Source organism: Lepisma saccharinum, chromosome 3 (genome assembly GCF_977018435.1).
Source record: "Lepisma saccharinum chromosome 3, izLepSacc3.1, whole genome shotgun sequence".
Lineage (NCBI taxonomy): Eukaryota > Metazoa > Arthropoda > Insecta > Zygentoma > Lepismatidae > Lepisma > Lepisma saccharinum.
The window spans coordinates 131018179-131075810 of NC_139231.1; the positions used below are offsets into that span (position 1 = coordinate 131018179).

Sequence of the window (57632 nt, forward strand, 5' to 3'; positions counted from 1 at the left end):
GATATGAAACTCTCGGATCCAGAAACTTTCAGACCCGGATCCGGATCCGTTTGACCATCCCTAGTGTGCACCCCACTATATTCCACAATACTGTGGAAATACACATAACAACGGTGCGTTCGTTTTGGCTCGAGATAGCACGTGAACATTACTCATTATGCAATATAAATATAATTGTCTACATGCTAAAGATATGTGTGTAAATAAGCGAGATGTTATGAAACAAAAATGCGGAGATATGCACCATGTCACGTGCTATCTTGGCCCAGAGCCAAAACTAGTACTAGGCTAATATACATCAGTTGTGAAACTTTTAAATCAGTGATTAACATGAAAAGTATGACTACTTTTCAACTCAGTTTTCACTACTAACACAAATCATAAACTGTTTGGAAGCAGTATTCTTTCTTGTATTCTGGGCCTCCCCAATGGTGCAGTGGTAGTGTCGTCACCTTGTAATCAAGGGTACCCAGTGAAGGCAAATAGTGGTTCGGATCCCACTTTAAAATGTAGGTCCATTCCCGATTAGTCTTAACTGTGCAAAATCAATCAATCTTTTTTGTATTTCCTGAAAGTTAGTTTAATATTTTTTAATAAGCCATATAAATTTCAAATGCTTATAGTGGGACTTCACAGCTGACTGGTTTTACATCTCCCTCAAATTGGAGGAGTGAAATATTGCACAAGATTTACAAGCATTTTAGAAATGTTTTTAAAAAGCATATATTTCCCCGGGAGGGTAAAAATCCTGGACACAAGCTATTGCCAGATCACAATGTTAAGTATTTTGACAATTTAAATGTAAGGAAAAATGTATAGACAAATTTGGAAAATCTTATAATGATAATGAGTGAAATGTAAAAGATTGGATTGATCTTGCCCAGGATAGGAACAGATGGAAGGCTTTTGTTGCTGCAGCCATAAACCTTTGGGTTTAAGAAGGCTAGATATTGATTATAATTAAAGTTAAGATTATGGTATTCAGTTATCTTATGGACACTCTTTTTTTATATTAGAATTCTCTCAATGTTTACAAGGTCATATAGAGACCTCTGCTGTTTACACACTGCATCTTTGGTGTGGAACGAATTTTACATCCCTGTAGTTCCATGTAGGTTGACCAGCAAGAGGTCGTACAATTTATAGCCTAGAAATTAGTTTATATCACCAAAATTTCAAGTTTTTCTTATTCTCCTGTACAGCAAATGAAACTCGTACCACAATCTGAACCATTACATTAGTACAATTTCTGAACTTGAACGTGAATGTGCAGTCCTACTAATAAACGTGATGTTTATTGCAGGTACTAGGCCTCTTTCTGGGCCATTCTTGAGGTGTGACTGGGGTCCAGTGAAGTGACATCACAGGAATGGACCAAGGCCAGCCGGATGCTATCCATCCCCTACTACAGAGGCTGAATGAAGCCCTTGCCTTAGAAGGCAAGTTTCTGCCTCACCTCCACCTGCCTACAGTGGCGCAGGTAAGATTCTGCCAAGTTCGATAGCTTCACGATATATGTATGTCATGCCAAGCTTAACTTGGAACATTTGGTGTTGGTGGAACCATTGAGTTTTGAAACTGCTATCTTTCTGCCACCAAAAGTTCTAAGTTAACCTTGACCAGGACATGAGTATTCCTTTATTAATTTCTCATCCTCATTGCCAAGAATAGCTCAAAAAGAGAAAACAAATGTGAATGTAAAATAATATAATTTTGTGCTGCATCCGTTTGATATTGGTATGACACAAATTGCACCTCATCCTGCAATAACCCAAAACCATATAAGTCATCCCAGTGTAAAATTCAAGCAAATATGATCCCCTTTTCTTAAAAATCGTACAGAATATTGAGGGGTGCCATGGAATAGTTGGTTAGCATATCAGATATGTAGTAAAATCAAAGGTCTGTAATAAGTTCGATCTGCATCACCAGCAAAAATAAATTTGTTCACCTGAAGAGGAGAGAAGGGGTGGGATGCTCTCCTGAAATTTAGTGTTTGAATAAGTATAGTTAAGAGCAGTAGACAATGAATAATGTCCAATGAACATTGTATCCTAATGTAGAACAATTATCACTAACATTCAGCAGAGAATTGTTAAATGTTAGACCTTGTTAATTAACTTACTAATTAAAAGTGTTTACCTTCGCAGGAGCCTGGAGAGATAACAACTGGCATGCGTGATGGATCAGCCCACGTGCTTCGATGCCTGAAAGTCTGGTATGACCTTCCGTCAGAAGTCCTCTTTGTTGCAATGAGTCTGATGGATAGGTTTCTTACAAAGATGAAGGTTAGTACACTCCTCTTTACATATTTTTTCTTGATCCGGTCGTGAGTGGGGGTGATGTGATCAGCATCATGCCCCTGACTGCCTTTACTCCCCAGGGTTTCCCCCATGTACCCATATCATTCGATGCTGGGGGGGCGCTGGTGCCGCTTCCAACGTTTGAACCGGCCGGGGATCGAACCCGGGACCTTGAGCATGGTAGTCAGACACGTTACCGCCTGAGCCACCGTGGCCACCTATATTTTCTTCATAGTATCAAATAGGCAGGGATGTCTGAAAGGGGGTGCATGCATATTTCACACACATATAACTTCATTTCAGGTGCAGTAATTTGTTAATTCTACCAAGGGACAGGATACGTTCAAACTAGACAAATCCCCTGGGAAGTGGGAAGCGCATACATGAATGTCAGTGCCAATCACGTGTGCTTGAAATGAAAAAAAAAAAATGAATCTGTAAAATGTCAGTCATTCGCAGATAATACTGATAAAGGACTGATTCATCTATCCCTTCCCTGTAGCTTTCTCCTACAAACAAGTTTTTATTTCACTTTTATAGAATTGTTGTCCTAAGTCCTCTTTATACATAGATTGGCTAATCAGGACTGGACCTACAGTTTAAAGTGGGATCTGAACCATTGTGCAATGTGCCCCCACCAGGTATCGAACTCACTTTTATATGGGCAAAATCATAGAAATTAGAAATTTATACAAAGGGGTTGATATCCTACAACATCAATCCTTCGACAAGGTGGAGCCTGGGCCACTGCAACATAATCCTCCCTGGCAACCTACATACAAAAATTGGCCTTGACGTGGCCACCTGATGAAGTGGAGCCTGGGCCACTGATAATTCTCTCTGGCAACTACATGTATATAGAGGTCCTTGTGACCGACAGACGAGGTGGAGCCTAGGCCACCAAGAATAATCCTCCAAGGCAACCATTTATAGACATCATATGATTTAACAGACTACACGCTACCCTGAAGACGGAGGCAGATTCAGCCTCCGAAGCGTTGGTAAATTTTTTGAAAATTACAGTGGTTAAAAGTCCAAAAGCAAGAATGAATAAATCACCACTGATTAGCTACAAAGTAGCCTAATATATTTGTTTCTTTGATCCTGAGACTAGTTCAAATGAATGAAAGAGATATGGAAGCACGTGATAGATGTTAGCTATAACTTGAGATTATGATTTATGTAAAAAATTCAAGAATAACAAGTGGCATGTAGAAAATGTTATTCATAATTTTAGCAAGCATTGACTGCAGTCAAAATGACCGGATATTGTAATTCTAGGTAGAAGGAAGAAATCTCTACCCTCAATTGCATGAAATTACTTTCTAATTTTTATATTTACATCTAAACTACATTTCAGACAATGTGTGTAAACATGAAATTCTTTGAAGAGATGATAACTAAAAACATATTGTAATGTTCAAATTGACTGCTTTTGTAATTCTAGTGTTAACAGTATCCTTTGTTTCTTTCAGGCACGCCCAAAACACCTTGCATGCATAGCTGTGAGCTGCTTCCATCTCGCAGCCCGCCAGGTTGCCCAACAGCAACAGCAGTCCTGCAATTCCGGCACTATCCCACCTGAGGACGTTCCCCCATCTTTCGCCATACCAGAACCAAAGGATCTAGTTGCAATTTCGCAGTGCAAATGCACTCTGGGTGATCTGTCTCGCATGGAAACCATCATCGCAGACAAGCTGAGCTGTGAACCAGGTCTCCTGCCTGTCACCTCCCTCACCTTTCTTCAGTTGTTCTACGCCTTGTTCTCCGTAGCTGCCGAACGGCTCGGTATTGGGCCATTCTACAACAAGATCATCGCACCGGCACTCTGGCAGCATCTGGAAATCCTTGCCTGCGATGGTGCTTGCTGCAACTTCAGACCATCGGAGGTGGCCCTTGTCCTTCTCTGCTCCCAGCTCGAAACGTGTGTCGCTGATATCAGCACCAATCAAGACCCCAGTACTGGTGCTGATATCATGCGACTCATAAGCTTTGCCATTGAACTTCAAAAGATATGCAAGGTAAGGACAATTCTTATTGTTTGAGTTATAGACTTCATGCAATTGAGGATCATATTATATTGTAGCAAATACGAGGTACTGGTCATCAAAGTTACTACACTGTAGTATGCTTTGGAGCATAGTTGGCTATATTAACTATCCCTGCAGGTGTTTTAGAACAATGGTTTTCTGTTTTGTTGGGAATTCGATGTCCTGATCACAACAATTTACTTGTAATACCTTTTATTTTTTTTTAACTTGTACATGAATTAACAACAGTTTTTTCCACAACTGGGGTGAGCTACCACCTTTGAAGTATAACTGAAGAGATTACAGTATTAAGTTTTGTTGAAAAGATGATGATTTTTTGGGATAACATTTAAAAACCGAAACAGGTTACTTGTTTCACAGTTGGATTGTTAGGTTTCAACAAGATTTCCTGACAAGATTGTGTAACTGCTTCTTTTGGTTTTTGTTAAGTTTATCCCATTGGTACAACTGTAACATTAATCAAATTAAAAGTAAATGTCCGATGAAGGGAGCGTGTTTAAATGCTTGTATAAACCGTAAACTACAAGAGGCATAATGAATTAACATGTGCATTTGAAATTAAATCTTCATAAATAAATTATGCCTTAAACATAAAGAGTAATTGTACAGACATTCCATGAAAACTGGTCCTACTCCATGTAAATGGTAAGAGTAATTAATTTGAAAGTTATTATTGTTTTTTTGATTGCATTAAGGTTTAAATGTTTGTGAATGCATATAATTTACATATTTCACACAAAAAAAAATACAGTGGAAAACCGCTTTTTAATTTTCCTGCATTTTACGTACAATCTTGATGGTCCAAACATAGCAAAATATTATAACATTTTTCTCAATTTTACAATTTCTCGCATTTTAAGTTTTCTTTAGTTTGGCTCCCTGAAAAACGTAAAATCGTCCCTGAAACACGTAAAATCGAGGTTTCACTGTATCAGCTTTTGTGCTTCACAGACAAATGAAGTCAAACTTGGCAATGTCACTTACGTATCACATTTTTGTTCATGCTTTTGATGCATTCAGGCTATGTTGTCATACTAAAGTTCTTCGTTTGTTAGGAAGTACTTCATAATGCTTTATCCGGATCTACATCATTTAGTACTTTATTTCCACCAAAGAGCTAGTTGCAAGGTCAATCTTGCTTTTCCCACGAAACATTTCCTTCAACTGAACCCAGCTATTGTGAGAAATATTTGTTTTGGGATCAGTTTAACTGTATATTAACAGCGAAGATAAGAAGGCATTAAGTGTATGAAATCTGTTCATTATGAGTATTTTAATCCAATCTAATTTCTAGAACCTTGCATTTTATGTGTTAAATGTCGCACACGTAACTCTGGAATGCCCCAGTATGATTTTACCTAATCTTAAAAATTACTGGGCAAACTAAATAAAACCATCTGTGGTAACTATTGTTCTCAGTAAATGCTCAATCAATAGAGACAAATTTTGGTGAACTGATGAACCTGTCGCACAGTAGCTCATCACAACAGATGAACTCTATTGGTCTGTCGGGCTGTGAAAGATGACTATCCAAAGTGATTCATCAATATCTCAATTACACTAGTGTCCAAAATTAAATCAACAAACAAATTCGTTCCTCGTGTGACTTTTTTTTTAATATAAATTTGCTAAGTTTAACCTGTTGCTTTCGTGATTTTTTTGTTGATTAATCCTGGTACATTAAGGTTAGTTTATTTTCTATCTTAAACCAGTTGTCTATGACATCATAAATATTACTATCACTGATCGTATTATGTGGTCAAATGGACACACGGGAAATAATTTCAGTTTGTTGCTTTAATTTTGGGCATTAGTATAGTAAATGTGAAGATCTAAATTTTACATGGATGCACCGATATGGAATTTTGGTCAGTACCGAAAAAGTACCAGTATAAAAATTTACTGATAACATTTAATATACCGATCTGACATAAAATTCCAAATGGTCCTTGAGAAATCTCAATGGATTATTGACCTGAATAAATGTTTATCATCAGATGGCTGCAATACAAAAGAAGATTCATAATAGTTTTTCTTGTATGTACGCATTGCTTGCATTATAGAATTATTTTCCTGTAGTTTACGGTTATTACAAGCATAAGAAAACAGTTTTTCTTTGTGACGTTTCAGGAGAACATACGCTCCTTTCATCAGACATTTATTTTCATTGTCCCACTGTTTTCTTATGCTTGTAATAACTGTAAACTACAGAAAAATAAGAAGATTCATAGTTAGACATTTACTTTTTAAAAATTATAATGGCAAAGTAGTGCACTAAGTTATAAGATATATATATATATATCAGATTGGTAGATTACTGGTACTTTTAGTGATATGCCTATATCAGCTGATACAAATAGAGTACCAATTAATATGTCCAATCCCTAAAATTTTTCTGAAGTTGGTGATCCTTCAATTACTAGTTTGTGACATAAGGTATTTTGATTTCTCCAGCCATCTGTCTAATGAAAGAATAATTTTATTACATCTTGAAGTTATTATGAACCAGGAAATAATAACATTAATCCACTCTTGTTAGTTTATGATGTATTTGCAAATCTGTGAAATAGCTCAATTGCTCAGGGAGTTTGGTCATCTCTGTTAGAAGATATTAGAAATAATTGTGTATGTGATCCACAAATAAACATAAACTCTGTTGTATCTAAAATAAAATATTTTGGTGAGAATGTAAAGGAATATAATCTGCTCTCGTTAACTTAATCATTGTTCTATGAAATTATTTGATTAGCAATCAGTTTCATCATTGAGTGTAGATTATCAACTTAAGGTAAATTGTTCATTACTACATGTAGAATTGTGTTTTCTTGGGATTTTCAGGTCCCATGAATTGGTAGAACTTAAATAATCTACAAGCACTTATTTGCGCTTCTAAAAAATAAACTACTAACATATCTTATAACTTATGTAATTTCAGTTTTTTACATGGAATTGGAAAAATAAATAATTGTTTCTTTTCATGCAGATTGGTGATAGCAGCTTCATCTGCTGCAATGAAGTGGTGCTTTCTATCCTGGCTCGCTATAATGCACAATGCCAGATGCCTCATCGTCAAAGACTTGTGTGGCGTTTGTCCCAACGTACCTTACGTTATCTCCGCCCAACCGATAAATTGACTTCTACCCTCCCAACCATTGATGAGCATGGCCAGCTGCAGGTCTCCTCACGTGGAAGGTGAGTCATGCTTTCATTCTAGAATGCTAGAATTTGGGGTAATTTGTACTTTGTATACAATAGAGGATTTTCTTGATTACCCCTACATCTTATAGAAATGAATTGAGCTGAAAATGAAAGAGTTTGTTATATTATTATCTGCAAAAATGGGGGTGGCTGTTTTTATATTTCCACTCTAAAAACATACACAAACCGTTATTTATACAAAGTTTTAGCGTTGCATAGTAGTCTGGGCTTGTATTGGCGAAAGGAGTAAGAACACTGATAAACTTTGATTTTAGTTGATTGATTATTTTACTTAGCTTTTCTGCCACTTTTGGCTAATGGCAAACATGGAATGAATGATGATAATATGAAATGGATGAGGGGATAATTACACACTACACAAACCTCACAGATGATTACACTGGCTGTGAATCCAGATACCAGAGCCTTGTTAGTGTGCAAAACCAGTCCAGGGTATACTGCGTGTCTTGAGTGGTTGATAATTGGGGGTGTTCACAAAGGATCACCCCCTTAAACTCAATCTTCGTTTAGGTTAGAATTGAATACTTTTATAAAATAATATACAGAGGTTGTTTCCTATCTATGGTGATGATTTCAAACTGCTCCTACCTTAAGAGAAACCATGTCACCACCATCGAGAGTGCTCTATTTGGTGGCCCTGCATCTTGGCAATTGCCCGACAGTGAAGTTTCCACTGTAGGAGACTGGCACAAAGTGTAGTCATGTCCAGCCTCAACCACTCCTCCTGACAGGCTTTCCATGAAGCATCTTTGAAAGTCCCTCGAACCTGTCGATCGATAAAAAATTGTACGTGGCTTGTGACAGTCATAAAGATAAACATATGCCTCGTCCAATGTAACAAGGAACTTCCATTTTTGACGTGACAGGTGCCGCTCACAAAGCTTTCGACAGTTGGTGCGACGTTCCTGGATGTGTTTTGGCAAGAGCTTATGAACATGCCCCGTGCGTTGCTTTTCCAACCCCAAATCGTGGTCAATGATGGTGTGCACTCTTCAGTGATGTTTGTAGCCGGTTTGCGATACTTCTCTATGTGGCTGGATTCTCCCTGGTGACCAGCACCCTGACATCCCGAATTGTAGCTGGTGTGAGGCTAGTGGCAGGCCGGGAGTTGGCCTGTTTTCTGCCCCACAGGAATCATCCCACGCCTCATCTTACCTGCCCCTTTCTACACCTGTGATATGCCATTTCTGGACAGAGTGAATCCACGCTCCTTGCACATTTTTATAATGGCACTATAACTGTAGTTTACATCTGAAAGTGCAGTTATGTAACCCTCCCAATATGCACTGATTTTCAGCGGTATTCTTCCCGATACGCAATGACCACACCTGTCACGCACAGTCAACGGTCTAACATGCCCACACGACTGGCAGCTTCGTTCTCTTCACACTTGGTGGTGCTGCAAAAGGTGTGCAATTTCGTCACCATAGATCGGAAACAACCTCTGTACTAGTGGAACCACAAGCAAAAAAAACCTGTGCTGACCTGTGACTCCTTTGCACGGTACTCCCGTGTGGATGGGAGAGGCAGAGTAGAGCAGGCTTCCTTATGGCCCAAGGTGAACGGAAGAAGGCAAAGGTTCGCGGTGACTTTTCGCCGAGGGTTCTTTTCCTCGTGGTGTTTTTCGATATTTTTTAACTTCCAGAAATAATGAGGACATGGGATAGTGTATGCAAATTTTAAGTAACATTACATGTCATCTTGACACTGTAAATTTGTCTGATTGTAAATACAGTAGTTTCTTTCAAACGGCAACTGTATTCTTTCATTCTTTTGTAGGTCATGCAGCTTGAGCTCTGAAGAATCATCAGATCAAGAGAAAGAAGATGCTGTCTCAAATGAAGTGGATTGGAATTCATTTTCTGATGGGTGGCCTATTTCTACATTGCATGAGGAGTGCAGTGATGATGTGAGTGCCAAATACATGTAAACATGCAAGAGAAGTAGGGGAAGAAACCATTTCAAAGACTTCATAAAATTTGTTTGTCTAATTTTTCTTGTTCCTTATCGTAAAACAAAAGTATTAAAAACAAAAGAACCAAAAAAACAAACAAAAAACCCAAAAGTCAAAAAAGTATTTACAAGCGTGTATTAGGTTAAGTTTTTCAAGTAAATGTAATAGTCACGTTAGTATGTAAAGATGTACACGAGATGAACTTGTTTATTTCTAAACAATAATGGTTAACATTATCTCTTCTAAAAGCTACATTTTCTCTTGATCAATTTTACGTATCTATTGGTCTTTCAGTGTATAGCCAGTGTTTCACTAGTCACTCGTTTCCACAGAACACGTTAATGTGGTGCGTAATTATTAAAAAAAAGGGGCATTTAGTTCGAAGAGCGTAAGGCATGGCATCCTGTGAAATGATTGTTGGAGTGTCTGTTACGATTCCTTGGAGTTAACTCAGGGTAATGAGCAGTGTTTTAGGAAAACTCTGCGCAATGGACCAGTGAATAGTACCATGTGGTAAAGTACAAATTGATTTATAAATACTAGTATTTATCTCCTTGAAGTAAGATCTCAAAGCTGGTTGTTGATTTCATAGATTGATAACCAAGTGCTCATTGTTCGTGTGTTCTGTAGATTGGTATGATGTGTATATGAGCTTGTGTACAGTCAGAATATTGCTTTATTATTTTGACATCACATCATTAGCACACAGGATAAAATGTTGGGTGCCCCATATCTAATTACATGTAAACTGTACATAATAAAGTTCTATATGCTTGTTTAAAAAAGCGAGAACGCACAAAATTAATAAAATGCTATTGTGTGTATTTGTGAAATGTATTTAAAGATATATATATGATACGTGTATATATACACATTGTTCATACTTGAAGAGTGTATCATTGCTGATATTCAGCTGTGCTGTTAATTGCATTGAGCTTTTCAGAACTTTAATCTGTGAAGTAAGACTGTCCTCTGTACTCTTAGGTGGCAGCAGTAAGTGTTAAGTGTAGATTTGTACTAAGTTGTGTTTATAGTTGATGCAAGAAAAATGTACTTTTACAATGTTTTACATTTATTTGTAAAAATGTTTATATAATTTATTTATAGAACAATATACATCTATGTGAAATTTTCCTTGTGTGTCTATTGAATTTGTTCCCTGTAAACATCTCTTTTAGAATGAAAAATGTTAACACTTAGAGTGCAGACCTCTTCAGTTGCTTTCCATCCCAAGAATGCAGACCATTTTCACTACTTTTTAAAAAATCATATCTCAAAAACTAAAAATGTAAAATATATGTATCATGCACTGTTGAAAAGTTTGATTCTTCCTCTTTATTTTGATATATGATATGTTACATTATAACCTCATGGCTACCTTGGATGTTTCATCATAAATTATATGAAATGTACTAAAAATAAAAAGTTGACAAGATATATGACATCCAGTGGCGGTGATTGGGTCCCAAAACTAGGGGGGCAAAGACAGTATATTTCCCTTTGTAGATAAGATTTAGCATAGTGTGGGTGCAAAAGTGGTGAAAATTGGAGGGGGCAACTGCTCCCCTCACCCCCCCCCCCAAATCGTCTGCACTGTAGAAAAGGGAAGCAAGCATATCACTATCAGACAACAACGTGAACAGAACCGTTATGAGCATTTGCCCACCATCTAGTGGCAGTGTGAGGAAGTACGATGTCCAAACATTACTCGGGATTGCTAACTCCGTAAATGTACGGCAAATGACCGTTGAAATAAATTTTGAATTAAACTCCATATATATATATATATATATATATATATACACACACACACACACACACACATATATACACGCATGCACGATCTGCACACTAGAGAAGTTCGGGAACTCTGTATATAGTATACGTGATTAGCACTCTAAGTGTTAAATATGTGATGAAATTTTGATTTTATTTTACATCTATTTTCTGTCACTTCTGGCTAATTACAAAGATGATGAGGAATGGTGAGAAGATGAAATTGATGACAGGATAATCAAACACACGTTGACAGCACATTTAAACAGTCACAAAAATTAATTTCCAATTTTTGAAAGTTAAGTGCTTAGCTGGGCATGATGTGTATACAGATATACATTTTTCCTCTACTATGTTGACAGTGGACATATAAATTGTTCAGCAGCTATCGTTCCCTGAATGTGATGAGTTTAAGCAGGTGTCAAGACTCCTTGTTGCTTTCTTCACCAGATGGCCTAACAGATCCAGAATTGGTTGTAATTAATGGTTTTTCCATCAGAGTACATCATGGTTCTGCATAATGTACTCATATTGCAGTAACCTGTTCACAACAGTAATAGACGGGACCGAGTCCTAAGGTTACATGCAAACATTTACAAAAGTGAAATTATGGAATAGTTATTTTAGGCTTTGAATATTTTTATATACTTAATGCACTAAATTTATATGAACAGTCAATTTTCTCCTGCATTGTACAAATGCCATGGAAAAATAACCATGGGAAGTTTCATTCACTGAATCAAATATCCAAAGTTTGCATTCCTATCAAATTTAAAATGTAATACAGTATAATGGTGTATTGTTTTCTTGTAAACTAATAAATAAGTCCTTCCAGAGATATGTACACTTCAGTGTCCACATCCATTGAACTGTGTACAGTCAACAGCGAAGAAAATGGTAAGCAAATTGTCCACCGCTATTTTCATCATTTTTTTATTCTACATCCTGTGTTGTTTTAAGGAATGAAATATGTTGGTTCGAAGCAGGCATTGTTCTCTGCTTATTAACTTCTTTATTTCAATTCATTATTAACACAGTTTAATTCAAACCGAATGAAAATGGTGGTGGACAATTGGCCTACTCTTTCTTTTACCGTTGGGTGTACATAAGTGGAAGGACTGCTTTATGGTGTGAAAGTGAAGCCATTCTCTCGCTTACTTGCTCCAAGTCATAAGATATGGAAAGCTAAAGCAGACAAAATTTCTGTGGCAGCAAAGGAATTTTTGTGACTTAGAAAAAATTAACAAAGAGTACCCCTTGAACTATACTCATTATTCAAGCACGACAAGTTTTAAGATTGAAATAACGATATCACTGTATTTTAAGTTCATTAATATTGAAGGTTACGCATCTGCCATTGAACGGTATAGACTGCTTTAGAGAGCGAAAGTGAAGCCCTTCACAGCAAGCCATGTATAAGATGTATGTACAGGGTGATCTGTTTGATATGTCAGAAAAATAAACTGTTATCTACAAGAGGTTGACGTAGATATCTGTGAGCAGTTTGTTGTTGTATAAGCAGAATGGATGTACATTTCGAGTGAGTGGAGATTTACAGTCTTCAGCTGCGTGGCGGCAGTAGCATGCATGTAATACTCGAAAATTTTGCATACCATATGACATACTGTGTCCTCCTCCGTAGTCGAGCGGGTTAAGGCGTTCACTCGTCTTGAGATCGTTCGCTGCGGGACGGCGTAGGTTCGAATCCGGCTCTGGTCGGAATTTATTCGGCCTACGTATAGGGCCGGTGGCAACCCACCATCGTGAGGAAATTGGGGAGCTCCGAGTGAGTGAGCGTAATCCGGTCGAGACGACCTACTATAACGGCTGGAGATACGTCGGGCCGACCCCCCGACTATTCCAATACTGGTTGAAGATCTCCACCCTTAGAGGTGACGAAGGAAAGTGTGGGAGGGAGACCGGCAGTCGGTAGGTAAGCCAAGGCCCTTCATGGGCTGTCGCGCTAAGGATTATTATTATTATTATGACATACTGTGTGTGCTTTTGTGATGTGACCACCACCTTTGTTACCATTAGCGCCATCATGTGGCTGAAGTCTGTAAACCTCCACTCGCTCGAAATCTACATCCTTCTGCTTGTATTACAGCAAGCTGCTCGGAGATGCGTACATTAACCTCTTGTATATAACTGTTTACTTTTCTGACATCTCGAACGGATCACCCTGTATTCTATAATTACACTATGCATTAGTATGAATGATTCTTAAAAGAATAAAAAAGTTAGTAATGTATGGGAAAGCATTATCAAAGCAATCTATCTTTAATATCACATAATCATTAAAACAAACCACATAAGATAATGTTTTTTAAGTGATAATTATGAACTTCGAACTAGTGTTCTCGGGTTGCCAGCTAGGTTAAATCTGCGTTAGCTTCCAATGTTTCAAGCGCATACATTGCTCTCATCATCAGGGAATATAAAAAATTTAAAAGTTTGGACACTGTCCTATTGGCTCACTGTGGATCCTGGTCTTATTGGCTACTGTTTTGTATGAACTTGATGTGGCTCCTGCAGAAATGTTCAAGCATCTCATGCCAGGTAAGTATCTTAATAAAACTATATCATGCATAACCTTCAAGCATGAGAAAAATTTGTAGCATTAAGATAAACCGTTATATTTTTCCCGAGCATACCTCTTCTGCGATGTCCCTAATCATGGTGTTGGGTTTTACATTATTCCTTTTTTTTCTTTTTTCACCTCCCTGTATAGTCGCAGACACTTCTGGGTTGCAACAATTCTATTAACTTTCAATGGGCTTGTTACAACCCTGACTAAGGGAGATTTCAGACCAAAGCGACAAACAACCGGAAACTGCATAGTTGCTCAAACTGAGCTGTTTTCTCAATTGCGTGCATTGTGTCTCCTCGGTCTGTTATTTGTGCATGTACGGTGAATGGTTTGCCTGAGGCAGTTTTCAAATCGAAGCATCAAAGGACACGTGACACATGTCACTTGGGATGGATTAAGGAGCCCACCAACAGCAATGTTTCAGACCGAAGATGTGATGACAGGATGCGCACAAGCTGCATTTGATAGATGAAATTCTCAAGCGACACACGTTGCATGACTCTTTCCTTGTATTAAGCAGACATTTTCTTCTTGTACCAAGATGGCCAAGGTTTTTTCCTCAGGGTGGATAGAGTAGGGTAGATGTGATAAAGTGGGAGGAACGTGGAGAAATCCTATTCTCCAAGTTAAGAAAATAATCATCCTCCACTAGGATAATTTACATAGACATCCCCCCTCCACCTTGTGCATTTTCTCCATGTTGATCCATGTAAACATCCCCCACCCTTCCTTAAACTGGTGTTCCCAGATATTTCAGGGGGCAGGTGCCATCCTCTGCGGGCGCCCTTGCGTCGTTTTTTTTTTTGTTAAAACACTCAAAATTATAATTCCTGTAAATAAGAATGCCCTAGATGTTGCGTTGCGAGCCATGAAATAAATGTTTTTGTAATAATTATTCTTCGATCATATTTACTAGCCATGTATTTTTAATAATAACTCTGGTTCGATCCCCAGCCGGTTCAAATCCGGGAACTTTTCTAACGATGGAAGCGGCCCCGGCGCCCACCCATCGTCGAATAGCATGGGTACCTGGGGGAAACCCTGGGCGGTAAGGCGGTCAGGGGCGTGGTGCTGATCACATCTACCCACTCACGACCGGATCAAGAAAGTGTGGGGCGTTACCCCCACACCCCCTATACGCCTTCATGGCGTGGTGAGCACTTTACCTTTACCTTTTTTTACTATAAAAATGAAAGTACAGTCGTGTGGAATTGAAAATTGCAAGTTATGTAAAGAAATGCCAAAGGAAATGGAAATACTGTGGTTTTTTTCTAGTTCCGATATCTATTCAGTTGTTGACGATCATCCTAGTTTTACAGCACTGGCCACTGATTATTCATTAAATTAAACTTGGAAAAAGCACGTTCAGCATCAAATTACATTACCCATGTATTTAAATGTACCATTCAAAAACGTGAGGATACAACTATTGTGCTGCCACCTACAATTAACTTTCGTTGACCACTGTCTCCTTGCTTGCGACGCACGGGCACGAATGCATGTTAATTTGTATTCCAATTAGAATTTTGTCCTTGTTATTTGAAATTGATCTTTATTACACTCGTGTGATCGCAAGATTCTTTGCTTTTAAATAATTTTACAGAGAAAATCGAGAAATGAACCAAAACGCCCGCCGTTCAGTGAAATAAGCACAGATTAATCACCGACAGTATAACCTGTTTGATGCTCCACAAGTTTGCCATTTGTCCAATCCACAGATTATATATTCTTTGGAAAGAAGTAAGTACAAGAAAGAAGTGTGAGTGTTGAAGGAATTGACAGAAAATGTCTTATTGGAGACGAATTTTCCAATTTATGACTGGGAATTTGCTCCAAGTGGAATGTGTTTATGTTCATAATAATAAGTGTATGTTTTCATTAAGGCGTATGATCATATTAGTGATCCAGGCATGAAAATCTGTTTGAAGGAGTTCCACATGATCATGCTTCAGTAGTATGTGTGCTATGACCTATCTTCGTTTTGTGCAGTGGTTGTTTTAAATGCATAGACAAAAACTAAAGCTGTTAAGTGTAATGAATGTCTCCTACATGCTGATGATTGTAATCGTTTTGAGATTGTGAATTACTAATAATTAACTAAGTACAACAATCTGCGACCATTGACGTGACGTGACCTTGCTTGACACTATATGAATTATGTACCTTTTCGAGGAAATTTTAAGAATTTCTTTCAGTGGATGTTGTGATAGTTTCCCTACTAATTGCAAGAACATAAGTTAAATTTTGAAAAATCCACCACTGTATTCTGCTCTGCCATTTTATAATATAAAGCGGACGGGTCAAGTCTGTATCGAAGATCACAGGAAACAAAGGGTACTATTATCGTATGAGGGAAACACCTACGAATCATATATTTCGGACTTCTTTACATTGCTAACGTGTTATTTTCGAATGCGGAACATTTCTTAAGGTGAAATAATGCATTTCTAACTAAGATAATGTCTATTTCTTCTATTTACGAGTACTTACTGTTACTTCTTGTTTCGAATCTGTAACACATTATGGCCGTGATAGCATACTGGTTTAGGGGTCGTTCTGAGAGTGTTTTGTCGATTTATGCAGTGTTGCAACCTCGTTCACCGGAAAATATCTACTTTCGTGCCCGGATTTGAAATTATGCTAATACGTCGCATTTACGTGTAGAACTTGTAAAATAACCTTGCGATTTACCACGTTCATTGTCCATACACAGCAATTCGGAACCATCTTTCTTTCGCAATTCGTTAATGCTCTTCCTTTATGCACAACAATCTTGCAACCTTGAATATAGACGTCAGACGAGGAATGCCTACGTGGTGAGGTTAGGTTCCATTAGCATAAATACAAAGAAAAATTAATATTTTCGCTAAGAGACGCGTTACCTTGTATTGCCTAACATGAAAAAGCTCTCTCCTGTGACGTCAGAAAACAATGTTGCTACAGTGTTGTGCGATAAGTGACACCCATTCGGGGAAAATGGCTTGTTCCGTGGAGCTGTTGTTCTTATGGTAGGGTTACGTTAAGAAAACAGTTTATTTCGTTTTTTTATCGATTTCCATACTTGACCGCCAATTATTACATGCAGATTCGTGATTAGGAGGTCTCAATTAGAGAGTAGGCGAAATTTCATAGCAATTGGAGAGTCCGGTATTGTAAACGCGTTCCAAAAGAAATTAAAATACTCGACACATGGTTCTAGTGAAAACACGGCGAGGCTGAAACACTGGCTACGGGGTTCCATAATCTTAACACACAGAACATTGCACTCTCGTTCAGAAAGCTAATGGCAGGAGCAGAAACAGCGTGTTGGACAGAGATTTTCGCAGAAAACAACACGCATTCACATTAAAATGGATCAAATCTACATTCAGGAACTTAAAAAACGCTCAAGAAACTGATTTCTGTAAGTATTTCTCCTATAAATTTGAAGGAAATTTGAAGGAATCCGTTTCCCTCATACAATAATGTTACCAAATAAAGTAATCACTAAGCCTTGGAAGTATGGTCTCGCAGGCATAAATAGAAATCGAACCATGTAAAAATTTAGGTAAATTTCTCGTATCGGACAAACGGCTGAAATTTGCTAGTAAGTAATTTCTCCTGTAAATTTGAAGAAATCCGTTTGTCCGATACGAGAAATTTACCTACCAAAATTTCAATCCCAAATTAAATGGTAACAGTATGATTTAGTGGCCGCGGTGGCTCAGTCGGTAACGTGGCTGACTACCATGCTAAAAGTCCCGGGTTCGATCCACGGCCGGTTCAAATCCGGGAACTTTTCTAACGATGGAAGCGGCCCCGGTGCCCACCCAGCATCGAATAACATGGGTACCTGGGGGAAACCCTGGGGGGTAAAGGCGGTCAGGGGCATGATGCTGATCACATCACCCCATTCACGACCGGATCAAGAAAGTGTGGGGTGTTACCCCCACACCCGCTATACACCTTCATGGCGTGATGCTGTGCACAGGGAAGCACTTTTTTCCACTTTATGATTTAGTGAAAACACATTTGTTCAAATTTACAGGAGAAACATGAAACTACTTACGGAATTGAGTTCCTGTGGACCTGGGAATAGTGTTTTTGGTATCGATAGTATAAGCCGGAGACAGATTTCTTAAAATTTACAGGAGAAAAGACGAGAAAGTACTTACGGAATTGCATTCTTGAGGACTTTCTGAAGCCGGGGAAATTGTTTTTTCGAATCGTGCAACTTATTTGTCCTGTAAGTAAGGTATTTTTCGTCATTCATGCATCTCCGTTGTACGATAGCTCGTGCCGCCATTACCATCGACTACGTGAATCAAATGTTCCGTGCGTTCGATCATGTAACCCCCTGTCAGTGTAGCAACCACGCGGTAGTTTTACAAAGATGACGTGTGAGCATTTTTTTTTTTCCAATTTAAGGTAAGACTCTAGTTTACGTCCTTTTCCTAAGGAATACGTATCATATATCGTTGGAAAGCTTATTTTATAAGGAATTCAACAACGTAAATCCCAAAGCGAGGAAAAATTTCATGAAGGAGTGAATCGAGAAAAACCGATGTTGTCCGGATATGGGTAATTGAACGTACTGAGGAATTTTTTAGATGATGAAGCACATATTTAGGGGTGAAATGAGTGCTAATGGAACCTAACCTAACCTCGTAGGCATACCTCGACCCCATGAATGGATAGTGGGGCTATCGTGAACAGAAAGTGTAAAAACAAAAAAAAATACTTACCTGAAAAAATGCCGGGTGCTGCACCGCGAACACAAAGAAGCAATCACCATGCAGATAAGGACGTAAAGTAGAGTGTAGCCTCAATTTTCGCTTAAAAAACTTGTGAATAGTTTGTGCGGCATTTATCGGTTCATAAGTTTGGAAACACTGCACATCAGCTGACGATACTGCATATCAGCTGACTTGAGTCAAGATTTGCCCGCCGAATTAGCAATGACCAATAAATGATTATAATGTTAAAAATGAAGCTTTTTTCGTGGAAATAAAGTGATCCCCAGCTTGAAAAATGTTCCGGTATGCATATGAGGTAAGTAGCAATGATTTTTATTTGAAAATAAACGAGTTTAATGTGTCTCCGGCTTATACTACTGTTACCGTGTTTTTTACATTCGTGCAACTTATTTGGCCGGTAAATAATGTAATTTTCGACATTAATGTATCTCCGTTGCACGATAGCTCGTGCCACCATTACCGTCGACTACGTGAATCAAATGTTCCATGCGTTCGATTATGTAACCCCCTGTTATTGTAGCAACCACGTGGTAGTTTTACAAGCTGACATGTGAGCATTTTTTTTTTTTTTTTCAATTTAATTTTCTGTTTGCCTAACCTAACCTTCCGTGAATGGTTTGTGGATCAATTTTAGCCTAAAAACCATCTGTGAATAGTTTGTGCGGCATTTTTCGGTTAATGAGTGTTAGTGTAGCAACCATGTGGTAGTTTTACAAGATGACGTGTGAGCGTGTTTTTTTTTTTTGCAATTTAATTTTCGATGTTTGCCTAACCTAACTAACTGAACCTATCCTAACCTTCCGTGAATGGTTTGTGTATCAATTTTCGCTTAAAAACCTTTTGTGAATAGTTTGTGAGGCATTTTTCGGTTCATAAGTTTGGAAACACTGCATGCATATATCAGCTGATGATAGACAACTTGAGTCAAGATTTGCCCGCCATATTGTGTGTAATGAAAGCGAATTAGCAATGATCAATAAATAATTGTAATGTGAAAAAATATGCTTTTTTCAGTGAAAAAAAAAAAAAACAATCCCAAGTTGAAAAATGTTCTGCTATGCATATAAGGCAGGCACGGTTGTCTGTATAGCGCAAATGTGCAGTGAACCCCCAGTAATATACAAAATAAACAATAACTGAGATGTTCATAAGCGTAGAGTGCCAAATTCTCTTAGTGAGAAGGAGAAACTGCGGGCCAGAGCCACTCAGCTCCCCTCTAGTTCCGTTTCGTGCAAAGTCTCCGCTGAACCTCCGCAAGGCAACCCCTACCATGCTAAAAGCATAGGACGGCTAGCAGAAGCTCGACGCGTACATATGGTGAAAATACATGCAGTCGGATACTGGAGGAAGGTCGTCGCGTCAAAACGGACATGCGCAGTTCGTTGTTTCACCAGCGAGCTGGAGTGAACCACGCTCTTCTCTCTTCCAGTGTTGCACTATGTGTTTCAATTTGAATTCATTTGGTATTCTCATTGTATTATTTATATTTTACAAGACTTATTAGATTAATGAAGAGGGTGTAATATAAATGTAGAGGTGACCCCAAATGAAAGCTAGAAGTAAAGATGATGGGACAAATAAGATAAATATGATAGAAAACAACTTGCCTACACATTCAGAGTTTTCTTCTTTAAGATGGAAACACTTCAGGTGGAAGGAGCCGAAAAGTCAGAAATAGCGCGTGGGCGAGGGGTCGCTTATCAGACAAGACTTAAACAACCTTTTGGTCTCCTTACGACAGACTAAATGCTTTCGTTGACATGTTAGACTTTTTAGGTTTAGTTGTCTTAGAATATATACACTGCAATTTTTGGGGCTTTACTGTGCTTGGCCAAAAATGTAGTATTTACACTTTATTCAAGCCTAACCTAACAATGAAGGCATTTCGCACTTACGTCAGAAGACGACCAAAAAGTTGTTTGGGTTTTGTGCGATCAGTTATACCATAGTGCGAGATGGTGTTCAAGGGGACACGCGCATTTGACTTTGTTATGTGTCATTGTCTCCATACTTGTTAGTTTGTTTTGAAGTGCATGGCTGGTGATTGAAATATATTTGTCGTGATGATATGTTGAGTGGTGTGAGGTGGATTGTGTATTGGAAGGAGTGTAGTTGTTGCTGTGTGAGAAGTTACCATATTGCATAGAGTAGAATCGAATCACTTTGATCACTCATTTTAGCAGGCAGAGATTTGTATTTTTAACTGTAGGTTCAGGATCCAGTTCCAATAATATAGTCTATTTGACAGTGGTGGGACCAGAAAAGAGTTAGCAAGAGTGGAAGAGGCAAAATTGAGGTGATAATATTTTCTGAATTCTGAGATACCCCTAAATACAATACCATCCGAAAATCTTAAATTAAAATGATCGCCCCCTACACACACACTCCTTGGTGCTGTCACTGTTATCTGAACATAAAGCAAATTAACTCTGTCAGTAATCTACCGGCCAAAATTTGATAATTTTCCCAGTTCTATCTCTAGCTACGAACCAAAGCGTGTAGTGTCTCAAAAGGTTTAGGTAAGTCCACTTTGCATAATTTTGGTGAACCTCCAAGAAAATTATGCATGAGCCGCGCCTGATATAAGGTAAGTACAAATGTAAATAATTCGGAAATAAACGAGTGAAATGTGTTTTCACTATATCATACTGTTTCCAATAAAATAATTTATTCATTTTCCATACTGTTTGGAATATTTTTCTCCAGAATTTAATTTTAAACTAGTGTTTGTTAGGTTTCATGTAAGTGTTATTTGAACATTATTTAGTATATTGTGTACATGGTTTTTCTCTCAATCATGTGCAAGTGAAGAGATTTATTAAGTTATTTTGTTAAATTTTAATACCAATGAATTCTGATGGTGATTTGTTGGAAGATGTAGGAAGAATTTAATGTTCAGCCTTCGAATATATCTCGTACAATATTACTTGCAGGATAATTATGTTAAGACTTGTTGGCAATCATTTATTTGAGTATGAATTGAAACTATGAGGTTTCACATCCACACATTTCTCCTGTAATAGCATCATTCACTGCAACAAAAGAACGTAACACAGTTAATTTTACCATTTAATCCAAGGGAGGAGGGAGACTTTTCAGACATGCTGTAGGTGTATCTGCACACATATGCATCTTAATTTCCTTATTGGGCACAGTCTAATATAAAATAGTTCTTCTTAGTCTAAAATGTATTAAAAACATATTTATTTTTACACAAATGTATAATATCTCTTGTTCATTTCAGGGAAGAGCAGTATTAAAAGATGCCACGCAACAGGAATGTTGATGAAAGTGATAAGCTTACCAGAATAGCTATAGTGAATACTGATAAGTGCAAGCCGAAAAGATGTAGGCAAGAATGTAAGAGATCTTGTCCTGTTGTACGAATGGGAAAACTTTGCATTGAAGTCACACCTAATGACAAAATAGCATCAATATCTGAGGAACTATGCATTGGATGTGGAATATGTGTAAAGGTAAGTGCTGAATTCATAGTGAAATTGTTGGTTGGTGGCCAACTATACACCTTTGAAACTTTTTACTTTTTTTTCTCAAGTATACAGATTTCAGCTTTTTATGAAGCTTGAAATTTATGTTAAGATGTGGAAAGAACATTAAAAATTAAATTTCATTCTATGTGCACAAAACATGTACAAATTCAAAGAATATCTTAAAATTACTATGAGGATTTGAAAAATAATGGAACTACAGGGTGATTTTTTTAAAACTCATGGTTTTCTTTGTTGTGTAAAATTTGTAAATTAAGTATTATTTCCATGCGGTTTGTGGCAAATGAATAAGGAAGGATGGGAGATTTATTGGAGTATGTTTACCGGTTTATATGCATCCCGGGTAATATCGCCCACGCCTCAACAAAAACAGCAAATAATCACCAGCGTACCCTACAATAATATTGAAGTATTGGATTTTTGCTAAACTGAATTAATGAAAATGAGTTCTTTTTTTTTTGTATTCACTCAAACATAAATAAAACATAAAAATTATGGCACAGACATATGACATAACATCTCACCTTTAAAAAAGGTGCTGAAAGTGTTGCCCTCCTTCCTGTAAACAAAGTCGAACACGCCGTTCCATGTTAAGGGCTGTCTGACATAGTGTTTCTGCGCTAATGTTCGCAATTTCAGTGATAATGTTCTGCTTCAACATTTCCAGGGATGTAGGGTTGTTTTTGTTTGTTTTGTAGGCATCCCTTTAGGAAGCCCCACAGAAAGAAGTCAAGTGAAGTTAAGTCTGGAGACCTCGCAGGCCACAATCCCTTAGAAATAACCCTATTCGCAAAGAAACTTTCAATCAGTGCCATACTGTCATGCGATGTATGGCATGTAGCACCATCCTGTTGAAAATAACCCTGTGTGAGTTCAATGTCGTCCAAACTTTCAACAAATTCCATGAATATTGCCCTGTACCGCTCTGTGTTCACTGTTTCATTGAAGAAGATTGGACCCACTATACGTGATGCTGAGACAGCGCACCATACCCCAACTTTCTGTGAGTGCAACGGAATTTCAATTACACTATGGGGTTTTCAGCTGCCCATATCCGTGTATTCTGAGAATTAACATACCCCGAGAGATGAAACCAGGCTTCATCAGTAAAGCACGTTATTTTCAGAATATCAGGATTACGCACAGTAAACATTAAAAACCAATTACAGTAATCTACACGTTTAACTTTATCTGGATCCTTCAATTCTTGAACAGCTGTAATTTTGTACGACCTTAGTTTCGCAGTTTTCCCTGCCTTTTGACATGTTGAATAGCTATAGCCGGTTTCTTGTGACAAACGACGGAGAGATTTCTTGGCCGACCTCAAGAGTCTAGCACTGACATCTTCCACACCTGCCCGCGGGGTCCGATGCTTCCCAGTCTCACTCCGAAGCGATCCTGTTTCTTCCAATTTCTTCACTAGCAACAATTTTGTGTTCATGTCTGGGGCAGAACGTGAGGCAAATTTGTTTCTAAATGCCCTTTGCGTAGCAACAACAGAATCAGTTTTTCCAAAAACTTTTCACGATAAACACACGTTCCTGCAAGGAGTACACCATTCTTACTGTGTGTCCTGATCACAATAACGCAACTTTTCAGCACAACAATTACGCAAAAGCACAACAATATAAGAGCTCAGTTTCCTGGTTATTGTTGACAATGACAACGGTGCTATCTACAGGAGGAAACTTAAACCTCCGCACTGCATCCAAACCCCCAGACCAAATAGACGCGAAAGGTACACTGGTGAATATTTGCTGTTTTTGTTGAGGCGTGGGCGATATTACCTGGGATGCATATAAACCAGTAAACATACTCCAATAAATCTCCCATCCTTCCTTATTCATTTGCCACAAACCGCATGGAAATAATACTTCATTTACAAATTTTACACGACAAAGAAAACCATGAGTTTTAAAAAAATCACCCTGTATATGGCACTTTCATCCTTGCAAGCACATTTTAAACTTCACCTTAACGATAAGTGCAATACCAGAAAATATGCCACAGCTGTGTCACGGGCATCACATTTAGCGATCACAAAGCTATATTTTAAAAAAGTAGCTTCACTACAGCTATTCCTGTATGCTACTTTGTTACTTTTGCATTACAAATTTAACATTGTATGGATATTCTAAGGAAGCCCTTAGTATTATTTCTCTTGTATTTTATGGTTCTTACAAGAACATAAACATAATTTTCGATGTAATACTGGGGGGGAACACACTCTCTCTTCATCAGACATTTTTTGTTGTTTGATTAATTTAGTTAACAATGTAGTAAATTTAACAAAACTAGAAAGAAGCAGTTATACAATTAATCTTGTCAATAATGTTACATTGTTGAAACACTAATGTAAAACAAGTAATTTTTTTATAAATATTATTATTTTAATGTCAAATTGTAATCATGTATCCAAAATATCATCAGACAATTGAAAATCATCATCATCTCTACAAAGATTCTTGATCTCTTCTGAAGGACTAAATTTAAAAAATGGCGGCTAGTGAGTCTATATTGCCATTCTCATTATTTCATTTCTTCCAGTGTTCTTAAATGAAAAAAATAAGCCCATAGGGTAATTGGTTACACTTCTAAATTCGTTAAGACCAGAAAGAATGTGTTTTCTAGCACAGGCTTCCCTTGTAAAACCATTAAACTTTCCTCACCTCTGAGGGTTATGTATTCATATGGTATGTACTACATGGTGAGAGCTACTGAAATTTAGGTGTATAATAAATATAACCATGTTCTCTTATAATTACTGGGGGGGGGGTGGAAAGTTCATGAAATCACCCAGAAGAAATACAGCTGGAACAACCATTTTAATACATTATTCAATGTATTCCCCCCGAAGCTCAATACAATTTTCACAACGATATTTCAACATTTCTAACCCTTTCAAATAGAAGGTTTTGTCCAGCCATGCAAACCAACCCTCCACCTCCTCAACCAATGCCTCTTCGGATGGAAAATGTGTGCCCTTGAGATGTTTTATGAGGTTTGGAAAGAGGTCATAGTTGGATGGAGCCAGATCAGGGGAATAGGGTGGGTGGGGTACACAGGTAAAGTCCAGATCCGCTGGCAATTGCATGGTTTGATGGGCCTTGTGCGAGGGCGCATTGTCCTGGAGAAATTGCACACCACGGCTTACTTTTCCCAGATGTTTTTCCTTCAGAACCACCTTCAATTCAATCAAATATTAGGAATAAACAGCAGCATTGATGGTTTCACCCTGTTTAAGATATTTCATGAGGATGACACCATCCTTATCCCAAAATACCGATGGCAGAACCTTCTCCGCTGACCTTTGACTTCGGAAGTTTTTCGGTCGAAGAGACCCACTGTGGCGCTACTCCATGGATTGCTATTTAGTCTGTGGGTCATAATGGTGAATCCATGTTTCATCTTCAGTCACCAGACAGTGCAAAATATCATCAGGGTGTTGAAATTTGCGCACGATCTCCCGTGACATCTGCACCCGTGTTCTCTTCTGGTCAGCATTCAGACATTTTGGGATCTATTTCGCACTGAGCTTCTGCATGTCCAGATACTCTGATATTATGACACCCACACGCTCACGCAATATCCCCAGATACGCAGCAATGGTTTTAGTGGATATGCGCCTATCCTCCATGAACATGTCGTGAACTTTGACAATGTTTTCCCTGGTCATTGCACTTGCAGGCCTGCCAGAGCGGGGTTCATCTTCAGTCTCACCATGTCCAGTCTTAAAACGCCTCACCCATTTGACTACTGTTGTATATCCTGGGACATGTTCCCCCAAAGTTTTATGGATATCCATAGGGGGATTTGTCTTGCAACACGAAAAATTTGATGACACTGCAAGCTCATTCTTCTCAAATTTCCTTAGGTCCTCTGCCATCTCTTCTTACTGAACGTGAAACAAAAAAAAAAAAAAATGACGAAAGGATCATATACAGGATAAGAGGTTTACAATATATGCTCTTTCTAATGGCTACAATGATTTGTTCCCAATTTTTATTTCTTCTGGGTGATTTCATGAACTTTCCAGCCCCCCCTCGTATTAGATTCTGATGTGGATGCTTATGCATTTTTTTTTTAATAATTTGCAGAAATGTCCCTTTGAGGCTATCACCATTATTAATCTTCCAAGCAATCTTGAGAAGGACACAACACATCGTTATTCTCAGAATTCCTTCAAGTTGCATCGTCTTCCTATACCTCGACCAGGAGAAGTTCTAGGTTTGGTTGGAACAAATGGAATAGGAAAGTCAACAGCATTAAAAATATTAGCAGGAAAGCAGAAGCCTAACTTGGGGAGATATAGTGTAAGTTTTTTAGAACCAATATTTAGTTCTCTGTCAGCCATGTTACATATTGTTGTTTAGTTTATGAAGTGAAAAGGTAAGCATTCTTTTATCTTTATGTTCATCTGAAAGTTTTAAATACAGTGGAGCCTTGGTTTTATGTTTTTCAAGGAACCAAGGTAAAATAGCATAAATTGCAGGAAAGTGTAAAATCCAGAAAACTTTTATAATACTTTACTCCAGCAGAACCATGAAATATGAATGTTCCACTGTACTTATTTTATGATGTTTTATGAAATGTTCTAATACTGTGACCCATAAGTAACTGTGGTATGGATAAAAGGCTATACTAATGCTTGCACAGTGTAACAATTATAAGTTATGTTCAGAATGCATACATACACATACACAGGGCTCGAAAAATCCAGGTTGCCATGGCGACTAAAAATTTCAGCCTGGCGACTATGACCTTTTGCTGTAATATTGCGGTTTTTTAAGTTTCCATGTACGAAATTTTGAAGATTCTAAGTTGAAATTGCTGTACAGCGTAAGTTAGCAAATGATTTTTTTTATCAACATTCAGAACATTACATACAATCAGTAACAATTTCTTACCCTTTGTCCCCCAACCCCTCATTTCTCGCTTTATCACATGATTTAGCGATGTTTTGAATACGGTGATGCTCAGCTTCTTCTAGCATGTAGTAAGTGGTTACCACGTGCCTGATTTTCAGAGCTGGCGCCTAGCTCTGAAGAAGATTTTTCGAGCACTCCATATACATACATACAGTTGAACCTGAGTTACATGTGTGTCAAGATGAAGAGAAAATAATGTACGTATAAGTGAGAATTACTTGCAAATCAGATGTAGATACCATGTCATATCATTATTAAAATACTGTAATTGTATCTATGAGGAACAAGATATACGTAATACAGGTTATTTCTGTCATAAATAATATATTTACGAATCTAAAAGTTTGATCCCTAAATACATTACATTGGCCACTTTATTAGTGAACACTTTGATACTGAAATACTACAGTAGACACTATAGTTTTATAGTTTTACTACCCAATTTTTTAAAAAAACCATCTAAAATAGCATTCCTTTTACTAAAGACTGTGCAAAGTGTGGTACAAAAACTTGAATTTTGTGATTATGTAACAGGTATTTTTATATTCATGATTTTTTTTAGTATTACAAGTCCAAACTCCGGTATATTGATGCTTATAATTGGATTGGAATACTCACCCACTAAAATTATTCAGTATTTTACCAACTTTTACAATGTTTACAACTTTGAATGTTACAATTTTGAAGAATTGGTATTGATGGAAATCAGTAAGAGTATTAGTATTGATATCTATTCAGTTCTAATATATGTTCTTTTGCATATATTTGCAGTGCTTTTTTTTTACACCATACTGGCATCTTTTTATATGTGGCAATAATGCTAATAACATTTTATTTAACAAAATGTGTGTGTAACTACATGGATGCGCAATTTTTTGTGAACCTACCACAATATTTTGTGTAGATCTTATGATGGACACATCAACTGGCTTCTGTGGCAGAGTGGTTATCAATTTGTTAATAGATGTTTCCAGAGACCCCTCCCCCTCCCTTTCCTTCACGTAACATTTCAGAAGTAAAAAGTTGTCAAATACAGGAAAAGATAAAAAAAAAGTAAAGTGCTCCCCTGTGCTTAGCACCATGCCATGAAGGGGTGTGGGGGTAACGCCCAAGATGGAAAATAGATTTTTGTGATAATGTTAACATTTCAGTCTGTTTCGAGTATTACTTTCTGATAATGTTCAGTACTTGATTTAATCAATTCGTTATACAAAACTCAAGAGATGACATTGAAAAATGCAAAATTTAAACATATTATTACCAGGAATCATTTCATGCAATTCTTAAGCTAGTTATAAAGAAATTGGGAACACTTGCGGAATATTTTTTTAACTGTATTTTGTTAATGGTTCTTGTCGGTGTAACTTAGAGTTCATTTGGGTGGGGGGGGGGGGGGCAATTCATCGATGAAATATCAGTGAGAATGCATTGCATAGGTGCGTGTGCGCTTGCCTATATGAAATAGTAGTAATAACTACAGATACAATATGACTCTTAAATGAATGATCACACTGCGACCGAAGTGAGCAAGAAAATTTTTGGAACTATTTCTTTCCAAACTGATAATGCATATTATTAATTAAACATAGTGACAATACTTTTATTTCACAGTATCCAACGATGTTCACTCTTTACAATCTTGCTTTGCTTGTTCGGAGTCTTCTTTACCTCAGCACATGACACCTGTCCTTCCTGTTCTAGCTTCAGTTAGAATATATGCACATATATATAATTTTAATAGTTCTATGTTGCGAATGAGTTCCAAATTCTGCTGGTGTTTTCAAATCTGTTTAAACAATGATTCACAAACTGAAATAAAGTAATGTAAGTCTCTATATATTTAGAGCATGGCCATGAAGACTTTAAAATATAGTTGAAAGTTGGGATGCACGTTTGATAGATACCTGGTATTGCTTTTGAACGAAATCGGTGAAGCAATTTCATATTGAAGTCTTATACCCTTACAAAACTTTGGACAAAATGTGCTTGGCGCTGTCGAGAGTTTATCTTTCAAATACTGAACAAGAGACTTTAAGGAATTTGGAGTCATGTGCCTCTTTGCCTTAAAAGAAAACAAAACAACATGTGCAAGTAAACGCATGGCAAAGCTGCAAAGGGAAGGCAAGGAATTTTCACTTCTAAATTGAGGTAATGCTTTATTTACAATTATTTAAAAATTGAATAGCATTTATTTCACTCTCTAACACAAAGAGCACAATGAACCAAACAGAAATTTTCTCTCCACGTTTTCCCAGCAGGCAGTGGCAAGTGCCGTCATGCCCCACTGGTGCACCTATGGTCAGATATAAATTTTGCACTTAATGTAAATTAAATTTCTTTTTATGTTAAATTCCTTATACTTCCTATGAAAAGCTGGAAAAAATTAAATATGTCATTATGTCAGGGTACCAACTAGATAAAAAAGGAAGACAATTTTTACTAAATCTCTATGTGTTCGAAAACTGACAATAACTTTAATTTAATAGGGTGCCAGTAATTTTACAGGGCAGTATGACGTTAATGCTTTTTATCTGTTTTGCGGGTTCGACACCCCATTTGACCTTAGCTCCCAGGCAAACACCCTGCATGGACCCTCCCCCCCACACACACCTAATACAACTCTCTTTCTAATATATAATTTATTTTACAAAGGTAAGAACTCTGAGCCACAAAAATGGTCACACATCAACGATACACGTGAATAACTTAGGTTCTACATGAGATACTTGCAATTTTATATCGAATACTCGGTCAGTAAATTTTATATTGGTACTTATGAATATCCATTCAAGAAATTATACCTACATATAGTGACTGCTTTTCTACTCATCACTTTCCATTGCTTTCTGTCTGGTTTCATTTTCTCTACTTTCTTCAGCCAGTTTTGCAGTAAAGTTTCAGACATTGTTACACTAAGCAGAACGACAACAAACGAACTGAGCTGCTACACTGAGACTGACCTAAGGCATTTGACTGTTCTCTTCTCTACAACTCCAAAATAATCCAGAAAATAGTATTGCTAACCATAGTAACAGAATTCACTACAAGGAGTCAAATCTGTACCTTTGAATTTCTTCCCTTACTTTTATCGTACATTTTTCACATGAAAGAATCGAAAGGAAAATGCAACAAAATGTAAATGTCATTCACTCAGGGGTTGAATTTACAAAACTGTAAGGTATTTAATAAATGTTTATTTAGGTATTCAAACACTGAACTGTCAACACTGTGTGCAGTATGTTCTCCCTGGAAGAAGGGTGAGAGGTCAGTTTGACATTTCCAGATGGCAGTGTTCAGAGGTGTATTCTGGGTGCATTCGTCAATTGTGAGAAAAGAATTATTACTTTCACTTCAGATCCAAGAAATGTAATATAAGCTTAGTTGAGCGCTCTCGTGTAAAATAAATACTTCTCCTATATGAAGAAATTAGAATGTAGAAATGCTCATTAATGTCGTCGCAGAGCAAGCTGTCGGATGGACCGCATCAGCGAAGGAAGATTTTAACGTGGGCAAGCGCTGCTCGCGTGCTTCTTCCCTCCCCTCTCCGCTTCTTCCCCCTCACAATGCGTAAATATCGCGTTGGCTGCATGCGGTGAGGTGACAGCTACAGAGAAGAGTATGCTTGTTGTTTCGTTGAAAAAAGAGGTGGCAGCGATTGATTTTTTTCCCTTGGAGGTACAGTGCAATGCACATTTACGTAGTTTAAAGTTTGGTTTATTTTTATTTCTGAGCTTCTTTCAAAGTTCCACATGGCTTAGTGCAGTATTTTCCCGAAATACTTTTAAAAAATGACTGAAAATGAAACAAAGGGTGTGATACAGGATTATTATTATTATTTGACTTTGTAATGCTAAAGAATGAGTTGATTGCTCTCTATTCTTCCCCCGAGTTTGAAAATAAACCTGTACATGAGCTAGTACCATATATGAACACGAACAATATTCATAACATTATGAGTGAAACTTACAAGTTGGCTACACTCTTTTTGTCAATACCAGCTTCAACTGCATCAGTGTAACGATCTTTTTCAGCATTAAGAAGAATTAATAATTATATTAGAGCAACCCGATCGCAAGAAATATTAAGTGTGCTTGGTATATTATCCATTGAAAAAGAGCTGCTTCTGAAAATTAAAGCATTTCCCTCATTTTACGAAGCTGTTATAAGGGAATTTACCACTCAAAACAGAAGAGCAGAATTTACACTTAAATTATTTTAATTAAGTCTGGTCTTTTGTTCCTGAATATCTGATTGTAATTAATGCCTCTACAATTTTTGCGTAAGCCAAACAAACCTAAATTGTGAATCTCCAATGTAAATATAAACTGTTTATAAATATCAAGTGATTTTATAATTTTATGAAGACTTCCACATCAGACATCAAACCTGGTGAGTTTTGAACTTTATTATCCATATTTCATTACTTTATACGTTATGCAATATTTAGTAATGTTAATGTGCAAATCGTCAACTATTGAATACGTATAATGCTATCCCCCATTCCATAATATATATCTTTTAAAAAATTTGTGTACAGCATGCCCTTTATGAAAATCCAAGATACACCACTGGCAGTGTTCCTTCCCTGGAGCTGACCGAAGCCTTGTGAAGGGAACTGGTATTTCCAGAAAATGACCATGCTGCACATTCTACCCTCCTTCCGTTGGTCTTAGTTGATCGAAAGGTCCATTGGAGTATGCTTGTTGTAGAGCTACATATGGTTCCTTTCAGTTATTGTTGAAGTATTGTTATTCTATTGTTGATATAAAAATCCATATTTACACCCCCCTACAATGAGGGGGGTGTTCCACTTTTCTGCTTGGGGGGATGTTTGTCAAATTTTGGGGAGGTGTTAGGGTTGTGTGGATAAATCACACGTGTATTTTGAAAAGGAGGAGTGGTTGGCTATGTGCACCATCTCCACGAGGCAGCAATTAACATGTAATTTCTTCAAAATTACACATATTTCAGTTCTGTCCTTTTCATATTCTTTTATGTACATATGAAGGTTTGACATTCGGGAACAACAAAACATATTTATTGTCACTAGTAACAAACATGATTTGAAAATGTTGAATTTCCCCTTACGAACATTATGGATAGAACTTATAAATGTGTCATTTTGGTCATATATTTTACTTCACATGTAATAATGAAAACAAAATAATTTGTTCACAAAATGTGATGATTAGGGGTTCAGCAGGAAACGTACAATTTTGAAAATTACCCAAAAATTATGATTTTCTCAAATTTGGAATATTTTAGTTTTAATTGAAAATGTCCTCGAAGACTGGTCTTTTTTTATGCTTTCCTGCAAATTTGTTCCATCCAGCATCCATAGAATTTTCTGGAATTATTTTTCCATAAGCTGGCAACACTGCTTTGCCTATATGTTATTTTTTTCCCCCCAAGAAGTATCTGCCTATTTTCAATGCAACTTTGCATGGTTGTAATGTATACCGCATTAAAGTGCATAAAACTTTTTTATTTTTTAACTTTTCAGTGATGAATAATACTGTGACTTTAATTTTTAATACTTTTCATACCCAGCTTCTTACTCATTGCAGGATCCTCCAGATTGGACAGAAATTTTAAACCATTTCCGTGGTTCAGAATTACAAAATTACTTCACGAAGATCCTTGAAGATGACTTGAAAGCCCTGATCAAGCCTCAGTATGTCGACCAAATTCCAAAAGCTGTGAAGGGTTCTGTACAACAGCTGCTGGATAAGAAGGACGAACGCAAGAACCAAAATGAAATATGTCAGATGTTGGGTAAGCAAGTTGAATGTATGTTGTGATAATTTTATTGTGCTACAGAACATGAACTTTTTACTTAAAAGGAAGTTTCTTTTTAATATTATTTAACTACTAACACGACCAATGTTTTACATTAGCATGGCATTATAGCCTGATCTATACTAAGCATTAGTTTCCGAAATAATAGAAAATGTTTAGAGTAGTACATAATTTCAAATTTAGCCTTGAAAACTGCTTCAGTGGTGAGGTTAATGTGGAAAACAGCCATGCATCTAAAAATTAGTTTCTTTTTTTTTTTACCAGCCCAATCCTGTCAAATAGTTTAATATTTCAGTTTATATGATGCTTTGTACCAATTGAAAATTGCAGTGAGATAGACAATTATGGGTTGAATCTGCCAGGTGATTATATTTTTTCCTTCAACTTGTTGATAAAACAAATGAAATTCTATACAGTATAAATAAAAACGTATTGACGTGTGAAAGAAATATTTTATTTAATCAAAAGAATTAAGTTTCTGAGCTAAGGACTGGTTATAGAGCTGAATCCCCTGTTCAGTTGGATATTGAATATTAATCTTAATATTCTGTGTTAAAGAGTGTGAAAGTTTGTGTTACTGTGATGAATATTGTTAACATATTTTGTTCATTTTTATTTTGGCTTAATTTAGTAACCTTAATTGAAAATCGCTTGATGAGACTTTAGTATAAAAACTCCCATGTTATGCTATAGAATTTTTTTTTCTCTTTGCAACAGATTTGCAGAATATAAGAGACCGTGCTATAGATGCATTGTCTGGTGGAGAATTGCAGAGATTTGCATGTGCAATGGTCTGCATCCAGGATGGTGATATTTTTATGTTTGATGAGCCATCTAGCTACTTGGACGTGAAACAGCGTTTGAAAGCTGCCGTGACAATACGATCTCTTATACACCCAGATAAGTAAGTACTCTTAAGATAAGAATATTAGCAAGTGACTTTATGGGGAAATTATTTTTTCATGTAATTTTGAGTGAGCTAAAGAATGATATTTGAAAATTCATAGCATAAACACAGTTAAATTGTACTTCTTACATAAATATGTAATACTTCAGTGCTACTTGCAAATAAAAATTTAGTTCTTTTCCATTCATTCCTCTTAACTTTTTGTTCTTCTTGAAGGTTCACATAATCACTTTTTGTACCAGCAAAATAATCTAACACAGTAATTTTTAGTGGTTTTTATTGATTTTATCTGCGAAGTTTCGTTCTGGTTTCCCAGAACTTTCTCAAGCTACACTAAGATACACAAACAAAAACACAACCTCACATGGCTAGAGAAGTGTATAGTGACTAGCCATGTGAGGTTGTGTTTTTGTTTGTATATCTTAGTGTAGCTTGAGAAAGTTCTGGGAAACCAGAACGAAACTTTGCAGATAAAATCAATAAAAACCACTAAAAATTACTGTTAGATTATTTTGCATGATCTTAACTCACCGCCACAACAATCACAAAAGGCCCTTGAAATTCTGGTTAAACAATAGACTTTGGAATCTATACAAAATTTGTATAAAATGGTCTTACATATGTGAGTGAGTATTGAATTTTGAAAACTACGTCTCAGGGTTTGACTGCCCCCTTCTTCAGGTTCCTTTTCCTCTAGGCACAAATCATTTTATGCTGCGTCAAGAGTGTTAAAAGGATTAGGTTAAAAGGTTTGGTTAAAAACACTTGTTAAAAACCAGGTCACAATTCCATTAAAACCCCCATCTAAATATGCTGCTCCAAGGTGTACCCCATATTCTGTAAAACCTCTTCTCCCGGTATCCTATTAAACTGATTAGACACCTCCCGTTGTTCAGCTTGCTCTGAAAGTTTAGTCGTGACCAAGAAGTCGTAAAGGTTATTTTCTCCTTCTCTGCCACTCCGCCTTCCCCTTCTTACATCACCAATCCAACTCAAACTCTCGTTCCACCTCGGCCATACAGACCACTTCCGGAGTAACATGGAATCCTATCTTACGATTTTCTTTATTTGTTCTATTCCAATTTTTTTTAAAAAAAAAAATCACCCATCCCTCCTCTAAATTTCCGTCATCTCTGTTCAATTTTTTTACTTCTCCCCGTGCAAATATTCACATTCTCGTAGACATTTCTATTAAATTTGTTGTCTTCTTTTCTAATAACCTCTTTCTTTATGATCTTATGTCCGCCTACAATTGTGTGTTTGGACAATCCGGTTTTGGGGACTCCCTCCCTGATGTCGCATACTTCTTCCCGTTTGTCCTATGTACTCTTTGTCACCTATATACACCTTTTTTGGCTTCCTCAGGGTTTCCTTTCCCTACTCTTTTATATTCAGTGATATATTTATCTATATTCCATGGGGCCGTCATCCCACATCTAATCCCATAATCTCTTACCGTTTTCTCAATTTTGTCGGATAACCCTTTAAAATACGGGATCCCTACAAAACTAACTTTCTCTTTTCTTTTTTCTCCCTCCCCTTTTGTTTCCTCATTCTTATCTTTATTCATCTCTCGGTTGATAATTTTTCCATTTTTCCTTCCTACTTTTATTATCCATTCCTCTTCCCTTACCTTCTCTTTCTCCCCACTACATAGTCTTCCTGCTCTAATAAAGAAGTTGAGGTGTACGTTCCTTTTAACCCTACTTGGATGTTCTGATTCTTTATTGATGTACAGGTCCCAAGCTAATTGTTTGATATACCCTCATTCTTATTTTCTTACCTGTCTTGGTAATACTGAGATCTAAGAAATTAATTTTATCATCTACAAGGTTTTCTCTAGTGAATTTGATCCGTTCGTCCTGTTTCCTCAAACATTCAAATACCTTATCCAACCCTTCCTTCTTCCCTATTATTAAAATATCATCCACATATCGCCCGTAGTATTTAATTCCATCCCTTACCTGTTCTAGAGCCTCCTTCTCTATGTAATGCATAAAAATGCCGGCGATGATTCCGGATACCGGTTTACCCATTGCCAACCCTTCCTTCTGCTTAAATATCTTATCATTTATGTAGAAGTAGTTGTACCCTGTTACTAAATAGAACTACCTAACATATTCCCAAGCTATTAAAATGTCCACCCCTTTTTCTAACAACCACCTCTGTAGACAATCCGCGGCCCTTTCCCTGGGTACACTCTGGTATAGATTAACAACATCGAAACTGCTAATTTCATTCCCTTTACTAAGTTCTAAGTTTTCTATGGCTTTTTTAACTTGCAATGAATTCCTAATGCTGAACTGTGTAACTTCATTTGCCTTCCTAATCCGTTTTACTAATACCTTGGCTAAACCGTATCCCGGATGTGCATACATTGGGATTATGGGTCTTAAGTGGGTGCCTACTTTGTGTGTTTTGGGTATACCAAATGCTGTTGGAATACTCCCTTCTTTAACATCTTTATTGAGCTTCTTTTTTTCTGCACTTCCTTACGTAATACTAGTTTCTATCCCCCCCTCGTAACTTCGTTCTTAATTTTATTAGTCGGTTTCCCCGAAATTTCCTGGAAACAGTCATTTTCAAAGCTCTCCTTCAATTTCCTATGATACTCTTTTCCCTTCCTATTACTAGCAGCTTGTTCTCTTTATCTGACCTAATTATATATACTTCATTGTCCTTTACCCATTTCTTTACCTTAAATAATCTCTTTCTAAAGTCTTTGTTGTTTTTCTCTTGGTCCGAATACCTGTCCTCTTTTCTTACTTTCTTTACGTTTTCTTTTTGAATTTGCTGCTCGATTATATCGTGCATTTTCTGCCTAACTTGTTTCTTGTCATCCTTATCATCTAAACACCCCACGATCTTTTCCGCCGCTATAACAAATTCCTCTTGCCTGTTTTCACTTTTCATAGCAAACTTCTGCCCTTTTTCCATAATTTTCAATAATTTTCAATACAACTTCCGGTAGATTATATTTTGTTAAGATCAGAAGATTATCCTCACGTCCCCCCCCCCATTTTTTCCTGACATCTTAAATCGTCCGGTTCTCCCCATATCGGAGATCGGTAACATGTTTACGTGTTGTGCGAGTTACTCACTGTATAATACAATCTATGCAAAATTTGTATATAATGGTAAGAAAGAGGTTATTAGAAAAGAAGGCAACAAATTGAATAGAAATGTCTACGAGACTGCGAATATTTGCATGGGGAGAAGTAAAAAATTGAACAGAGATGACGGAAGTTTAGAGGAGGGATGGGTGAATTTTTTTTTAATAAAAATAGAATAGAACAAAGGAAGAAAATCGTAAGATAGGATTCCATGTTACTCCGGAAGTGGTCTGTGTGGCCGAGGTGGAACGAGAGTTTGAAAACTTTCAGAGCAAACTTGAACAATGGGAGGTGTCTAATCAGTTTAATAGGATACCGGGAGAAGAGGTTTTACAGAATATGGGGTACACCTTGGAGCAGCATATTTAGCTGGGGTTTTTAATGGAATTGTGACCTGGTTTTTAACAAGTGTTTTTAACCAAACCTTTTAACCTAATCCTTTTAACACTCTTGACGCAGCATAAAATGATTTGTGCCTAGAGGAAAAGGAACCTGAAGAAGGGGGCAGTCAAACCCCGAAACGTAGTTTTCAAAATTCAGTACTCACTCACGTAAGTGAATATACAAATTTTGTATAGATTGTATTATACAGTGAGTAACTCGCACAACACGTAAACATGTTAATAGACTTTGGTAAATGGTGATACAATCACCAAAATTGGTAGGTGGTGGTTGTTATTATTATTTTGCAAGTCTCACAGAATTGTTGAATATTTATGTAACAGGTATAAGATTCATACTTTTTACTGTATAAAAGCTACAAAAGAATATAACTACATCTACAACATTGTGAAAAAAATTTAAGTTTTTTAAAATCAAAACATAACTTCTTATTCGTGGAATTTAGAAATATATATATATATATATATATATATATATATATATATATATACTTTTGTGTTCCAATTTGCCTTGTAGCCAGAGTATTAAAATAAACAGCAGGAAACCATTAACAACTTAAAAACTTTGTGTCTTCATACTGTGTGATTTTAACAACTTATAGCCTATGGAACATGCATTCCCTGGACATGTGTAGACTGTAAATGAATTTAATTCACATTTGTATGCTCAAAGAATAATTATTTTTCATTTCTGGTTTCAGATTTATTATTGTTGTGGAACATGATCTGTCTGTATTAGATTACCTGTCGGACTTCATTTGTTGCTTGTATGGGGTACCTGGTGCATATGGTGTAGTGACTATGCCATTCTCAGTTCGAGAAGGTAAGATATTTTTTTGGTCAATTTTGTTTGTAACATAATATGTTAAAACTAGTTTGGCAAAGTTTGTTGTAAGTTCATTTTATGCCCAAACAATCTAATTGTGACTGGACCTGCAGTTTAAGTGGTATTGCACCACAGAATTAGTCACCATGCTGTCAGGGAAGCTCTCGTAACATAGGATAAAGATGCAATTTTTCATTCTTTAATCACTACTGAGCAGGGTTTCAATTAATTTGTCTTTGGCAAAAAACATTCTGCAAGGTGACAGTAACATCCAGTTGAGAGATATATAACAAGATGATATAAATAAGATGTAAATAATATAACAAGATGATCTGACAACTGTGATTTTGCATGTTTTTATCTGCATATGCCTGCAGTTTTATTGGTTCTCTTCAAGCTACATTTTGGTGTATGACTTACGCTTTGTGACTACAATATTAGTTCTGATGTTGCAAATGAGAAGTTTGCGAATGTTACTATTTCTGATTGTAAAATGGGCTGCTTATTTTTTTTTTAAATGCATGGTGTGGCAGATGTAGTTTTTAAAGATTATACATTATTGAAACTTACTTCACAATCCAAAAGAACAGTGTTTACCTTTTTCTCCTTCTTGTAAGTACTGTAACCTCAAATACTAATTTCCATTCCCTACACATATCTGAACTCTCGGTCTGAATTTCTGCATTTCTTGTGGTAATTTTGTGTTGGAAAGCAGCTCTCAGTTTGACTACGTTTGGTCTCTAGCCTTCAGCTACCTCCAAAGAAAGAAGTTGAAAGCAAAGAGACTGAGTGAACATATTAGTCATTGGCTGTTACGTCATAATTAAATTAGATTCTCTGAACGTATTTTTGAGGGTAAAATCTATTTCTCATGCATTGCACTGTACCATGAAGGCACATAGAGGTGTAGGAGTGGGACTGCACACATTCTTGATCTCCGATATTTAAAATCAATGTATTTTCTAATAATAATAATAATTACGGGCCTGTGTTAACACACACATCTGCAACACTGCAGCAAATAAATGTCTCAAGACACCACTCCATATTGTGATGGCAACTGAAATGGTAAGACATTTGCTGCTTACAGCAGTGGTGTACCCACAGGGGAGAGGGGCATTGCCCCACTACCAACCTTCGATGGAAGTCAATTCTAGGGGGGTGGGGGGGGGTCAACATTGATGGCCAAGGGCCAGGGCAAATTTTATGCAAATAAAAATACATTTTGTAAAGTTTTCTTGCTCCCTTCGCTCGCAATATCTGCTTTTCTCAATCTCGTCAAGTTCAGAGCCGTAGCTAGTAGGCAGTGGGAGGCCATGGGCGCTGAATGGTCTAAATGAAAAAAGTTGTGAAAGAGAGGAATGCCTTGGTGCACCGTGATATTATTTGCACCCTATTAGGAGCAAATAGGAGGGGGCACACATTGAGGGCCAAGGGCACCTGCAGAGGAGCAATTTCCCTCTTGATTTCAAATTTTAAGCAAATGAAAATACATTTTGTAAAGTTTCCTAGGGAGCAGTGGGAGTCATGGACACCAAGCGATCTAAATGAAAAAAATTGTAAAGAGAGAAGGCCATGGTGCCCCGTGAAATTATTTGCGCCCTATTAAATCAATATTGTTTACAGTTGCAAAAATTGGATATATAATATACTTAAATATATTATTTAAATATTTAATATATTTAAATAATATGTGTTGTATATATGTATTGAATAAACTTTGAATACGTACACAATTTAGTGTTAGCATGTTGCATATGTGTAAAACATACCTTGTAGATGAAAGTTATACATGTTATGTACAAAAAGAATTATCTTCGGAATGCATTTATCATTCAAAATACAGTATGTGTGCTTGTTTTCCATTATTAGCTAATGTGAAATTGAACGTGTTGAAAAAATATTTCAATCGTTTGTTCCAAACAAATGCTTTAGCAGCGACTTCTACCTCCTTTTTGCGTAATTTACGAGGATGATTACGTCTTTGATACTACTATTTGTGTTTGCGCCTGTGGCTTACAGGCACAATATCAGTCCACCATGCATCTAGACATCATCTTGATTTCTAATTATGCCCAGTTAATGGAAAAGTACATGCGATTATAAAATAATAGGGGTGAGAGAGATTAATGGGTACTCTATCGGTATCTGCTGTTATAGGCATATCTGTTTATAGGTAAAATTAACGATAATTTTACCAGTTCAATATATCTATAAATTTCTTATAATTTAGTGCAGTATTCTGCCATTTTTGTTATTATTTTTGTGGATATAAACGTATAATCTCTATGCTGTACTTTTTTAAAAAAATAAGTGTGTAAATATGCAGCTTCTTTTGCATTGCAGTCATCTGGTAACATACGTATATTGAGGAAGCCATGGATCATCGAGATTCTTCAAGTGCCATTTTGAATTTTATATTCAATCAGTATCTGTTATCTGTATCAATAAATTTTATATCAGTATTTTTATCAGTATTGGTCAAAATTTCATATTGGTCCATCTTTATAAAATAATGGAAAATTCTGAATTGATTACAGGGACTGTTTGAATGAAATACCATAAATTACAGGTGATTTTATTCATGAATATATTACATTCCAGGTATTAATATATTTCTGGATGGATTTGTTCCTACTGAGAACTTGAGATTCCGAGAAGAATCATTGATATTCAAAGTTGCCGAGTCAGCAACTGAAGAGGAAGTGAAGAGGATGAGCCACTATGAGTATCCCACAATGACAAAGACACTGGACAGCTTTAAATTACAAGTGGAGGCTGGACAGTTCACAGATGCAGAAATTCTTGTCTTATTGGGAGAAAATGGTACAGGGAAAACCACTTTCATAAGGATGTTGGCCGGAAAGCTACCAGCAGATGATGGTTCAGGTAAATTTATTTTATTACCTAGTGTGTCTTTTGTCCATACAGGGAAGTTTCCAGAAATCTGAGTACTGCAAGCTCACTGCATATTTCATTTATAGAGCCACATACTTATGGTGAATAAAAGATCAGGATTTCGATGCAAAAACAGATCACATTTTGGAATCAAAAGTGGTATTTAAAATATCATTTTGATGTGACAGTGGTGAATTAAATCCTCATACTTTTTTTTTAACAAAATGAGCATTTTCTTTATAATAGCACATTTCTGTAGTTATCATAATGTTTTTCCTGTGTAAAGGAGTCTATTTTTACATTAGAAATAATCAATTTTCTATGTTTTGCATAACTCACAGGATATGAATTATCAAGAGAGTATTGTGGTGATAAACTGAATTTTGCATGTAAGAGCTTCTGGTTTATTTTGCAGTATTTCATGACAAAACATGGAAGGGAAATGCACCTCATACCTCATACTTTTCAAAACATGAGTGTTATTTCACATTTTATATTTTTCAAAAACATAATATGCTTGCCTCTAGTGATACAGCCTTTCTTGGGACATTTTAACTTATTTAGCTGCTTAGGACAGCATTGTTGCATGAAAATTTCCACAATACAGAGAATGCATCGTATTGAATATGCTGTAGACTGTGAGTGCATGAACTTACATGAAGTATAAAATGCATGTAAAAGATCGTGCATCCATGATCTAATCAAATCATATGTTAACATTCCTTGAATAGTATACATTTCATAGCATGCATTACTTTAGATCCTTCAGTTATTTTAAGCAAATAAGAAATTAATTGAAAATGAATTATTTGACAGGTGATATTCCTCAGCTGAACATCAGTTACAAGCCTCAAAAGATAAGTCCCAAGTCTCAAGGCATTGTACGTCAGCTTCTTCATGAGAAGATAAGAGATGCTTATATCCATCCACAGGTACGTTAAACAGATTATATTATTAGCAAGTTAATTGCAACAAATTAAATTTTAATGGATTGTTAATTGTTATCTAATGGATCACTGTTTAAATTTGTTGTGAAACATTCTTGTTTCTATATTGTCTTGTTGCGATCTGAATATCTAGTGACTGTCAGATTTGTTTGAATCTGTTATCTTGTGAGGGGGCTAACTCTCAAAATTCCAAAATTTCAGAAAAAAAAAATTGGTTCCCCCACCCTCCCCCCAAGAAAAAAGTACATGACAGTGTCGACATGCACATGGAAATGATCGCTGACATGTAAGGAACACAAAAAATATTTGCATTATCATCATATGACCAATGTAACTTGAGTTGTACCCCAAAAAGGAATGGTCGGCACGCCACTGCTTCAACCTTCAAAATGCAGCGATACCTTGAAATGACTATAGCTCAGAAACTAAATGCCCTAGAGATATGAAAGATATACCGTTGTATGCAGAATGAATCACAGATTCAGACGATATATAATTTATGCACATTTGCCGTACATATGGAGGGGGAAAGGGGGGAAATCCCCTCAAAAATACTTTTCTTAAAAAAAATGGTGTTTCCCCCTGCCCCCCCCCGAAAAAATGTCAAAATGCACAAAATGCAATATTTATGCAAATTTGGTGTATATATGGAAAGGGGAAGGGAGAAAACCCCCAAAAATTATTTTAAAAAATTGTCACTTCACCCAAAAAATGTCCTCGCACTTGGGCACAAAACGACATCTACGCACAACATTCACGGACGAAAAGCTAGAACGTAGTGACAAATGAGTGCCAATTCTTGCAGCTGCTTGAAATTCTATTTTTAGACAATGCTGGGTAACCCCTGTTGCCACTTGTGGACATTCCATTCCATTCAAAATTCCATTCTCACAACGCAGATTCAACAACCAGTCTTCCCCCTCCCACCACCCCCTGCTTGCGCCCTCACGGAAAACTTTCATTTTGACATCGGATACTGATAAACAAGCTTCCTTCGAATGTACTTAGCAGGAGGGAGTGAAAAGCATTGCTTTAGAACAACAAAGCCGGTCTTCCTTTGTTGGCAAAAAATTGAACTTGAAAAGAGACGCAAAGGAGAAGTCCCTTTTCCCGCCTGTCCCCCTCCATTTTCATGAAGACAAAAAAAATGCAAAAAACCATTTCTGTTAAATACATGTGTTAGGAACAATATAAAAAAATAAAATCGAAATTCTAGCCAAAAATAGAAAAGTTATAACGTAAAAACTACGACCTTGACACAGCATCTCGTTCGAGATGCTTGGTTCCGTGAGGGTTACTTTTGGGTATCTCGTTGGAGACGCTTGGGCAGCAAAAGGTTAAAAGCTGACACTTGTAGCTTTCCAATGAGGTATATTTGACTTTTTACCTCCCATGGAGTACAATTTTATAAGCAGACAAACTGAGGGCTCAATGTTTTTGTCACAGATAGTAGTGCTTGATATAGTGTAACATGCAAGTAAACAAGTTGAAGCTGGAGACATGATCGAAATGTCAATGACTTCTCTAAAAAGGAGTATTTTTGCCCCAAACAGCTGCACATACAGTGGATACTCTTGTGCTCTGAAATTTGAGCTGATGGATGTTTCAACAAATATCTGGAAATACCCCGTGGGATTGGTGTTGTGTTGTGTCTTACCTATCACCATTCATTCTCATTGTCTCACTTCGCTAAAAGTGGCACAAGAGCTACTACATAAAGTAAACTAAATCAACCAACAAAAAATACGTATTGTATATTTGCAAAATAACATTGGAATTTAACAAATGTATATTTATATTCTTGTCTTATTTGCATTTTATTAATTCTCCTGCTTATATTTTAATTTACATTAAATTATCCACCTACATTTTGGCATTAGTTGTGGAACATTTAATGTGTATTATGGTATTATTTTCATTGTAGTGGTAATACTGTTGCCTTGTAATTAAGGGCTTGTGGATTCCGTCACTAATGGAGCATATTACACTGTAGCTCCAGTCGCAATAGCTAGAGGCATGCATATTGAGTTTTTGCCGGAAACTTGAAATAACACAATGTAATTCATTTTTCATGTTTTTGAAAGGTACGAGGTACATTTTTCTACCACGAGATGATGCGAAATGAACTGCAGTATGGGTCATTCCACACCATTTCAACGAGGTCTTGACACCCACCAACTCCGATTTCGATGAAATTTGGTATACACCCTTCCTTTATGGTTGAAAGAAACACCCTAAAATTTTTTCACAATCTCGAACGGTTTTCATTTTACAGCACTTTGAAGTGTCATCAAATCAGTGTTGTCTGTCACTCTTGAGACCATCGACAAAGATACCCTTGCTTACATGTTATTTCTTTTCTCCTTAACCAATCATCAGATCTCTTTGAAATTTTACACAAAGTTCAATGAAATAATGAGGATTTCAGAAAAAAATACATCAGCACTCAAAAAGTTTACAAATGCCTATAAAAAGACTAATAATGGATTTGTAGCCTAATTTTTTGTGGTGGGAAAACTAGGTTACGAAAATCAGAATTTTCATCATGTGGGTATGATGGAACCAAAAACCTTTGATGTTGAAAATCGTTGCAAAGACATGCTCTTTCTCTACAATATAAAATTTTTGTTTTTTTTATTCCTTCTAACGAAAATTTTAAGTTTTTTGGAAATTGCCTAAAATTTCAGTCAATCCGTACCAAATGGTCCAGCACTGGTCGCTGGACCATTTTTAAAATTTTTAATTTGTTTTTCGTACAGGGGTAGTTCAAAACAGACATTATTTTTCTAAAACTAGACTTAGTTTGAAAATGGTGGCCATTTTTGTTTCATGACTTGCAACATTTTGGGCCTATGCAGACATTTGCAATAATTATGATAACTCGTCTAAGAAAAATTATAGAAATCTGGGGTAAAAAACATTGTTTTCAGTACATTTCAGTTTACATTTTATGTTCCGTATCTTTTTTCACCACATGTAATGCAAATGGCTGAAATTTAGGGTCAAAACTGACTGATATTCAATTTTGAAGGGAAATCAATGTATAGGATATTTTTTTTAGTAGGTAAGCAATGAAATATCAGAGATAAATATATATTTTTTTAGAGGAAACTTGTACTTCCAAAGTTTCAGCAGAAAATATTTGACACACAGCCGTACACACCTTTTCTTTGATAATAACTACTAACGGGCTTGCTATGCCATTTGTATGTTGCAATTAATTAATACATACAATAATTGTAATTGCATGATAGTTCATTAAAAGTAAATAATTATAATTGTAACTAAAAACGTAAATTTGTCTGTTTTTGCCAAACTTCCCCCTGTTGTAACTTCGTTATCATGTAATATCAATCTCGAAATTTTTTACAGGTACCTCCTTATTCAGTAAATATAAAATTTTATTAGGTTCCCAACCAGATATCGGTTTGATTTCAGTTTTAAGTCAATTTTATGCACGGAAGGCTAATCGAGACTGGACCTACAGTTTATTAAAGTGGGGTCTGAACCAGTATGTGCCTTTACTGGGTATCGAAACTTGGACCCCTTGATTACAAAACGTCGACGTAACCACTATGCCATTGGAAAGACATTTCCAACCAGACATATATTTGAGGCCCAAATTTTTAAAAAAATTAGCATTTTCAAAGAGCTTTTACTCAATGCGGAAACCAGTAACAGAGCTCAAATATTTTCTGCTGAAACTTTGGATGTACAGTAGACTTGCGATTAACCGAGGCTCCGAGTTTCTTGCATAAAGGAAAGGTGTATACCAAATTTCATCGAAATCTGAGTTGGTGGGTGTCAAAATCTTAGTTTTTTGCGTTGATTTGATGTGGAATGACCCGTATGTGAAATAAACTCTTAAACACAAAAAAGAGAGTTTATTTACTGACACGACACTTTCTGAAGTCGAGAGTTATGCAAATCATGGAAAATTAATTAATTTTGCTGTAAATATTTAAAAATCAAAACTGGACTCCTTTACTTAGAAGGAAAATGTTTATTTTGAGTAATAAGTCTACTTCTTAAATCAAATTGAAGGTTATATTCATAATTTTAACATCAAAATGCCATTTCATATACTGGTTTTAATCTCAAAATGTGATGTTTCCATACTGAAATCTTGACCTTTTATTCACCATAGATATGTGGGCTCTACCAGTAGCCTATCCGAGCGTTAAGGAAGTGGACTTTAAATGATTTTTTGTTATTTTTCATTGTGTAGTATGTGCATAATGATACTTAATAACAGAAAATTTCTCACAGTTTATTACAGATGTGATGAAACCCCTGAGAATAGAAGACATAATGGACCAAGAAGTGCAGAACCTGTCTGGAGGTGAATTGCAGCGAGTTGCTCTCGCACTGTGCCTGGGAAAACCTGCAGACGTGTATCTCATTGATGAGCCTTCTGCATACCTAGACTCTGAACAGCGTCTTGTAGCTGCTAAAGTTATCAAAAGGTGATTATTCGTGTATGAGAATTATTCATTAAGTTTTTCAATGGATCCAAAATCTTAAAGCAGTATAAGAAACTAAAATATAAGTAATCTGTACCTTGCTTTCACAATTATCTTTTTGTTATTTTATTAAAGAACAATATTCTTATCAAGAAATACATTTCTTAATTCACAGTTTGTCCTAAGTCAGCCCTATCTTTTAGTATACATAGATTTAAGAGCTGAATGTTCAGAACTAAATTTTTGTGGTTATATTGAGTTAGTACAATATCGTTGAAACAGTCAGTATCCATTGGTAAATTTTAAGATATGGCTTATTAATTTAAAAAAAGAATTTCCTGATTAAAATCTGTTGTGTGGAGATGAACACCTTATTTGGTACTCTCATAGTCCAGGTTTTGTGGTATTGCATGTTAATTTATGTAAATTAAGTTAATTTTTAAAACTGTTTACAAATTTTTAAACCATAATTTTACCTTTCCTTTCAGATTTATTTTACATGCAAAGAAGACTGGATTTGTTGTGGAGCATGACTTTATCATGGCCACTTATTTGGCTGACAGGGTTATTGTATTTGAAGGAGAGCCTTCTGTTGAAACAGAAGCACATACACCTCAAACTCTTCTCGCTGGAATGAACCGCTTCCTGGAGCTGCTTGGAATAACCTTTCGAAGAGATCCCAACAATTTCCGACCACGCATTAACAAAAATAATTCTGTTAAGGTATGCAGTTGGTTTCTTGGAAAAACAATAAATTGGGGTTGAGCTGATACCAGTCAATAGTTTTTCAGAATTCAAATGTCTCACAAATGCAAAATTTCTATTCAACATTTTCGCTGAGTATAAATATCGTGGAAGCTATGCAAAATGTAAAATTTTCATTATTTTAGCAACAACATTGTGGGGAGAAATATTTCTTGTGATGAAATGACTATCTCACGTGGAATTATGATTATTTTAGAGCGATAGTTGCAATGGAAATTTTCTATATTAAAATTTATAAATATTCTAAATCAGCATCCAGGTTTGATACTAGGTGGAGACACAAGAGGTTCAGATCCCACTTTAAACTGTAGGTCCAGTCCCGATTAGCCTTACTGTGCATAAAGTGGACATAAACACGAAATCTAAATCAGCATCCTACATGTGCATTCAATCAGTACAGTAACATGTTCATGGTGTAGTGTGATTCGTAATCTACAACTTGGCAACACTTCATAAGCTTCTGATGGAATGCAGGAGTAGACAAAAGTAAAAATAATTCAGGAGTTAGCATTTTTTAAATTTTATTTATTTATTTTTGCAAATAATAAGAAATAAATCCAACTATGATCAAGCTACACATTTTGAAATGTGATCTTGAGACATTTAATGTATTAATTAATATAAGATGGGATAAAAAGTAATTAATTCTTGCACCAGAATGACATGGGAGGAGGTGGCGTGGGTTGGTGACTCATTGTATACACACGATGATATTCTCCTGTTGTCTTAAACCTGAATTCTACTGTGCATTATATACGAGGTATAATTTTTTGTTGCTTTTTCCCCATCAATAACCAGGATGTGCATTATATATATGTAAATACGGCAAAAGTATATTGACTTGTTACGGTCAAATAGTTGGTAAAACATGGCATCTACTTGGCCAAATCCAAGTGCTATAAACATTTTTCATCAATTTCAGGATGTGGATCAGAAGAGAGCAGGCCAGTACTTCTTTCTTGAGGACTGAAGTGCAGCTTTCCATCCACACATTGTTACACCATGGAGTCCATTCCAAAAAGGCAGATGACAAACAGAAGATTCCAGACGTGAGGGGACCAGAGACAAATGCGGCATCACAGTTCTTCCTTTCTGTGGTCTGCTTCAACAACAGGTTTGTTCTACAAGTCACGTGGTCTTTGTGGTTTGGACCCCACTTCTGCTTGTTTTTAAACATGCTGTAATGTGTGCGACGAATGAAAATGAACTCGGGATTTGACAGCCTGTTTTGTTAATATTTATAAAGCAACAAAACGTGGAAGTAAAATCTGTGCAATGGATTGGGAATATAGTGTTTCATTGGTTTATCATGGTCTGTTAACAGTCAAGAAAATATCCAAGACCTCAAGTACCCTGAAACCATAACACATTTTTTTAAGGATACCAATCACCCACCCTTTTATCCACCCAATCCACCTACACCTAAGTACGAAAATGCTGGGATAGGGCTTGCATATCAGGCATAAGGGCAATCATATTCCCCCACCTCCACCCAGTAACTTTCCAACCCAAGTCCCAGCTCTAACCAATTTGCCACACCCACCCTGCTGTGTATGAGTTTGGGTTTCCTTAGAATGTAAATATAAGTGTTCCAAATTACCTGTACGTTATCATAAGATTTAATGTCATAGGTTAGAAACCACTGTTCTAAGGTACTTAATATTGCAGGGCAATAGTTTAATTTACTACTCGTGCACTTCAACAAGTCTGGTGATAAAACCACGTTTTTTCATGCAAAATTTTTCACCCTCGACTTGGCAACCTTGCAGGCCCACACTTATTGCTGTTTCTGCCATCTTTTATCTGCAAGAATTTAAGTTCTTAAGTGTCAGCAGGCATGTATTTCTTATTCCCTTCACATTTATTTTCATAACTTCGGATTTCTCAGTACTTGATGTGGCTTTCTTGGAAATAATTGTGTTGACTATGACGTTTGAAATTGCTATGTGTAGGGCCATCCACCAGAAGTAAGTACAGTACAATATCCAGTTGTAGGCTCACAACATGGTTAAGATTGTGTTATAGTAAAAGAACAAATGGGTGTATGGCAGGATATAAAATGCCACCCAAGTAAAGTAATCTTTCAGGTATACTGTGATTCCTTTCCTCGAGATCCAAGATGTCTGGCATAATAATTGGAAGTTAACAAGCAGCAATAGACTGCAGTAGGGTTATGCAGGATGGGATTTTTTTATTTTTAAATCTCGACATTCAGAAAAAAGAATTACAATTTTCCCCACCATGGAAATCTCAAATTCTACATGCAGTACTACATTGTGATTGTTTTTGCATGTTTCGATATTCATAGCAGATGAATGAACGTCCAGACAAAATCCCCTGTGCAGACCTTACTGTGATATAAACACCAATCCCACCTGTATATTGGTATGGCAATAACGTGGGAGTTTAGGCAATTTCTTATAAGATAATATTTGCTAGAACAATTTGGTCGCAACTGTGTTCTGTTAATGTATAATGCCCATCTGGCCAATCATTTCCAAAAGAGACGCGGACTCCCAGGATACCCTTTTCTCTAGTCCAAAGTGAAAGTCTGTTTTGGAATAGAAAGTGACACTTCTGAACAATATATTGTGGCCCTAATGGCAAAAAGTATCTGGGATAGAAAAAAAAAAATAACAGTGAATAGTGGAAAAAATGTGACAAGTGGATGGTTCATTTATTTTGATTCCAACCAAACTTATTTGCATTCATTTCCATGGCAATATACTTCATGATGAAATCTTCTGAGAAAGATCACCTTCAATTTGGGCCCTAATTTCAACCGTCGTTTAGGAAGTTAAAGGGTACGTGTCTCGTTTGTACATATTAACAATAGCCTTTTGCGTAATGATATGTGTTCTGAAAAGTTATATTGTTAGAGCACAAGGACAAGGATCCTCTGATAAGTTGCTTCCATGAACACACTAAAGGAAAATCTAACAAGATGTGAAAGATAGCATGTGGATTATTTAAATGTAATAACAAAAATCACAGTATTTTCTCTTCTACCACCAACCTGATCACTATTGTGTCATCACTATTGTGTCCTAAGAATAAATGCTACATTTGAAAATGTAACATGTGCACTTTAAATGTTAGATATTGAAAACTAATTGATGGACATTTCAGTGAATGCTTTTGATGCTGTACAATGTTCCACAGACTGCATCATGTGGGTGTGGACAAAAGACTCCACATACCTTTAGTCACAGCTAAATACCGTAATGGCTGGTGTATATTTGTACACATTTTTGAGGAAAACCCTTTATCACTGAATATTATAATTAATTTACAGTATTTCAAATATAAGTAACATGTATGTCAACTTTCAACACAAATAACTTACCTAATCTAACTAGGAAAGAATACAATCTTTGAAGATTTTTGTTTGTCTGCATACATAGCCAAAAATCTTGATGTTGACCCAGTAAAATCAGAGATCTCTGTTAGTCGATATCGGTTTTGCTTGACAAATTATCATTTTTGCACTGCAAGTTCTGCTTTTCTGTGGTATAAAATCCAAAGTATTCAGCTCTGCTTCTAGTTATGACCAATTTGCAGTTCCACTTTGTAGGTTTTTTTTTTTTTAATCCCCTTTTTGATGCTACCAAGTTCTTATTTTCTCATATTTTGGGGTGGCCCAAAATGCCTCTGCAGGCTTCTTCTTACTTTCTTTAGCATACACAGTCGCACAGCTTGTATGCTATGTTACAGCATGCCAACATTGTTTTCGAGTCATGACTTGGCAACACTTAAAAATTGTTCAAAACAATTGGAAACTTTACACGAACACAGCTGTAATTGCCGTCAAAAGCACATGTACATCCACGAGTGTGAACTCCACGTGACTGCAATGCTCTTGCACATCGCAATGAAGCAAGAAAAAAATTGTCTAGAAAAATTAAGTGTCAGCATGTAAGATCCTGTTTTTTAGACTTATTTTTAAGGGATAAAAGTGCATCTTATTTGCTGGCAAATGGGTCATTTCTGTCAGATCGACTAAGTTCAGAAAAGTTTCCAGGTCATAGTTTGGGATTTAGATGAAATTTGGCATGAAGGTTGTTCAGTCATGTCTGGAAGGCTTGCATTCAATTAGATCCCCCCAAGAAATAGTTCTAGTTAAAGCCTGTGAAAGAAGAATGTGATCCAAATCTGAGAAACAAGCCCCAGAGCTAACTTCAGGACTCAAAATAACTTTGGAACTATTGATCACAGGCTTGTTCAAACACCAAACAAACCTCAAACCAGAAAATGTAGTACAAAAGGGACAAGCGATATCGAAGCAAAGTTGCATACACAACATAAAATTTTGGCACACATTGGAAAGTTATGTAGTGTTTGCAACTTTGATTTGATATCACTTGTCCCTTTTGTGCTACACCATTTTTTGGCGATTTTTCAATTTCTTGCATATTCAGCCACATATAACATGGAGGCAACATAATGTGTGCATACTGATCCATATCAGGGTTACTAGAAAAATGAATGCCACCTTCCTGGGTTGATTACAGGTGTATCATCAGGCACACTAAATATGCATTTTTTGACATGTAAGGCATATTTTGGAGTATTTTATTTGCTAATGTAAACAAGCTGAGGTTGGTTTGGTGTTTGAACATCACTAGCCTGTGATCAATAGTTCCAAAGTTATCGAGACCTCAAATTAGCTCTAGCTCTGGGGCTTGTTTCTCAGATTTGGATCACATTTTCTGTTGCGCACCACATTCTTCCACAGGCTTTAACTCTGGAACTATTTCTTGGGAGAATCTAATATTTGGAATACAGGACTTGCAGACGTGATTGAACAATAATGCCAAATTTCATCCAAAACTATGACCTGGAAGCTCTGAAATGAAATACGGTATGTAAGGATGAGACCATTTTCTTATTGTCTTAATTTTAAATATAGACAGGCTAGACAAAATTATATAGGCAAATAAAAACTTAATCCAATCATTTGTAAGATATATTTATTTTGTACTATACAAAATGTATAAACCTAGAAAAGTGCTTGCATATAAATACACAAAGTACAAAAAAATGAGTAACAACTTCTATTTACTGGACGGAGTTATAATGAGGAGGAAATGTGTTTTCACATATTTTTCACTAATTTGTAATTGGAAAGTGAACACTTCTATACAGGGTGGTGTAAAAGTAGTTACACATTACTTGCAAGTAACAACTCTATACCTAGTTTTGCACCACCCTGTATATCACAATGCACAATTTCAATTTTTTTGGAATTCATTAAAAAATATAAACATCATTAGTAATATTACATTCACAGCATTAATAATAAAATTTGCTCTTGCATAAGCTACCAAGGAAAACAATGTCACTACAATTTTAAGAGGTAATATGAATTCAGTCACATTCAAGTAGAGTAGGATAAAAGTGTATGCGTCAGTCTTTTGTCCTTGTGGTCAAGCACTGAGGGTGCTGGAGGGTAACCGTCTTCTTTTGTAGTTTGGTTTAAATTCTAATATGTAATGAACAATTTATGCAACAGGAGAAAATAGTGATCTTATGTATAGTTGTACATACGAGGTCTGGCTTAAAAAAAAATACTGTCAACCTTGTCAGAAGTATGTGTGTGCAGCAGTGGGGAACAGAGGCCTGCACAAGACCTGGAGCAGACCCGTTCGCGAGACATCGCTCCTGAAATGCCATGCAACCTGCGCAACATCCACGCTTGAGCAGCTTGTATGCCCACCTGTCCAGATCGTTCCTGGCAGGCATTGTAGACCCGCCAGGTACCCGCAGTCTTAAGATACCTAGTAGGTCTCAGTTCGTTCTTTCCATCAACTGCAGACCCCTCCCTCTGCATGACGTAGTTGCTTCGAGTAGAAACTGCACCGGGCCCACACCGTTCTGCAGTGTTGCCAACTGCAATAGATTTTCACTACTTAAAAAAGGGAACTCAAAGCTTCGTAAGCCACATCACCAATGAAATGAGATTTACGAATGTTGCTCCCCCCCCCACACACACACATTGAAATAGGTTTTCCGTGGCACAGGATCCATAAGTATATGTCGTAAATAACCAACATACGTATATATAGTGATATAGAGCAGGACTGAAACATGTCACGTTCGACGCTGAGGTCGCGAGTCAAACAACACACTGTTCTACTGCGAACACCAGGGCCGTAGCCAGCCAGGGGCATTGCCGTTACCCTCGTTTGGGGGGGGGGGGAGCAAGTACTTGGATAAACGTAACAACAACAATCACAATAATAGTAATAAAGTAGCATGAAAGGCATTATTATTCTCAAATCACGCAAACAGGGGGTAGAAGTCTGTTCTCACGCATTTGTGTTGAAACAGAGGATTAGAAATATTTTTTTTTCAACACGTCAATTTCACATTAGCTAATAATGGAAAACAAGCACACAAACTATTTTTGAAAGAGAGAAAGTGCATGATAAATGCATTCCGAATGTACATGCCTATGGCTTGTAAAATTTCCATCTACAATATTTTCTTTTCACATGGAGCGATGTATTACATAATTAATTCATCCAACTCGTAACAAACCAACATTAATAGCAAATAATATCACGGGCCGCCATAGCATTCTCTGTTTTAAAACTTTTCTCACTTAGATCGTTCGGCGCTCAGGGCCGACTCCCGCTACCCCTTTGCTACGGCATTGAACTTGATGAGACTTGTACTTTAATGTTTGACCCCCACCCTGACCCCTCCGCTAGACAATTTTCGTCCAAGGTTGTGAGCAATGCACCCTGCCCCCTCTGGTTGCGCCACTGCGTGCCTGGTTAAGGCACCATGCAATGAAAAACAATTAGTTTTCAGGGAGGAGATTTTTGTTTGCTCGATCATTCATTTAGATAAATGAAGCTGTAATATTGCGTGCATTTCCTGGCAATAAGATAAAAACTGCTTACGCTGAACTGAAATCGCTAAGTATATAAATTCTCCTTGGAGAAGAAGCTCCTCCTAGGACTTCGTAGGATTTAGTAGCTACGTAAGTAGGCAACACTGGCTGCAGCCATCCACGTGGTGATGAAACACCTGGAGCGACACGCTGCCGGAGGGCTGTTTCCTTCCAGCAGGTTTTGCAGGCACCCGGGTCTTGTTGAATGCCCAGGTACCTTGTAAGTGCACAGCACCTTGAAGACCAAGAACCCGGGTAGAGACGCAAGTCGACTCGTTGCCGTGGGCAGGCGAGCAGGTAAACCTGTTATCGCGTGCAAGTGGGTGGGTAAAAGGCAGACTATGCTGGCCTCTAGTGGGGAACCACAGGTCACTGTCACACTAGTTAAGTCTGAGAGTAGTGCTTGAAGGTGGAGGTCATCAATCTTGTTGCCATAAGATAGCAAACATGAAACTACTACAGACTAACTAGGAGTGACAACAACCTGGGGTTCTGCAGTCAGCAGCTTCAAGGTTTATTTCTCAAGCATGCACTCCCTACTGCTGCACATATAATTCCGACATGGTTGCCAGTTCTTTTGTTTTTTTTCCCCCAGACCTTGTATTAATAATGTTACAGAGGGCAATTGTCCAGTCATTGTCATTCGAAAGAAAAGAAAGGTCAAGAAAAACATCAGAACAGTTAATAGTGAGCCAAGTATAGGTGCTTGGCCATTGTTAAGGTTATCTGTTGCTGAACATAGTCAACAAACCCATACTGAACAGTACGTCAGGTGGTCTCGAGAAGCTAGTAAACATGCTTCCAATTTCAGTGCTAGGTCTATGTGCAGTACTGTTTAATTTGTGGAGGAACTTTCATACATAGATAATTCACTTGTAGGCTACACACTTTATCATGGCACTATAATTAAGGTACTCAGGTTTAATAGAAAATAGGGATGGGACCGATTAATCGGTACTCTATCGGTATCGGCCGATATAGGCATATCGGTGTATCGGTAAAATTTTGTTGTAATTTTTATGGATAATCTCCATGCCCTTCTTTCTAAAAAGTAAATGTCTAAATATTCAACTTCTTTTGCACTGCAGTTACCACAAAACACACATTTATTAAGGAGATCAATGAACATTTCAGGTTCTTCAAGGACCATTTCTAATTTTATATCGGATCGGTAGAATATCGGTTATCGGTAAATTTTATATCGGTACTTTATCGGTATCGGCCAATCTCTAATAGAAAATAATGTAAAACAGCTTCACGGAAAACATGAGTACCTTAATTATCTATTACCGCGTCTCTCATTCCCATAATATGAATGGCACTATGTTAAAAATTTTTGGAATATATCAGAATATGAAATAAAAGAACTTAAAAGTAATAAAGAAAATTCTAGGATCTATAAATTAACTTCATAAAATATTAGCTCTTCAAGTAGCAAATGATAAATACAACTATTGGAATGTTATCTTTACAATCTAAAAAACGTATGGTTAAAGATTTTTACAGCAATAAAGAAACACTACGAATGTTGCAACAAATTCTAATATTCCTTTTAAAAAAATGCCTGTTAGCAACCTAAAATAGTTTTTTCATCAGAACTGAACTGTGAAAACACAATTTTTATCGCAATTTACACACATCAGTCATTTCATATAAAATATACTTTTAATACGTAAAAAAAAAAAAAATTGTAAATTTCTCCTGATCAGGATAACTTTTCAAAAATCTATCTTATAAAACTACAACTGATCTTTGCTCTTCATCAGTCATTGACTTCAGGCAGCAAATCACTAACCTTTTAATACAGCTAAGCGTCTGGAAAACATATTTCTTTGTAACTGTTTCTTTAATATATTCAAGAACATCTCATGTTCCACGTGTCTTCATTTACATAAAAATGAACAATTATGCAATATTTACTGAACTTCTCTGATAAAAAATAACCAAAGGAGCTGCCCGAGAAATAGCTGCAAGATATACAAAAATGTAATAACAACAACAACAGACTTGAACATTTAATGCTGCATATATACATAGAAGCACCTCCCCCTCTTGATACTCAGATCTAAGGCACAAATAAAATTAAACTCTTGTCACTATTTTTGGTCAACATTTCAGACGATACTACTCATCAATGTGAATCAGTTTTTTCTGATATCAAAATTTAGGAAGAGTATATCTTGAAGAACTTCATGTTTTATTTTTACATTTAAAAATTGGTTGAGTCTGTACATGACAAATTAGAACACTTACTTGCATAAAACATCTACCAAGTGCACTAAATTGCAGTATTTTCAACCTGTAAAATTTTTAACAGTCTTCCTGAGAATGTGAGTCCATGCTGACAGGAGGGAAACAACAGAGTTCCTGCTTCTTCTTAAATATCCTCATGGATACAATAATACAATATTCGGAGACTGCTGTTCCTTGAATATCTTGTATTGGGAATAAACACAAAGGAAGCAATATATCTGGAAAAAAAAGTACAATTACAGGAATTTAGTCACATGACAGCAGTTGGTGTTTAAAAGAACTAGAATTTTATTTAATAAAATATTATCTGACCTCTAGATCCCCATTCCCAGATAGCCGTCCGAGAACTAACGTCACTCTCATCTTCTGGGATTGAAGTGGCAGAGATGTGTCAGGGTAAGGTTATGTGTATTTGATGTGGGAGGGGTCCAAAGTAGGTGGCGGACCAATGAGGTGACATCTCTACAACATCCGTGCCCCCAGATGACTACCACTAAGCAGGCTGGGTTCACGAACTGCTGCTTTCTGACACTTTTGGCTAATCATGACCATGAGAGATGATCAGATGAAATTAATGGCGGGACATGCATGTCAGGGTGGGACTCGGACCCGAGACCTTTGGTGGCAAGATCAAGAGTCGACCACTTAACGTGCTTGGCCAACAACACAAAAAAATACAGACTATTGACCATTTTTATTTAAAAAAAAAAAACTGACAATGATGAACAACTGATCATTTTTCACCACTGTATAAACTGTAATTTGTGTAGTGAACTTTCATTCCTTTGATTTTTTCATCTGCATTCCAAAATTTCTTTATTGAATAGATAGGCTAATCGGGACTGGACCTACAATTTAAAGTGCTATCGGGGAGGCCTGCAGAGCTACAGTTATGGATGGGTACCTCAGGACTGTAACTATATCATTGAGCTTCACACAAAATGCATGACTATACACACCTAACCTCCAGCAGACTGGACCTTATTACTCCTTTGTCTTTGACCTGAAAGGTTAGATTGATTTGGTTTATTTTACTTCACATTGTGCTAACCACTCTGCCATGGAGGCCAGTGCTTGGCCTGAAAGGTTCTGAAGCACCAGCTTTTCAAATGTGCTTTTTGACATTCAAAATATAAAACTAAAAAGAAAGAGTAGGATGAATACAATTTGTCAGTGTGAGGTTCATTTAATTTTTGGGTAGAAGGTCGATGCTCCAACAGGATGTTACAAGTTTGACACCCTAACTCTCCAGTAAGGGCAGTTGGAAGAAGAAGAAGAAAATGGAATGTCCCTCTT

The 57632-nt window shown here is 36.7% G+C and overlaps 3 protein-coding genes across 7 annotated transcripts in view; 2 read left to right on the plus strand and 1 right to left on the minus strand.

Annotated features, from left to right (window-relative positions):
- Positions 1-10661, plus strand: part of CycG (cyclin G) — a 15903-nt gene extending 5242 nt beyond the window's left edge. For all 3 annotated transcript variants that reach the window (XM_083119407.1, XM_083119405.1, XM_083119406.1), the window contains exons 2-6: positions 1304-1480; positions 2151-2288; positions 3779-4324; positions 7338-7546; positions 9353-10661. In XM_083119407.1, coding sequence (XP_082975533.1) covers positions 1370-1480; positions 2151-2288; positions 3779-4324; positions 7338-7546; positions 9353-9503 — 1155 coding nt within the window. In that variant the 5' untranslated portion in view covers positions 1304-1369 and the 3' untranslated portion in view covers positions 9504-10661. The remainder of the gene's footprint in view (positions 1-1303; positions 1481-2150; positions 2289-3778; positions 4325-7337; positions 7547-9352) is intronic.
- A 4849-nt stretch (positions 10662-15510) lies between these two features.
- On the plus strand, positions 15511-48472 carry pix (ATP-binding cassette sub-family E member 1 pix). Of its 2 annotated transcripts, none has more exons than XM_083119408.1 (11): positions 15511-15633; positions 21874-22105; positions 26236-26451; positions 32634-32841; positions 33583-33769; positions 37988-38109; positions 40717-41001; positions 41827-41942; positions 46227-46423; positions 46909-47143; positions 48108-48472. In XM_083119408.1, the coding sequence occupies exons 2-11, from the start codon at positions 21893-21895 to the stop codon at positions 48153-48155; spliced, it is 1827 nt and encodes a 608-aa protein (XP_082975534.1). In that variant the 5' UTR covers positions 15511-15633; positions 21874-21892; the 3' UTR covers positions 48156-48472. The 2 variants fall into 2 exon arrangements, with proteins under 2 accessions (XP_082975534.1, XP_082975535.1); XM_083119409.1 differs by having other exon boundaries at positions 15628-15652.
- Positions 48473-52147: 3675 nt separating this feature from the next.
- Positions 52148-57632, minus strand: part of pasi1 (septate junction component pasiflora 1) — a 23876-nt gene continuing 18391 nt past the window's right edge. For both annotated transcript variants that reach the window (XM_083119410.1, XM_083119411.1), the window contains exon 6: positions 52148-56554. In XM_083119410.1, the coding sequence (XP_082975536.1) occupies positions 56471-56554 (84 nt within the window). In that variant the 3' untranslated portion in view covers positions 52148-56470. The remainder of the gene's footprint in view (positions 56555-57632) is intronic.

Excerpts from the sequence above, each read along its gene's own strand:
- pix (XM_083119408.1), top strand. The coding sequence starts at position 21,893 with ATGCCACGCAACAGGAATGTTGATGAAAGTGATAAGCTTACCAGAATA. Across the intron at positions 22,106-26,235 it reads GATGTGGAATATGTGTAAAG|AAATGTCCCTTTGAGGCTAT; the intron begins GTAAGTGCTGAA and ends AATAATTTGCAG. Across the intron at positions 41,943-46,226 it reads ATGCTTATATCCATCCACAG|TTTATTACAGATGTGATGAA; the intron begins GTACGTTAAACA and ends AATTTCTCACAG.